The sequence below is a fragment of the Callospermophilus lateralis genome, chromosome 4 (assembly GCF_048772815.1).
Source record: "Callospermophilus lateralis isolate mCalLat2 chromosome 4, mCalLat2.hap1, whole genome shotgun sequence".
Classification (NCBI taxonomy): Eukaryota; Metazoa; Chordata; class Mammalia; order Rodentia; family Sciuridae; genus Callospermophilus; species Callospermophilus lateralis.
The window spans coordinates 31,073,386-31,145,474 of record NC_135308.1 but is presented as its reverse complement, the minus strand read 5'-3'; positions in this window follow the sequence as shown (position 1 = coordinate 31,145,474).

Here is a 72,089-nt window from a genome sequence, read left to right as displayed (position 1 = left end):
AGTAAATAGCTGAACAACATATATACCTGGGATAAATCATTTTTTTCAATGTTTTTCTCTCCGGGCCACTCTGCTTTTTTTCCCTTTTGTATCATTTTATTTTATTTCAAACTGTTCATTCTTTGATATATGTTTCAACTGAGAATTGCAATATATATTGTTTGATAAATTAGATACTATGTCCTTATGAAAGATAAAAAGTCTTCTATCAAACACAAATATTATAGCAACCTGTACCCAGGAGGGAAATGGGATAGACAGTCCACTTAATTTCCTTTATAGCTGAAGAAAAAAATACATGAGATCAAGAAATCAAATTCTTGTTTTTTTTTTTTGTTTTTTTTTTTTTTTTTTATTGGCTGGGACAAAGCCTAGAAGAAATTCTCTGAATTTATTCAGTCCCTGCTACCCTTAATACAGTCCAGACAATTCCCACCAGAGAAATTGTTATAATGACAATACAAAGAATTAATGGCAAATGGAAATTAACCTCCTTTCAAAAAACTGACAACTGTCTTTCAGATCTTTTATTCCATTTATGAAGATATAAAACACTTATTTATATGTGCTGTTTTGTTGTTCTTGTTGTTTGTTTTCCTTTGGGTACTAGAGATTGAACCCAGGGGCACTTTACACTGAGCTATGTACTCAGTCCTTTTTATTTTTATTTTATTTATTTAATTTTGAGACAATGTCTCACTAAGTTACTAAGGGGGCCTTGATAAGTAGATGAGGCAGGACTTGAATCTTCCAAATTGCTGTGGTAACAGGCTGTGCCACCATACCTGACTAGATCTGTTCTCTTAACTAGTAAACTCAGAATACATTTTTTAGGTTCTATATCATAGGCACAAAATTTCTATACACATAATGTACTTATCTTTATACATCAATAATGGATCACATTTGATTATGGAACAATTACAAAGTACTTTAAGGAAAAATATAGTATATATCTGCATCATATATGACATAGATGTTTTACTTCAGATATATATTCACATTTTAGGAGATATTTACAAATATAATTAATTTGAGTTTGTATACAAATAGAATTGAGAGTTTTCCATTGTGCATGTGTGTGTGTGTGCAAATTGTATCACCTGTGCTGCCTTCAGTGGTATATAAAAATCTGCTCCATTTTCTTTGCAGTCCTAAATCAAATGCCACCTTTCCCAGTTATCCTTTGTGAGACACCTTCTTCCCTTCTGTCTTTGTAGTTCCTTTGTTACTTACTGTTTTGTAGCCTTCCTATCAGAGGTGATTGTTGCTCTGACAAGGTTTTAATTTTTTGATGAAGTTCTTTGTCCTTGCTACAAAATATTGTTGTGTTATCTACAAAATGTTTCAATTTATTGAATTGTTGGAATATAACACAGCCTTTTTGTTCACGTTTTTTTTTTTTTTTTTTTCCTTCTCCTTCATGAAGTTTTCCTTCTTTGGAAATGAAACTTTAGAATACAGCACCTTGAGGAAACTTTCAAACCATGTTTGAGTAAGCCTGAAAATGACACTAGTTCTTTAGTTGTGGTAATTTAACCTTTTAATTGTTGTAGTTTGACCTTTTAATTTCAAACATACCCTGAATGCCATGTCATTGTGTGTATTTCTTAATTAGGATGTTGTGTCACAGGGTCTCAGTACACACATTAAAATAAAGAGATTGAATACTATTGTTGGTGTGGAGGTGCATCCTATGGATCCAGCATCAAAGAGGAAAAAATCTGCTGCTGCCACACCTTCTGTGATTTGGTTGGCAGTCTACCAGATGTCCAGTGGTTCAGGGTTTGCCTTAGCTATACAGAGCAAGCTTGAGTAAAAGCACCCCTTCTGGGGTAATCCACATCCAATGATTGATCACAAAAGAGGCATTTTGACCCAGTGGGAGTCATTTGTGGTCATATAAGCTCTCCATAGAATTGGCCAAGGCTGTGCTGTTGAGAAGATATATATTTTGATGTTTTCTCTGCCCAGTCCATCTATAGGTGTTGATTCTTAATCAGTATTCTGCTTCTATATTACACTATCTACCTAAGCTTTTGCTATTGATGGACCCAAAGTGCAACAACATTGATAAAAGAGTTTAGAGTCCCTATCTCAATTTTGTTATCTTTTCTACTAATATCCTTGATAGTGTTCTTTTACCTACAGTAAAAAATGTGGCTCAGGATTATGTATTACATTTATTTATCACTTATTTCTAGTCTCTTATAACCTGAACAAATCTCTGACTTTTACTTTCATGGCCTTTGCATGTTTAAAAAATAGAAGCTAGTTATCTTACAGGATATTCCCCAGTTTAGATTTGTTTGATATTTCATGATGATTAGACTCAGGTAATAAAACAACAGGCAGTTGGAAGTCTAATGAATATACATTGTGAAAAACCCAAGCCTACAATTGGTTTCTGCCTGGCTCCAATTAAAAGAGCAATGTGTACATATACAGGAGTTTGAGGAAAACTTATCTTGGTTTTTGGTCCTTAAGCTACAGGAACATTAGAGATCTTCATTCTCAGAGTTTATAAAAAGTCATTGCCTTTTATGAATCTGAATTTTCCATTTTAGGGGATGGGTTTTGGTTCAATGTCTCTATTACAAAACATAAATATGGCCCTGCTTTCAGATAATAATTGTAGTTCTCCTTAGACACCCTTTCTCTTGTCCTTCTCCTAGAACTAACTGAACTGAAAGATGACCTCATCTTCTTGATGGAAGGTAATACTACAGGATGTCATAAGAAGAGAAAGGTATTTCATTCCAGTCATTCTATGTTTACTTGCATGCTATTCATTATTTAAAACAAAAACTGCATAAACTACTATGCATTTGTAAAATATCAAAAACCCTTGTAGTGTTATTGTTTATGAATAATTTGAAGAACAAAATGCTCAAGGATGCCATTATTAATTTGTTAGCTACATAAGCTATAACTTCAAGTTGACGAACAATTTTTAATTTAAAATTATGAAATACAAATGGATTAAAGTAAACATCATAGGAAAATGATGCAAAGCAAAAAATTAAATTAAAAGAATCAGTATGAGTAAAATACTTGTAATTTATTTTATGTCTAAATATCCATGCTTGAGAAGAAGATTACCATCAAACAGGGACAAGAGGTCAGGGGGAATGGGAGAGAGAGGGGGAATTGCACGGAAGAGGGAAGGAGACCCGCATTGTTAAACAAAAATACATATAAGAGGATGTGAGGTGAAGGGGAGAAAAAAAAATAAGAGAGAGAGAGAGAGAAATGAGTTATGGTAGATGGGGTAGAGGGAGGGGAGGGGAGGAAAGGGGAAAGGAGGGAGGATTGGAAGGGACAGGAAGGGCAGCAGAATACAACAGACACTAATATGGCAGGATGTATAAACGTGGCTGTATAATCAATGTGATCCTGCAATCTGTACACATGGGAATAATAAGAATTCATACCCTAGTTGAAACAAATATATGATATATGATATATCAAGATCAATGTAATGTTTTGAGCAACTAATAAATTTCTGATAAAAAACAAAATTATAAAATTAAAAAATGAAAATGTTAAAAATAAATAAATAAATATCCATGCTTATTTTAAAATAAAAACTATGTTTGATTCTTTTCATTTCAAGTATTTACTTCCTTAATTTTATTTATTTTAATTGAAATTTCATAGGTTATCATTTATCATTACTCATATTTCAATTCTTTTATATAGTTCTGTAACAAAAATAAATACAAAATAATCTCATCTCTAAACCTTGGTAAATGTTAAAAAATGATGATTACAGTGTAGACATGAAATGTTCAATTTAAAAATCATGAGAAATAAGTTGTTAGGTTCCTATTGTCTTAAGTCTTGTTTTTACCTTAACTAACTAAAAATCAGTATCTTGAGGTTAATAATTGTTTAAATTTTCCTACCAATAATTGAAGACAAAAATCCTGGTTATTTCTATAGACTTCCAGATGTCTCCTGCTCTGGCCTCTGCATATGCCATGTCCGCTGCCTGGTATCTTCTTGATGTTGTCACCATGGACACTCACTTTCTTTTTCTCCATTTCAGCCTACCTGTCGTATCCCAGGAAGCCTTCCCTTTATACTCAATATAAAAGTAAGACCCCTCCAAACTTCTCTGCATTATATTTGGAGGACTGCCCACAGAGGATGCCTCAGAATGGGTATTTAAAAAAAAAAGATAATTACCCAGGCATGGAGGTACACACCTGTAATCCCAGTAGCTGGGGAGGCTGGGGCAGGAGGATTGCAAGTTCAAAGCCAGCCTCAGCAGCAGTGAGGTGCTAAGCAATAGTAAGACCCTGTCTGTAACCAAAATACAACATAGGACTGAGGATGTGATTTCAGCATAGGAATACTGGGGTAACACAATTAAACCTATAACATTCCTGTCATGCTTTACATTTTTTTTTTTGTTAAGAATTAGTCTTAATTTTTTCCCCACAATTTATTCCTTTTTAAATACTTTTCTCCCTCCCTAGAATGGATGCTGTATGAAAGCAGGGGGTTTGTGGTTTTGCTTCCATTCTGGACATCACATATTTTGTCCAGATGGTGTATGCAGCATAAAGCAATCAGTAAGTGTTCTGAAGGAATAACTCATTGAGACAGCCAATACATTTATTGAGGGGTGATTTATATCATAAGGAAAATGACAATCAGTCCTGCTTTTTTTTTCCTAAGGTTATTTATCTCTTAACAGGAAGGAAAAGCAGAAATCCCCCTTCATAGAATTAGCTTGATAAGCACACACTTTATGGGGCCAATGGCTCACTCACTGTTCACACAAAATTTGTGCTTGTATTTATTTTCTTTACTTCCTCCTTCCTCCTTCTCTTTTCAATACTAGGGAGAGAACACAGGAGCACTTAACTACTGAGCCACATTCCCAATCCTTTATTTAGAGACAAAGTCTCACTAAGTTGCTGAGGGCTTTGCTAAATTGCTGACACTGACCTTGAACTTTCAATCTCCTCCCTCAGCCTCCCAAATTGCTGAGATTACAGACTTGTGCCACCTTGCCCAGCTATTGCTTCTATTTTTTAATGCAGAACCAAGAATTAAAATCACCATCCTTTGTGGGTATATGAGTAAATAACCATGTGATTCTAACCAATGGAATGTGAAAGGGAATGATTTTCTCCCCTTTAAAGCTTCATTCCCTAAACTATCAACTGAAGGTTGTTGAGAATTCATATGACTGATGCATAAAAGTTCCAGGATAGGTGGTATTTGAGTCCATGATGGAAATCCCTCTGTCAGAAACACTTGCATTGGATTATTACCGCACTGAGGAAAGAAAGCATCCTTTTTTAAGCTACTAAGATTGGTTCTTATTTGTTAGAGCAGCTAGCATTATGATAATTTGTTGGAAGCCATATGATTTGGTTTGTTTGAGCCAAGAAGAGGCAGGGAAGCTGCTTTATTTGTTTATTCTAAATTGTTATATGTGACAGCAGAATGCATTTCAATTCATAGTACACAAATAGAGCACAATTTTTCATGTCTCTGGTTGTACACAAAGTAGAGTCACACAATTTGTGTCTTCATACATGTACTTAGGGTAATGATGTCCATCTCTGGGAACTCCTGGGTGAAATTTCCCAGTTGGAGAAAGCCCAGATCACCTACTGGCGCCCTGTCAACTCACAAACCTTAGGATCAAACATTGCCTCCGAGAGATGCGCATCACCTGCCAAGGGTAACCAAACAAGACTCCTCCCACACTCAAACTTGTCTCTGCCTTTGATGTACTTCACCTTAATAAAGAATTGAGGTCTTTTTCAGTTGTTCAGTTTTAGTTCCTATCAGGACCTGAAGACCCATCAGGTGCCCTGCTTCCTAAATGTAACCTCTGGCTTTGTCTTTATTTTTTACTGATTAGCAAACTCACACCTCCTAGAAGGAAGTTGCTCTGCTGGGGTGCTGGATACCCCAATAATTCACTCATCAGTGTGCACATTTCAGCACATGATATGTATTTATGTAATCCAAATCTTTTCTAATTTTAAACTTTCACTTTTGATAATTGATCCTAAGGAACTTCTTCACACAAAAAAAGAAAAATAGAGCTACAGTCAATTATAAAAACACAGCTACAGTTAACTTCAGTTATTTTAATTTTAAACTTGATAATTTTCATATGTTAAAAGTGCTGTTCTTTATCTCAAAGTATGCAATTATAATGGTACTTACACAATATTTGGTAATTGCTACTGCTATGATTTGTATAAGTAGCCTTCAAAGGTCCAGGTTTTGAGGACTTGGTTACCTCCACTCTTGGAGGTTAGTGGTGCATATAAGTGGTGGACACTGGTGGAAGAAAGTTGGGTCACTGGGGTCACTGGGGTCACTGGGGTCATGCCTTAAAGAAGATATTAGGACCAAAGCCCCAAGATTCTTCCCTCTCCTTTCACATCTGGCCACCAGGAGATGAATGGGCTTCCTCTGTCATGTGTACTTTTCATGATGTGTATACTGTGCTGCTACAGGCACCCAGGCAACAGAGCTAAGCAACCAGGATTGAAACCTCTGAAAACATAAGCCAAAATAAACCTTTCCTCCTTTTAAGTTGATCATTTCAGGTATTTTGTCTCAGTGTTACCTGACTAATGCAAGTGATAACTCCTGATAGCTTAATGGGATAGGAGCCTTTTCAGTTTTACAGCTGTTTGCTCAGTGCCTAATTCACTGCTTACTAAATAGTGAGTAAACAAAATAATTTTACTTCAGTATATTTAAATTAAGTAAATTTAAGTATATTTAAATTTGGCAAAAGATATACATTTTGCCTTAAAATGACATAATATAATAATACAAGTGTATATTTAATAAATTCTCATTGATTTTTGTTTCCAGAAATTAAAATAATATCATTCTCACTTACAAAAAAGCATGAAATTCAATATCTGTATGATCTGACTAAATGAACACTATCACGAGAAAACTGGATAAACTTTGTAGGTTTTTCCACTTTAAAAAGATACTGATTATATCTCCTTAGCCTGGGAGGATACATAAGCAAATCTATACTTCCCAAAAGTTTCTTTGAAATTGTATTCTTACAATAATTACATTTGAGTCTCATTTAAATTTCTCTCCAACAAATCAGCTATACTAACAATTGCTCTTTAATAAAACTAAAATTCTCAGGCATAACATTTATTTAACGTTAAGGGAGTTGAAATCAGAAGTCCTCCAATTATAGTGCTCGGCATACTTCAATTTTCCCTGTCATTTAGTATTTTACTGGCAAACTGACCCCCAGCTTATTTCTCATCCTGCTTATCCTTTAGAACAATATTTCCTAATTTCTGTCTTGTGGTGGTCTTCACCAAAATCCTGCCACAGGAAAGTAAGTTTGGGAAACAATACCTAGCATAAGGGAAATTCTACAGTTAAGGCATGAGGTCATCCCTTCACTTTGCTTTTAGTAATGCCTATGAGCATCTCCAGGGACTAGTTTACATAGAATAGGACTTTAAAAAAGGGAAAAATGGTTCTATAATTATGCTTCCTATTTTTTTTTTCTATCTTTTAGAGCTCTTACATTTCATGTAAGCCTGTGCAATATGGTGATGTTTTTAAACTTTAATTAGAACAATAGTATTCTTTATTCACTGACATTGCAGGATCAAATTTTCATCTTTTTTTAATATTTATTTTTTAATTATCGGTGGACACGACATCTTTGTTTGTATGTGGATCGAACCCGGGCCGCGTGCATGCCAGGCGAGCGCGCTACAGCTTGAGCCACATCCCCAGTCCCAAATTTTCATCTTTCATTAAGCTTAATTATAACATTTTGATATAAAGATAGAAACTCCAGGGTAATTCCATGGACGTTACATTTGTGACTTAGCTTTTTCCCTTCATGACCTTCTGTTGTGATTAGAATTACAAGTTTTCCACTAAACCAAGAGTGTCTCCCTGATGATAAGTAACACAAATTCCACTTTTAGGCTTTGACTACCTGGCTTCTATAAAACACTGAGTATTCTTACAAGCTTACTTGCACTTTCTCTGCAGTACCTCCCTTCCTCCTCCTTCCTTTCTTCCTTATTGTTTTGTGGTGTATCCTCATTTTATATAGGTTTTGGCTCACAAGGATGTTAATGACAGAACCAAACAGTGTATTGCTAGATTGTACCAAAATGGAGTTCCTTTTTTTTTCTTTCTTTCTTTGTTTTTTAAAATCTTTTTTTCTAGATACACATGACAGTAGAGTGCATTTTGACATATTATAAATACATGGAGTATAACTTATTCTAATTAGGAGCCCATTCTTGTAGTTTTACATGATGTGGAGTTTCCCTGGTGGTGTATTTATATATAAGCATAGGGAAGCTATGTCCAATTCATTCCACTGTATTTTCTATCAAAACCGAGTTTTTCAGCATGGTGGAAAAACTTGAACTGTGAAGTCATCCAGGTCTGGGTTCACTTGGCTTCCTCCCACTTAGTTACATGGGAAACAACACTAGAGAGATTGGGTGATAACTACATGAGACAATGAATATGATTGGAAATTGTAGTAATAGTGAATAAGGATGACATCTAAAACAATGTAACCCAATCAGTGTTTATGGAGTTAATATTAACTCAATACTAAACTGCATGTATTCAACCAGTGGCAACTGTTCCCTGGTATATGTTTATAGATTCCTAGGAGATGAGCACTAACTGTGTAGATTAGGAGAACAATTATCCTCTCAATTCTCATCACTTTTTAAAAAATATAAACACCATAAAACATCTATTAAATGTACACATTTAAAATGATTCCATGAACTGATTTTCTTTGTTCTTCACATTTGGAGAATACTGGACTATATAAATTATCTACATAATGTGGATTAAAAAAATTACACGCGGCTAATGAAAATGATAAAAAATTTACTCTCTATTAAATCTTCCATTACTATAAATCAGTGTTTTATCTAATACCATTTAATCTCAGTCATTTGAATTTAGTTTTAATGTATTTTAATGCTTTATACATAGAATCCAAAATCTTTTCAATGAATGTATAATTTTATTTCTAAAATTTAACCCTGGCTGATATTTCAAAAATATTTATTTGTACTCATTTCTCAAAAATATATATAAAATGTCACTATGGCTATAATAAAAGGGAGTCCTTTATTTTTTGTTTCTATTGTTACTTCTTATTTGAGGAAGAAACTACAAACAACATAGAGAAAAGCTAGCACACACTGCTTCTTTGTAGATTTTTTTTCTAAATGTTATTTTTTATATATTCACTGAGAATATGAAAACAGCCATTGATTAAGCATCAATGTAAAATGTCCATTTGAATTGCCATAAAACTCTACTATTATATACAGTTAGGATCCAGATAAACTCAGGGCATATCCTCCACCCCCTGCCCCCAGTGGAGCATCACCTTAGAAGCTTTCACTAATCAGAAGACATCTGCTCTATAGCTACCCTGAAACATTCTCAGCTTTTCCACTTCTTACAGGTAAATGCTCTCACTGATTTTATGATGCAATCTATTTTAAAGTTGACTTGTTATAAAAGCAATCAAGTAAAACTGCAAGTTTAGATTTTTAAAAACTGCTTTCTAAAAAATACTCTTTTAAACAGGTTATAAGACACAAAGAACATAACTTTCAATACAATGTGATGAAATAGAACTTAAATTGAGATGTAAAGTAATTTGTCTACTCATTCACTGCTCAGTATTTTTGAAGTACCTCCCATTTGCAGGCAGTATGTCATGGTCTAAGAATATAAAGATAAATGGAAGATTTTTCCTTTTTTAGAGGACTGTAATATAGTAGGCAGATTGTGCAAGCAAGAGAGTGAAAGACTGCCAAACAAACCATCAGAACAGAATCATGCACATGTCTCCAAAATTAGTAAATTTTATGGAGGAAGACAAAAGAGAAATTCTTAAACACACACACACACACATTGAAAAAAAAAAAAAACAGACAGGAGAGTTCTACGGGTGAATTACCTTCATCTTGATATCTAAAGAGAAGTTGGGAATTCACAGATCACTCTGAAGGGGTCAGAATATTTAAGCCAAAGGGAATAGCAGGTACAATGACAAGGACTTTCAAAAGGCCATAGGAAAGTCAGGAAAAAGGAATATAAATAACTTTTATAACTGAAGTGAAACAAATACGGAAGGTAGAATGTTGCCCAGAATTTTAAGTCATCCACTCTTCCTTGGAAGGTATCAGGAAAGACAGATTTATTACCCCCAAAATGACTGTCCTATTCAGTCCCTGACAAAGAAGAAGGAATTCTACTTTATTCCCTTGCAAAAGATATTTCAAGATATTTCAAGGACAGAAACTATTGAACTATTGGACTATTAAGAAAAATAAAGAATTTGAATGAATTTTCTGAGTCTATGGGAAGAAACTTACCATAATGTCTAAAATGAAAAAAAGCTCAGAAGGGATTTTGTTTTCTTTTTATTAAGTATGAGATCACTTGAATCAGACAGTTTCAGTGAAAATAAAATTGGTTATGTTGCATTGAAGCTACTTTAATCTAGGTGATTATCTTTGTAGAGTTGTATCAATAACAGAACCAAATATTTAATGGCATGTTATAGTTAAGTAATATCAAAATAAAAGTAAAATCTCACATAGGTTTTACAAAATTCCTAGTGCTCTGCCCTTCCTTTCCATTCTTCTAGCCCTAGATACCATTCCAAAAGTAAGCCACTTAACAAGAATATCTACCATGTTATTTTCTTTCTAGATTCAGGCCTTTTATGTAGAAGACCAGATATTTGTTAAATGGAACTTAATGTATTGCAGGAAATAGTTATATTTCAGAGGCACAAAAAATCATGTTGAAGATGAAATTTTAAATAGGCATTACCTACTGAGAATACTCAGTCTCCTTTATATATCTCATCTAAAGCACGGTGGAAGAACTGAGAGAAAGCAAAGGGGTAATAACCGGGTAAAGAGGAAGATTTAAGTACAGAGTGAGTTGAAGCCAGGTACTCTATACTTCTCTCTCCTTCTTTCTCTCACTTTTAATGGAGAAAACAATATTATTTCAAAGTCATCAGGAAAATAACACAATGGGTGGACATATGATCATATGATGGAAGAAAAGTAAGCAAATGAAGCAAATGATAAAATCGAATGGATAGTCAATGCTCCTCTCTTTAGAGTAAAAATGCTAAACTCACTAGATTTCCAGGAATAAGATATAGGAAACCCAATTTTAATTTTGAGAGACATGTGTACTAAATAAATTAAAATATAAAAAGAATGAAAATGAAATGAGTATGTGTTCCTGTAATCATAGAAGGTAAACTACTACTTCCTTAGGCTCCATTTTTTTAAAAAAAAATTGCTTTATATGCACCAATACCACCCCCAGCTTTGAATGAGTTATGAGAGTAATCAGGACATTAAACCTTGCCTATGTATTATCACATTTCAAAAGTAGGCATTTAATATAGACAAATTTAAGAAAATTCATGCTAGCTATTTATTTCCAAAGAACAAAAAAAGTAACTGAACTAAGCATCAGATACTTTAAAAAATGTTTCTCCAAAGTCATAGAAGAAAAAACGAAATAGGATTAGAAACTGAGAATTATACTTTAAGAACTATCAGGAATGTTAATTATTTATATAATATTAAAAACTCATAAATTTAGAAAGTTCATTTTCAATACATTCAGATTATTCTATTACTTTAAAACACTATATAAACATTCAAATTCAATTGTTTTATTTGTAAAATTTCCATAGGACATTTCATATATACACTACTAAATACATTCACATTAGTGATGTGCTCAGAATTATTCTATTCTTACAACTACGTGTATGATAATTTGCATTGCTATGAAGTGTGCCATTAGAACTCAAGAGCTTTAATGATTTGATTTAATAAAGAGAGGTATAGATTCCATTGTGCAATTATATGAAACTAAAAGAAAATCTGTTAAAAAAATCTTTCTTACTTCAAAATAATTTAATTTAACAAAATATTAATGAGAAAATTTAGGTCTTAATTGTGTTTATGTGAATATCCCAATTTATAGTCATTAGCTAATATAACTGTTATGTACTTGTTGACTCTTATATTGATACTTAATTGTTTTCCACCTACATGATGACATTAAAAGTTCCCTAATAAACTAAGTAAAAAATATCCACCAGTTAGAGATCATGTGATAACTTTTAAATATACAAACATGGGAAAGTTTTGTCTTTACTTTCAAAAAGACAAAGTCAAAATTCATTTGGGAGTTGAATTTTTTTTTTAATCTTTTAAGTTTGTCTATCTTTAGTTTTCAATATCAAGGATCCCTTATAGTTTTTAAAGACTGAGATATGCTTTTGGAAGATGGTTCAGTCTTCAAATTGGATATAGGTTTTGTTTAAAAATAAGAATATAACTTAATGTCTCACATTCTCAATCTTATATGTCATGTTCTTTTATGCTCTGGCAATTGAAAATTTTTAATTAATCTTTCTCTGTTATTTGGAAAATTATTTTTATTTTGTAAGCTGGGTTTAACATTTGAACATTTTGCATTAAAATATTATTACCAAAGAAAAATGTCAATGTCATCTCTAAGCTACATCCAGATTTCTAACCATAGAGGCTATTGGTCAGTTGGTTATTCTCTCCTGGGCACTGCCCATTGAACCTGAAATTCTCATCCTCCTACAACAATCAGACAGTGGACCATATTTGTCACTTTCATGGCATTTGTCTGCTATGATGCCACCACATTCAAATACTCTCATTATAAGATCCCCAGCCTCCATAATCAGCACCTGTGGGTATCAGAGAGGAACAAGAAGCAGTGAGTAAAGATTGCTTCTTAGATGTGGAATTCCTTGTCAAGAGAACCCAGACATGTTCTTTTGTCTTAGGATTTTTCTTTTTACCTTGATGTAATTGTCATTTATTATTATTACTATGCTAAGCAAATGGAAGGCAATTATAAATATATTATCCATTTATTTCTTCTTTTAATTACTTTAAATAATAATAGAATAAAGGTTTTTATATTGACTCATTTCTCTCAGTAGAGATAATTGCACAGTAGAATTTAGGAACTATAATAAGCTCTCCTGAGCTATTAGTCAACTCCAAAACAGTAATTTTTACAAAAATTTGGAGCAGATTATATACTGGGAAAAATATCTAAGAAACATATGTAGACATTTTTTTCCTATTTAAATTTAATTAAATTTAAGCTTTCTTATCTAATATTATATATAGATTCTTTAATTTCTAATTTAACCATAATTTATTAGATATAAATATTAGATTATTATAATTTATATTATTTATATTTTCAATACTTGGCATGTGTTTCCTATTTAAACTTGCAAAAGTGGCAGTAAGTGTAAATTCTAAATAAATGACAGTTCCCAATGTTGCATTCATTAATCAGTGATAATTTACACTAATATAAGTTCATTGATCTTACTCTTCAGACTCTCCCTTGTGAGTAATTTCATCCTTTAGAAGACATTATTAGATACATTAAGCTGTGGCATTCCATTCCAACAAATGAGGCTGGCTTGAATGCTGGAGAAACACCCAATTAATAATGAAATATAAAGTGACTTGCATAATTTTTCATATTGTAACATCTAATTCATGGCAATCTAAGGGAAAAAACCATGTGTAAGTCATTCAGTGATGAATTATCAGAAAATGTACATCACTAGAATACTTGAATATTGATTAAGTCAATTGAGCTCCAAATGTATTTCTTATGTGATCCTCTTTATACTTGACATGGAAGTTCTTGGTTTTCTATGTATATCATTTAACACATTTAAAAAATGTGTTAATTTGAATCTTTAGTTTATTAACAAAATTTGGAAACTTTACTTCAGAAAAATTCATTGAATTCATTAGTATTAAAGGTAGAGAGTCTTTTAAAAATTACTACATGCTATTAAACCATGAGAATGGCTCCTTTTTGTTTTCATAAGTTTGTTTTCAAGTTAACATGTATCACAACTATAGAGAAAGAAAAAGTTATTAAAGTCTAATTTTTTAAGCTGGTATTATATTTTAAAGAGGAAATCTAATACTGCTATTACTATTGCTATACTAATATCACTAGTCCTAGCAAACCACCACCTTAATGTTTTATATTATTTGAATCTAAAAGTAACTCTATAGGTTATATGGGAGATAATACTGATAATGTTTTAAGTGTGATGTTTCCTCTCCGGAAACTTTTCGCATCGAATTTTGTCCTGTCACCTTCTACCCATTTACTCAATAGCATTAATTTCCTCAACTAAGGAGAAGTTTAAAAACAAAGAAAAAAACAAAACTTCAAATCCAGAAGTTTTAGGCTTTCATGTCACTGATTTCTTGACACGACACTGGATAAAGATTGAACCCCAGACTTGACAAAGGACCCATAAATAGAAGCAGAGGAAGAGGTAAAGAGAGGTTCTAGAGGAAGAGATGAGAAGGCAAATCCCATCTATGTGGAAGGTACAAATCTGTCAGACTCCCATATATCCCCGCATTTGGCACCAGGCACAGAACACAACCCAGATTCACCAGGAACACAGTTAGGAGCTGTTTCCAAAACCCTCATTCAGGTCAAGTGCTTCAGGACAAGCAGGATGATTCTAGAACAGCCTAGAGATCAGAGCATCCTGCTATTAGGAGAAAGAGGCTGGTACAGTGACCTTCATGAATCAATCATGTAAGAAGCAATGGAAACAAGAAGAGTTCAAACTCTTCTTGGAAACTTCTTTGATTTGAATAAGACCTGCCACAGTGCTGAGAGACTTCTCCCAGGTGGAACAAATTACTCCAAGATTCTGATGGATCCAAGCAAATCAAGGAGTGTATTATTGTACTCACTGAGGAGTTCTGCCTAAATCCCTTCCTCTCAGACAGTGCTCCTATCCTCTTGGCTACAATGCATCAGCCTTTGATGCTTCACTGGGCATGGCACCCAGGGGCAGAGATCTGCCTTTCCAGGGTTATGAGGGTAGCCCCTGGCTAATGACTCGCCAAAGCAGGAAGACAATCAGTCTCACAATCTTGGTTTGGGCCAACAATAAATTCCAGCACACCTCCAGAATTCCATGGAGAATAAATTGCAATCACATGGGGGAGTTGCTCCTCTCTGCTCACCCGCCTTTTTCACTTCCTAATATGTGTATCTCCTGAAATCACTTCTTAAGGACAATTCCCTGTGAGGTACTCAACTCACCATCTCAGAGTTTATTTTCAGGGAACCAAACACAAGGATAAAGGATTATAATACATTTAGTTTTTATATCCCCATGATAGATGGAAGTGGTAGGGCTACAAATATTAAAATCGAAGAAAATTAATTTTTCTAATAAAAAATATTTGGGTACTTCTACTTAACTTTTCTGCTGGAAGTGTACTGTCTTTCAGAAATTACATTTTACTCTGTCTCCTGGGAATTTTCTCTACCAATCTATATGTCCCACAAAGTGGACACACCAAGGTATACAGGTTACATAAAATATCATTCATTTACAAATGGAAAACTGACTTTTTGATCTCTATGTGGTTGCACAAATTCATCTCTAGCAAGTGCCAGAAAAAGCTTTGAGTCCCAATCTAACTCAAAGTTCTCATTCTTATCACATCTTTATGTAGAATCAAACAGCCTAAATATTGTTTTATTATTTTAAAAAATTTTATTATTATTTTTAGTTTTCTATTTAAGAATTTTCAGAGATTCAAAAAATATGATCAAAGACTTTCACATCACACATATAAAATTATCTTTAATGATAGTTTTATGTACTATGGTTAGAAGAATGGATGAGGTTAAAATTTCAAAGACCTTTTTAAATTTTTTTTGTATATTTTAAAATATTTAAGTTCTCAGACAAATATTATTTACCTTAATTTTTTTCTTTGTCTCTCCATAAAGAGTATATTCACACCTAATTTCTTTTTTATCGTTGTTTTCATGTGAATACTTTATTAATTAGCACTCAAAATAATTGAACCATAAATGAAACTATAAAAGTGTATAACAAACAAATTCTGAAAATAGATTCTATATATTATAGCAATGCAAATTTCCTTAGAGTTTTAGAGAACAACCACCACCAAGAAAATAAATTTCCTTATAAACTATTGACAAATATGGCAATGTTTCCAAAAGCAAAATAATATTTTTTGCATACATTAAAACATATATGTATAAATTTGTATGTAATAATTTCTTATTTATATCTTCAGTTAACCCCTCAAATTTACAAAGAATGCCTGAATATAAACTCTTCTAACATAAACTCTTCTAAAATAAACAAATACTAAAGAGTGATTTTAGAATATTTTTAGTAATTAAAAGAGTAAGAGACAAGGAAAGTAAAAGTATAAACAAAACAAAACTTTAAGACTAAAATCCTATAGAGTTTTGGATTATGGAGTCTTCCAACAGGTAAAGCAATATCAAAAGGATATAGGTCTGAGTGATGCTTAATTTCTTCAATAATTTCACCTGTACAGAGGACTCTTTAAAAAAGGGTATATGAAGCTATCATCCTATTAATATTTCTTATTCAAATAAAAAGTTTAATGAAAAGAAAAAAAAGATAATGAATTCCCATAATTATCTTTGAGCTTAAAAGTTATTTCAGGATTTCTCAGAGAAAGCTGAGAAAATATTAGCATATCTAATCAAAGGAAAGAATACTTGAAACCCTATGACCATTGCTAACTGCAAGAATTGTGGAATCTTCTTTGAAGAAAAACAAACAAACTTTGGCAATGACTATTGCATAGATAAAATTTGTGCTTTCTTATTAACTATATTGTGTGACTGACATTTGTTTCTCTTTTATCAGTATCTGATATGAATCTTTAATTCTTTAATACATTCTTTCATAAAAGTATTTATCGCAAAATGTTCATGAATTTAGCAGTATCGGATTTTCTAAGGTTTATTAAGATAACCCTCTGAATGACAGTCTTTTATTTTTTTTTAAGCACAAAGGAAGAAAAGTAGATATGTAATAATGCTTTGGAATTGAAACCCACAGTCACACTGCACTAATATCTTATTAATTGTAGAGGGTTAAATCTGTATAAAATGTTGAGCAACTTATAGCATATTCACCATAATCAGCCAGTAAATATAAATTATTATAATTTTTGTAATTATTGCAATTATTGTATCTGTGATTTGAAGAATAATTGCAACAATTAAAAAATAATTGCAAATAAATGCAATTATTGCAGATTAACAACATTTAAAAGACTTAAACTCATGATACTTTTTATATATTTATATATTTTATATATTTATATTTTTGTTAAACATGGTGCAGCAGAGTATATGTGTGATTAGTTTGATTTATATACTGGATTAAAAATATATGTCTTTGCCTACTAGTGTGTTGCATAATGATAGATTAAGGTTTATTTTTAATTGCTACAATTTATAAATTACTTAAAATGCTTAAGGAAAATATTAGTTTATATTAAAAGTTAAAATTATACTAAAATCATCATAATATTTAAAAATTAATAAAAAGTAGAAATAACATAAGATAGTCTTTTGAATACCATAAAATAATAGCATAACCACTCCTAATAATAATGTGAGTCAACTTTAAACCATATAGAAGGTAGAGTTTTATTGAGAATTTTTCCAAGCTTACATTGACTATGGTAAAGATGGATTTCTATTGTTTTTTCCTTCCTTTATTTCTTTTCATTTTATTTGGAAAGAAATGAAGATAAAGGAAAAGTGAACATGGATGAAAACAAGGTTAAAACTTGCTGAGAAGACCCCATAATTATTACTCTCTGGGCTCTCAGGACGAACAGAAATATGGTCATGATGATGATATAACTTCCTAATCAGAGACAGGAGACACTTTGTACAAGGGGCACAGGAGCACTTACAATGGTAGAACGGCATGTACGCAAATATTTGGAATTGAATCCTGAAGACCAGAACAGATTTAAACCATTCATTACCTCAACTACTAGAGTCTGCAAGGGGCACGTGAGCCATAAATTTCTCTAATACTTGAAGGCCCTAAATTTATGAAAATGAAAGAAAGATTCAGAATTATTAAAAGACAGAGTAAGTAACAGTCTAGTGAGAGCAAGACAATCTTAGGAGCCTCAAGGAAATTTAAGTATAAGATCTACTTTAGTATGGTAGCACTTCCATGATCTTCCTATGACATATAGATATATGTCACACACATCACATAGGTAGGTAGGTGAATAGATAGTGTTTCTTTATGAAAATTAAAGAAACATGAAATGGTTACCTTCACCATTAGTTTTTCGGTCCATCAGTAATGAAAATTTGGAGAGATGATATTTATTTGAATAATTTTCAATTTTTAAGGATAAAAAATGAAGAAATATGTTGAATAGCTATATCCAATTAACTTCTTCAACACAAGAAAACACCTACACATCCAAAGAGATATATTCATCTCTCCATTCAATTTCCCATTCTCCAATGGCCTAGAAAATTTTGAATTCTGATTCTTTTCATTGCATATCTTTTATTAGGTAATCAACTCCATGATTCTATGGTTTTCCTTAAGTTCTCATCTTTACACTGTTTCCATTGCTAAAAGTATTTTGACTTTTTCTCATTTGCTTACATTGGATCATTACTAGAACTAACATTTTAGACTTTATTTATTTATTATTATTCCTGCATACTGTTATGAAATAATATTTTTAAAACACTGAAGAAACTGATTTAATATATATTAATATTTTCTTCTTGGATTATTATGTGCAATATATATTATATTGTGGGCTTAAAGATAAAATTAAAAGAAATATATAGACACATGGTAGAGGTATGCATGCACTTGTGTATGTGCATCTCTGTGTGTGAGAAGGGAAATCAACTCAAGAGAATTTAATAATCATGTAATTTGATCAGAAACGCTTTGCCTATTAGCCATATCTTAAAGTAGGCGAATTCTAGCAGTTCATTGAGAACTTGAACTTCTATTACATTATACATCTTAGCATGACCTTATTCAGACTGGAGAAAGAACTGAAACATTTGATGAAAAATACAAATAGATAACAGATAGTCAGGGAATATTATAAGGTGAAATTAAGAAAACTTTTATAGTTGCTTATTGCTATAAAGTAGCCTTTCTTTCATTACATCCAAGAAAATGAAGAAGAGACAAGATATTTTGGTAAGAAGTATGAGTTGACTTAGAAATATAGGACCTAGAAGGTAATAGAATTTTGGCCTCAACCACAGATCTTTTTCAGCCTGTGGAATAACCTACCTATTGAAATAAGAATTCCCATTTCATGGATCATTAATTTTTTTTCAAGTGATTAAGGATATATTATAGAAGAAAGCCCTACTCAGACCAGGAAATAGGACATTACAAAGTGCTTTTCTATCTGTTAGATCCCCAAAGGTTTTATCTTGTCTGTTTTTGATCTTCTCGACTGTTCATGTCTACAGGGAAGAATATTCTAATTGTTCTCAATGACAGAAACATTTTTCATTATACCAAAATTTTTATCTTTTTAAAACCTCAGATCATTATTCCTTGTTAAGAGACCTTAGCCAGCTAAAATAAATCTTCCCTCTCTTAAAACTTACCATCACAAGCATTTATATATAGTTATCATATTCCCACATTTGTCACCATCTCTCTTAGCCATACAAATGAAGTGTCCTTAATTTTCCTTATTAGATCATAGGGCTCCTTCCTTTTATCATTTTCACCATCTTTAAGCTGACTCTAATTTTTCACTGTGTCTTTAATGTCAAAGAAGAGATAGGAGAAAACAGATAAAAGTAGGAGGAATAATAATTATTTTGTTATAAAAGACATAGCTGTTCTACTGTTGCTTTGTAACTACCTAGTTTTAAGTGAGAACATGAAAAAATTTTATATTAAGGTGACTATTCATATGTAATTCTAAAAACCAATTAGTCAAAAACCCCAAATATTTTATAACCACACTCTATGTAATACTCCAGTGAAACCTGAAAATTATCAATAAATACAATTCTAACAGTAAGTTTAAAAAATGTAAAAGAATCAGGAGACTGAGGCAGGAGGATGGTGTAACGCAAGCTTCTGCAAAAGCTAAGCACTAAGCAACTCAGAGAGACCCTGTATTTAAATTAAATATAAAATAGGGCTGGGGATGTGGTTCAGTGGTCAAGTGCCCCTGAGTTCAATCCCTGGTAACTGCCCCACTCCCCCCCCCAAAAAATGTAAAAGGAAGATGTGGATGAGCCTTGATTAACAAATATGAATTCCACTCTTTTTGGTGCCTAAGTGTGTGTATGTGTGGGGGGTAAAACTGTAGAACAATTTTATAATATGTAGTCTACTGAGTTTACAAGATTTTTTATAGAGAAAATGAACTAATAGATTAGACATCTTTGAAGGTGTACAAAATCTGTAATAATATAGACACACTACTATAGTCAAGCAAATAATAGCCAGAACTAAATATTTGCTCAAAATGCTATCTGGTGTCAAACTTCATTTCCTTTAAATAAACAAAACTTAAAAATAAATAGCAAGGAGACTTCTTTTGAACTATCACTGAAGAAAACTGTATTGTGTGTTTCCATGTGCTTTCATGTTATCCACACCTTTGATCATAATGCTCTCTCAACCTGGAAAGCTCTTTTCTCCATTTCTGCTTCTTGAGACCTTCCCAGTCTGGTTCAACTGCCTCCTCCTTTATGAAGGCTTTTTTTCCTCCCCAATTAATGAATTTCTATTGTATTCTGAACGCAAAAATACAGTGTTCATTCAACATATTATTTCTGTATAGCATTCCTACAAAGAATAAAGTATTTTGCAACTTGAAGGAGATGCAGTGATGAGAAAATATATTTATCCATTTTTTGGTGCATATGTTCTAGCAGTAAAGATTATGATTAACCAAACGATCACAAAATTATGTATGTAAGAATTTTTAGTGACAGATATTAAGGATTAAAAAAGATCATTTTGCTATTTGCCCTTCTCAAGGTTCTTCTCCTCTTAGAGCACTGAGAAGTAGGTTCTGCACTACATCCCTGGAAGTTCCTTACAAAGAGGGATCAGGTCTTATGGTATTTTGTATTTTTCATGATACCCAGCACACATTCTATAGCAGGTACTCAATAATTGAGTTAAATTGAGAGCAGGTGTGCTTCCTGGGGACTTTTTAAACAACATAAGTTTACAGACCACCTGCATTAGAAATACCTGGGGTGCTTATTAAAATGCAGACTTCTTTGAGAACTTTAGTATCGGAATCTTTGTTAGAGACTTGGAATTTCAAATTTCAATTAAATTCCCAATTGATTTTCATGCGCATCCTTATTTTTGGAGTCACTGAAGCAGAAGATATGGAGCACGTGTTTAGATAATAATTTGCTACTTGCAAAAAAACTTTGATTTAATGGAGATGGTGTACCAAATACAAAAATAACAGACTTTTTCAGTATTTCTTTGTATACATTTTGAACCTATTTAATGAGCATATTATAATATAGATACTATGTTTCCCCAAAGTCTCCAATGAGATTTCCAATTGTGTGTATAAATTAATAAGGGTGTATTACATTTTGCATACCCAACACCTTCTCTGCTTCATTTCAAGAATACTGACTTTTTCTCTGGTCCACAAGCTGCCTACACAGAAATACTAATCTCTTCTGACTTTTTTGCCGCTACATATATCCTCAAGTTGTGACCAATACAGTGTAAGCAGAAGTCACTAAGTAGGGTTGCTAGGAAAAAAAAATTAAATAGCATGACTGTTATTTCACCTTGCCTTTTCTTCCTGCTAAGGACATAAGCATGTTGGATAGAGGTGAATCTGGCATACTTCCCAAGGTGTGATAGAGAGACAAAGAGACAAATCTAGAAAGATTGATAAGGATATAGAATACATGTCAGATTGCCCATCTCCAGACTTACTGTGATGAGGGAAACATACAACATTATTATATCACCCACAGCAACAGAGTTTATGCCCATGGATTCTAAATAATTATCCTTAGGAAGATGTATGGCAGGTAAAATAAGGATGATGTATGTTCATACCCTAATCCCTGCAATTTGCAAATATGTCACATTACACGGAACAGAAGAATTGTTTGCATATGGAATTAAGGTTGCTAATCAATTCGTAGGAGATTATCTTGGATTTTCTTTTTATAGCCAACCTAATCTGGAGAGACCTTAACTTTGGAAAAGGAGGTAAAACAGTCAGTGTCAGACAGAAGCAGCCTGAGAGAGACTTGACTACTATTGTTAGCTGTGAAGGTAAAAGGAGATCACATGCCAAGAAAATGAAGCTCCACTAGAAGACGGAAATGGCAATGAAATAGGTTTTACCTACAACCTGCAGAAGGAATGAGGACAAATCGATTTCAGCCTAGTGAGGCTTCTTTTGGACTTCTGACCTCCAAACCTGTAACATGATAAATTTGTGTTGCTTTAAAACACTAAATTGGTAGAAAATGTTTCATCAGCCATTTGTAAATTTATCTAATATTTTTTTCAAAAGATAACCTGATGACTATTGAAAATTTAAGAAATATTAAAAGAATAGTCTACTGTACAATAATTCATTGCTAAAAAAACGCAGTCGTTGTACATGTGAGCATATATGAACATATAGGCAGTGTAACTGAAATGTTCTATATCAGATCCATTAGTCATTACTGAATATCTCTCATTTGCAAACTAGGTGGTAATGGAGCTGAGTAGTATAGTCCTCCGTGGCCTCAAGTGATCCGAGCCCAATTATTGCTTTGTTAATACATTGTAGAGTTTACTAGGTTTTTTTTTTCCTCAGTTTTTTTAAGTACTATGCTATGAGTTACAAAGTTACTATACGGTTTATGTTTATAATTTTAAGCCTGACATAATTTATTAATATTGAGTATCCTAAATAAATAATTTTGGCAAATCTCTTTCTCTCCTTGATATTTTCTATTTAGAGTTGGAAGGAACCTTTGAGACCAAGTAGATAGATACTCCCATGGTAATTTTGAGAAAGTTGAATCTGGAAAATTAAATATGGTTCGGGGCACTAACTAGCCAGCATCATAGTCTTGTCTAGATTCACTACAGAACCTACAGATTATCATTGTTTCTCAAAGGCAGCTTGGTTTTCTGCTGTTACTGTCACAGATATATATATATTTTAAGAAAAAGAAAATGAAAATTATTTAAGTACTTTAGTGAAGGAACTACATTAGGTACACTCACTGTACTTGACTTTACTAAAAGGAAGATTCTTATGTGTCACATAGAAATATTTTTCTTACAATAATTGATTATAATAAATAACAAGTAGATTAAGTTTGGGATTCTCAGTGTAAACATTACCACAGTTCTTTGTGATCTAGAAAAGGTAAACCAATGGAACTCATCCCTCAAACTACTTTTATTTCTATTTCAGTAACCTAGGAATTCACTAATAATTTATGTCATGTTTCTAAATTTAACATCATTTGCAGAACCAGAACCAACAATAAGAAAAAAATAGCAGAACTTCTATTTTCAAATATTTTAACCTTCCTAACTGTCATGAAAAACATTACCACTAATGATATTGGATCAAATACTAAATTATTTTTAGTTTAATGAGCAAACAAATTCATTGTGCTCACTACTATCTCTCTTCCAGATAGAGGGATTATAACCTCTTTGTCAAATAAGTGTCAATTTCAAATATTGCCATTCTATCTCACATGATCCATGTTCCTCACCAGTATGCTGTGCGCTAGCTTTGATGTGTCTGTAGTGCTTACAGATTAGAATTCATTAGAAGGAAAGTCCTAAGGTAGAACTGGAAAATGCTTACATAAATTTGATATGCATGGTGGTATTTAATGTGTATTAATCAACAGATACACTTTACTTTTTATATGACAATAAAATTAACATTTGGTTATACACAAAACCACACTGCAGAATATTTTAAATATGAGATACTTTGTAAACAATGTATTTTACCAAATAAGTACTCTAATATTTCTGTGAAATATGGTCATAAAAAGGAGTAACATGACAAGAATCAGAATAGAACCCCAAATATTTTGACTGGCTACAGAGATGGATACAGTTACAGAGGTAGTAGTGATTTTTTTGGATTCCTTGGATTAAAAAAATTATTTGTGTAAGACCAGAAGAAAGTCGTAACAAGGATACACAGAGAGTGTGTCCTAAAAATTCAGTTAGGAGCTTAGTTTTGAATGAAATCATGAGGAAAAACATGTTATTGTCACAGTAAGCTATAGTGACAGAAAAGTCTAGAATCATACAGGAAACTCCCCCCTCCTGTTTCCTGAGCAAGGCCTTTGGATTTGCTGTTTTCTTTTTCTCAAATATTCTTTCTCAAATACTGCTTATTTATAACTCATTTATGTCTGCACCTAAATATTATGCTGTTACAGAGTTCTTTCTTTACCACCATGGTAAAAGTAGAAGTCCCTTCTCATCCCATATTTCCTATTTGATTTTCAATTCACAGCACTATATTACTTTTTTGTTTATTCCTACCTCACTGAGATCAATGGACTTGTTTAGTTTAGTATCTGGAAGAGTGACTCTGACTCACAGCTGGTACAGAATAAAGCTATTAACTGAGTAGTAAGGCCAAAAGAGCATGAATATGCCATGTTTGGCAGTCTACCACATTGCACTCCTGAGTCAACACATGATAGGCTGAAAGATAAAGATTAAAAATTATATTTAAAAAAGTTGTTACACTATTTTTTTTTCTCTATGAAATTAAAGCAAAATTAAAATGGAAAATGGCCTGGAAACAAAAGAGCCATTGCCTGTGAGGAATATTTAGCCTGTGGAAAATTGAGAATACACACCACTCTAAATAAATCCCAGGTTAATATGAGATCTTGATTATGATGTGAATTCCTAGAGGATTATTTGGAGATATAACACTTTAGATTCCACTGCAGGGAGGGCCGAGCAGAGAAAGAAATCAATTTAACATGAGCTTGAAAATCAAAATGTCAAAACAAATAAATTTCTAATGTTAAGAAATACATTCCTCCTATAACACCACCCCCAAAATCAAGAATTGGGAGCTGAAATAATTCAAGGTTATTTTAAAAAAAAGTTGTATTGTTTTAAAAGGGAGTTTCAAGAGTAAGATAAAACACAAAGAAATGAATAACATCTGTGAAAGAGAACAATGAATTCTGAAACAAAAACAAGAAGAAATGAAACAAGATGTGAACTATAATATGAAAAAAAATGAGAAGGAACTAGTCAGAAAACCTAGAGGGAAAAAAAATATAGGTCAAGGCAAGGGATCACTGAGCTGAGACTAAGAGATGAGATACTGGACTTAGGGTATATTTTGAGAAAATTATTTTCACTAAGACGTGGTAAGAATGCATAGTGTGTATTTTGAAAACAGAAGAAAGCCAGAGTAAGATTAGAACAGTTTAGTAGGAGATGTGAGAGGATCCAAAAATATGGTAACTTTTGTTTAGCCATCAAGATAATCTGAGAGGAGTTCCAGAAGGTAATAGAAGGAAAGTGGAGAAGCAAAGATCAAAAAGAAATTTTTGTTCATTGAAAACAAAAACGATCCCTCAAATGAGAAAGTTACTGTTTGTACAGAGAGGATAAATAAAAAAAATCAACATGTATAACTAATATCATAGTAAAACAAGATGCTGAAAAACTCTTATAAATAAAAGAGAGAAAATATAAACAGTATAAATGATAATAAAAATAATTATCCCCACTTCAGATTATACTATTAGTAAAAATATGGCTTAGAACCTGTTGGGGACAAAGAGCAATTATAAATTGATAAAAGAAATATTAAAATACTGAAGGGAAATAATTTAAACTTCAATTCCAAATCTGGCTAAACCATTATTCCAAAGCTATGCCAGTATGTTTATTTCTCAGAAACAGACTATGAGAATTTAATACACATAGACAACCTCTGAAAAATCAACACCAATGTACTTAAAAAAGAAATGAGGGGATGTAAAAGAAAAGATAGCACTCAAATTTATTGAATGTAGATATTAGGTAGTTCAACTAAATTTTGACTAAAATAAAGTGTTTTTTTGCCATTTATAAAAAAATTGGAAAAAATATTAAAAATAACAAAATTTAGGAAGATGGTTGTTTAGCAGAGAGAACTTACTAATGTTGTAGGTGGATTCCAGAAAATGTTAAGAGATATTGAACAACTTTGTATTTTTAGAAGAGAAATATAGCTGCTACTATGCATTCGTTTTAGATGTGGAAGGTTAAGTGAAAACAACTACAAATCTGCAAAATGGAGTAGACCAAGATAAAGAAAAGGAAAAATATCAGCAACAGTCCAACAATTTCTACTCAAGATGAAAGTGCAAATAAAACTTCTGCAATTAAATCCACAGTAGCATAATAGAGACTGGCATGAAATTCACTTGTCTTGAATCCTGGCATTCCAATACTTTATGAGCTTGGGCAATTTATATGAACTCCCCAATCCTGGTGCCTTTGTTTTTTGGAATTACAGTAATATTGCAAATATTAAATAAGATAATGTTCATTAGGGCTGGGGTATGGTTCAGGGGTGGAGCGCTTGCTTAGCATGTGTGAGGCACTGGGTTTGATCCTCAGCACCACATAAAAAATAAATAAATAAAGTAAAGGTATTGTGTCCATCTACAACTAATTATACATATATTTTTAAATATACATATATATTTTCAAAAATATAATGTACATTAAAACAAATCTGTAAGCTTATGCACTCATTAAGCCTTTCATTCTATGATATTGATATACACGAAAAGAAAAAAATAGAAATAAATAAATACCTTTTACAAAGAATGTATTCATAATAATTAATATATTTTAAAAGGTAGAAAAAAGCTAAATAAAGGAATTCATATAGATATAGATATCTATCTGTATATATATATAATATAACCTATATCTGCCTGACTCAACTGTGTAGCCTTGAGAGAAGCAATGGGAAGCCATTATTATTCACAATGGGCGAGCATTACGAAAGTTGTGCCTTTGACAGGATACACTTGGGTTAATTTGTAGGTAAAATATAATGAATCTTTGACATATGTCTATATTTTAAATTATTTTGGAATTATAAAGTTTAAAAAATTTTTAGATCAATATATAAAGTCATTGTTTTAGAAAATTCTAATGATTAAAATTCTGAAAATTAAAATGTGTTTTCCCAAGCAAACTAGTCAAATTAATATTGTCTTCAAATTTAAAAGGAAAATAACAGAATAAGATATTATAAACATTAAGTACATATGTCTGGTATGGATACAATAGCACAGACATGTTTTTCTTTATTCCTTGATGATAAGTGCAACTATAAATCCTGGAAAATAGGCCATAGGAAAATAAGTGAGAACTCTCGAACGTAGTAAGAAGGAGCTAAACTGGTTTGGGAATCCCAGGACTGGAGGAAAAACACAGGCTGGGTATTTTATATCCTCATACCAAATAAAAGATGACTCAGACCCAAATCTTGCAACAAAGGGCATCCCAGGAATGCTCATTATTCTCCTGGATGGAATAGGAGTCCTTCTGACAAAACCAGGGCAGACAGAAACAGCTGATATGGGAGATCAGTGAGGAGATTTGCTGACACTAAATGGTCATAAAAAGCAACATTCTTTTCCTGTTATGCATGATTTTCCACTTAATGTCAACAGATCCTGAGGTGGGGCAAAATGCCTCCTGTGAGGTGGAGGACCAGCAAGACAGATCCAGTTACAATAATTATGCTGTCCCAGGAGACCTCTCTGATTTTGTGGGCCCAAGTCTCACCTTCCTGGCCTGTTCACTGTGGAGCAGAGGGAAGTGATGACGTTGGGGAGGGGCACCAACAAAGGAATCCCTCCAAAAGTGCCCAACTCAAGAAGTACTGTAAATTTCAATGACCAGGTAGGCTCACGCCCCTAAAGGGCTTAGCTAGGAAGTTTTTTCATCCCTTCACCTGACACTCCTTTTTTCCCAACAGGAAACTCAAGGTTCTGTACATGTCAAAAGGATAATAAGGGAACTACACACTTAAAACAACACAGAGTATTAAATCTCAATTGTCCTATAACCACTAACACTATTGACATTGTAAAAAAAAAAAAAAAAAAAAAAAAAAAAAATCTCAAAACAGCCATAGACTCAGATGGTTTTATTGGAGAATTCTACATACAGTTAAAGAAAAAAAATACTATTAATTTTAGAATCTATTTATAAACAAGATAAAGGGGAAAAAATCACGATCATAGAATTTTGACAGAAAAGGAATTTAATAAAATTCAACATTCATCAAGGATGAAAAACTTTCATCAAAAATAGAGAAGAATCAATGGTGAAAAACCAATTTGTTTCTGAATATTGTCTGAATATTTTTCACTAGGGTAAAATAAAGTTTTAATTTTATCTAAGAATTCTATTCTTCTTACTCAGAAAATTTTGTCCTATGCCAGATGGCACTATTATTTAAAACAAATAATTCATAATACTGAGTATTCTAGCTAGTGTAATGAAGAAAAAAATATGAATTGGAAAGAAAGAAAGAAATCATCTTTTACTTTCAGTGACAAAATTATTGATATTGAATCTATAAAAATCTACAAAACAATTTATGTAAAATAAGTGAGTTAGAACTAAGTAAATTTAAGAATCATAAAATATGAGATCAAAAGACCAAAAGCAATCATATTTTTACATACTAAACATGACTACTCATAATATCAATTATAATCATCATTAGAAAATTTTAAAAACTTCAATATACATATTTACAACATCCATATGCTAAAAATTACAAAACACTTATGAAAGAAATTTTAAATAGACCTAAATAACAGTGAGACTTACTGAATTTTCAGGATTGGAAAATTCAACATAGTAGTCAATTCTCCTCAAGTGCATATACAATTTTAGTACAATTTCTGTCAAAATCTCAGCATTGAGTTTGTAGACAATCACAAACTGTTTCTAAAATTTATATGGAAAAGTACCAGTCCTAAAATAATTGTAATCTTGAACTCTAACAATCATTCCAAAATCGATGAAGTGGGAGGTGATATTCTAAATGGTATTAAGACTTATTCCACAATAAGATAGTGTAGGTGGTGGAGAAAAAAACATATAACCAATGAAACACAACAGAAGACTCAAAAATTGATCAACAGAAATATGCTTAGCTGATTTTGACAATGTAAAAAAGTATAAAACAAAGAGATAATCTTTTCAACAAATAGGGCTGAGCACTGGAACATCCTTAGACCAAAGAAACCAAAATCCAAAACAGAGCCCCAAATAATGATCTTCAACCTAATGATCATGGATTTAGTTGTGAAACATAAAACTATTGTTAGTCTGTTAATATAACTATAGGCTAATTTAAAAATTAAGTTTTTGAAAATATAAACCCCATTCTCCTCAGACATCTCACTTTGCCTCCCCCACCCGCTTCTTGCAGGAGCCCACTCTCATGGAGGCTGACACCCCCACCCACCTGCACCCTGATCACAATGCTCACAGACATTAACCTACTTTCTGAGTATGTACAGGGCCTGCCAGTTCCAAGAACTGGTGGCAATGTGCTTGCTCCTCCTGCCCCCCCTCTGCTTTGTGGTTCTTGGTTCTTCACCTGCAACCCGTCCCACAATGCAAAACCTAGATCCTATATATAGAAGTTTGTCTCAGAGGAAATCTGCTGCTGTTCTCTCTGTGCAGAAGCAGCCTGCTGGACTCCGAACAATAGACTTGCTTCTGCTTGGATTTGGTGTGTTCCAGTGGTCAGTCCTGCACCAGTTTCCTTTTAATTATGAAATTTCTAGACAAAAAAATCTTTGAGATTCTAAGGCTAGACAAAGAGTTCTTAGATTTGACACCCAAAGCATGATATGCAAAAGGAAAAATAAGTAAATTAGACTTCCTCAAATTTCAAAAAAATTTTCTGGGAAACACCCCATGAAAAGAATAGAAATATAAACCATGGGCTAGACTCAAAGAAAATGTTTGCTAACCAAAAACCTGGCCAAAAAAAAGAAAAAAAAGTATTTAAAATACACAAAGAGCTCTCAAACACAACAGTAAAAAGTATTACAAAATCCAATCAGATGTGACAGATTAAAAACCAGGTGAGGTTGATTGAAAATGTGGACACATTGTTTAAGGGGTCAGGAGTTTTATTTGGAGATGATGGAAATGTCTTGTGCCACACTTACTTGGTTATTGCACAACATCGCATATGTGCTAAGTGCTACTGAACTGTTGACTTTAAAATGATTATTTTTAAGGAATTGAGATGAACTCTTGAATTTAAAAAGTTACTTTTAGTGGTAGGGGTGTAGTTACTGAACACCTGTTTCCAGGATGAGGCCCAGGATTTAATCCCCAGAAAATGCAAAAAAAAAAATGAATAAATGAATAAAAAAAGGTTACTTTTATGTCATGTGAATTTCACCACAAGATTATTCAAACTATTTTTAAAAGAAAAAGAAGAGTTATTTCACTGAAGAGAAAATATACAAATGAAAAAATAAAAACGAATACAGGTATTCAATATTGTTAACTATCAGGTAAATAAAAATCAAAACCACAGTGAGTTATCATTATATGTCTATCAGAATAGCTATATTAAGAAAAATGTATGAGCAAAGTCATCTAATGTTGTCAAGGCTATAGAAAAAGGAACTCATACATTGTTGGTGGGTAATAATAAAATGTATAGCCACTCTGGCAAATAGGTTGGCAGCTTATAAGAAAACTAATCACGTAACTATGACATGACCCATAAATTGTGCTCTTGGACATTTATATTAGAAATTTGAAATGTTATTTTCACTTTAAAACTTTCTCAATAATGTTTATAGAATCATTATTGTAATAATAAAAAACTGGAAACATCCAGGATGTCCTTAGATAGAAAAATAGTTCAACAAATTATGGTACCTTCTTACTATGAGATATTACTCAGCAATGAAGGAACAAACTACTGATACAACAGCTCAAATGAATCTCCAGGGTATTATTCTGAGTTAGAAAAAGCCAATCCCCAAAGTTTTCTTAGTATGTTATTCCATTATATAACATTTTTGAAATGACAGATTCTAGAAATAGAGAAAAACATGAGCATTTTCTAGGTTTGTGGGTGGTGGGGGTTTGGAGGATACGCATGAAGGAACTGGATGTGGATGTAAAAAAAAAAAGTACCAAGGGGGATCTCTGAGGAGATGGAAATGCAATCATGAGCAGCGTAAGGACTTTTCAGCCAATGAAGATATACAGTTGTGGTCCCTTAAAATTAAAGGAACTAAAACAGGAATGAACAGCTGAAGAAGAAACAAGAGAAAAGAAACTTACAGAAAAAGAAAAAGAACTCCTAAGAAAATTTAGTGAAGGGATTTGCAAAAGCTTTTGCTGAAGTCAATGAGCCCTGAAAGAAAGTTTGAAAACAGACCCAACCCGGGAAAGTTTTCATAGTGAAGGATATTCATGGTGTATTATCTGATGGCAAGCAAATCTATTATAAAAAATAAACAAATCAAGCAAACATATTTTTGAAAGAGGTGTACCATCTCAAGAGGAGCCTCAGGCAGATCCCTCAGGAGGTATCCAGAAGGCACTGTTCCATAGGAGGTAACAGCTTCACATCCTTCAGGCCCTGAAGACCTTCTGGGAGGACAAGGTGTGAAGGTAGAAGACAGTGATATTGATTCTGACCTGGTGTAGACCTAGGCTGGTGTCCGTGTTTGTGTCTTATATTTCAACAAAAATGTTTTAAAAGAAAAAAAAAAAGACATACAATAATTATATAAAGAAATAAAATACTTTTGTATAACTATACATTTATATTTTAAGCTATGCTATGAAAGAGCCAAAAAGTTAAAAAATTATACATTAAAATAGTTGCCATAAGCAAGGATAATTTATTATTGAAGAAAGAAAAAACACATTATTTATAAGGTTAGCATAGCCTAAGTGTAAAACGTTAATAAATTCAACAGTAGAATAAAAATGTCTAGACCTTCACATGCACTCACTACTCACCCACTGACTCAGAGCAAATTCTACTATTGCAATCTCCATGGCCCTATACAGATGCACAATTTAAAAAAATCTTTTGTATCATATTTTGCTATACCTTTGCTGTTTAGAAATTAGGAACACAAATATTTACCACAATGTCACAGTTTCCTACAGCATTCAGTAGAATAATGTGCTGTACATGTTGTTAACCCAGGAATAAGAGGTCATGACCTAAAATGTAGGTGTATATTAAGCTATACCATCTAGGTTTGTGTAGTTACAGTCCATGATGCCCCTGCCAAGATAAAGTCATTCTTTAAGTCATTGATGAGCAACACAAAACTATGTTCAGTATCTTGACTCCAATAGCAAATAACTACGTGACCCTACACATGAGATAAAACTTCACAGTGGTACACACACATGCTCAAACATACCTGCAAGATAATATGGGACACTGGGTAAATCTAAATAAGATTGCTGAATAGTATCAATGTCAGCATCATGATGGTGATATAAGTTTTTAAAATATTAATATTTAGTAAAACTGAATATAGAATATAGGAGATCTTTCTGTATTACATCTTAAGACTGCATACAATTTATTATCTTCAGAAATACTATGCAAAATCTCAGTATACTAGAATTTCTTAGAGATAATTCTGTAAAATACACTTGTAATATTTTCTATATATATAAGTTAATGATGCTGCTAAGATTTTCCCAGTATTGAAAATATGTATTTTAGAATCTTGTGTAAATAATGACCAAATTCTCTCTCTCCTCCACTGTGATAGATCCCCATGATCAACAAAGTTGAGCTCAGAACACTTTTGTGTTAAAAAAACTTTTGTGTTTCAAATTAAAAGTTTGTAATGGGTTAAAGTTTTCTAATATTCCTTGATAGCTTTTTTGTAATTATTCTTTTTATTTTGTATAGTTTTAAATTATTATACATATGTATATATGCATATACATATACATATGACATAGATATGTTTTTCTCTGAACACTTATTTAAAACTTATTATTTCAATGGAAAATACATGAGCAATTTAATTTTCAGACTATGCGCCTTATAAAGTTATGTATCATATAAAAATGAATTTTACCAAATCAGATTATTTTAAAATAGTATCTAAATTTGTCAACTTAATAATCACTTTATTAAATACTAGTCTTGATGTACCTCTTCATTTTTTTTTTGTAAAAGAGAAATCAGTATTTATAAGCTATAATTTTATTTTTTATGACATCTGCTATAAGAAATTGCTTACTTAAATAACAGAGAATACAAGTTAGATATGTCAGGCTGAGAGAGAGTTCTAACAGCCAGTTCTGTTTTGGAGTATATATTCACGGAGATTTCATTATTTTCCCATGATGAGTTGGATTTCAATTATTTATTCTGGGATGCATACTCACCACAGAAGATATTTGAAATATAATCATCAAGAAATATATTATTAATGAATTGTTCTTTTGTTCAACATCCATACAATCAGACAGTAATAAAATATTTTCATGATAGTTGAGTCAGTTATGTATCACAAGTATTCTGTATTATCCATATCCATAAGTGTTATTTTTATTCTCTTTGTATATTTAGGTATAGATGTAGAAACTATTCTTGGTGCATGAAGATTGATGTTGAACTTAGATACACAGAAAAAAAAGATAAGATTTAAACTTAATTGTTAATAACAACAAACCTAATACAAAAGGACCTTTTAGTTCTGACATATTTTAATCATATGCATTCAAAAGTCGGGTATCAGAAAAAGAACAGGTAAGCCAGGAGTCTGGGCCTTAGGTTTCTGAGTCTGGCTGGGCCATAGGGTTCCAGGTCTGGGATTGCCACTGGACTGGTATGCTATGTTGAGTTTTGCTTCAAACTTCTTTATGAAGGGCTAAATTTCTGATCTTTAAAGTGCCTTCCAAGCTGGGAATGCTGGTGCATGTCTGTAATCCCAGCAATTCAGGAGGCTGAGGCAGGAGCATTATAAGTCTAAGACCAACCTCAGCAACTTAGTAAGGCTCTAAGCACCTTGGTGAGACCCTGTCTCAAAATAAAAAATATGAAGGTCTGGGAATGTGGTTCAATGGTTAAGCATTCCTGAGTTCAATCCCTAGTATAAATAAAACTGCCTTCCAGTTCTGAGTCCCTAAATGAACGATCATGATGATGTATCTGTGGGTGATTTCACTTAAGAAAAAGAAAAAGAAAATTTAACAATAGCTTTTAAAAGTATAATTGTCCCTAATAGTATAAAAACTGACATCAAGTAACTATACTTTAAAAATATACTTGAAAAAACTGGGAAGTTCAAGTTAATTTTCTTCTTATAATCTGATGTATTTTAAAACTATGAATACTCCATTTTTTCCTATTTAACAAGAAAAGTCAACTTCATTCAAGTAATATTTAATTGGAACAACAGAGTTAATTGATTGCCTCTTCAGATGCAATAGCAAAAAAAAGTTGCAAACAGAGTAGCTACAGATATAAACATATGTAAATATAATTAGCAACGAATGTAAAAGTAAGATTGTACAGAGGCAATTAGATAGGGATAATCAGGTGTTGACTAGAATGTTAGAATATTATGATGTTACAACTATCTACCATAAATGTACTTTGAAAAAAATAATCTATTGCCAAATTCATCCTTTAAATTATCACCCTAAAATTATTACAAGGAATTCTGAAAAGTATTTAGATAGACAGAGCTGCCTGGTGTATTGGGAAAATTCCAAAATGGGCATGTTGTTTATCTATTTTTTACTTCACAAAGCAGTGGTTACACTAAAGGAGTTTTTAATCAAAATTCTGTAGCTGTTGCTGATTTTTCGTAGCTGCCAATTGTTATGGTCATAAATTTTTAGGCATAGGGAATTTGGGACCTTGTTGCATATTATAAACTGTCACTTAGCAGACTTGACAGATTACACCAAACTATGATTTTACCTGATAATAAGGCAAAAGAAATCTTTACTTATTTCAATGAAACTAAATCATGTTACATAAATCATTCTATCTACACAAGCTGGTAGATTTCATATAAAATTCCATTAGTATTTCTAAGTGACCAGGCCAAATTAAGAAAATATGTAAACAGGGGTGTCACACTCAGAAAATACTACCATCAGGGAAACTACAAACCCAGGGCTAACTGGAGGACACCCTTAGTTTGCTTAGTCTCTATTGTGTGACACTTGATTTCATGCATTATCACCAATCTACAAAACAGTTAAAGTGAAGGGCCAAACCATTTATTATGTCAATGGGAGGGTTACAATTCAAACCACATATTTGCATCAAAACCTTTGTCCTTCTTCTATGAAAAACAAAACTACCTATTTCAGAAACAAACAAACAAAAACAAAATTATTTATTGATTAGTTTTATCCTATTTTGTTCCCATAAAAATCAATAATTGTTGCATGTCAAGCCCCTTCTTTCCTTTTTTGATCACCTTCTCCCTCTGTCCACATCACTAAGCCATCCATCTGTACGGAATAATTCCAGCAAGAGTGCTCTGATGCATCCAGTCTCAATACAGGTTGCTGAGCATGTCCTCAGTATCCTTACCAGAAAACTTCTCAAGGAAAATTGTCTGGGTTTTAATCTGCTCTCCACCACAAACACAGACCAATTCATTCTTCAGCACATACTGACATATCTTTTTCTTTCTCATCTGCATCACAATAGTCAGTGATACTCGGGGCTTTATCTTGTCAATTCAACATTCATTCAATTTCTCAACACATTTGACTACCTCCTCTTGCCAGAAAAAAAAATAGATTGGTTTATGAGAGACTTGTGCTTTCTAAAAATCTTCTGTTTTCACTTGTCTAATTTATGTTCCTTCATCACACTAGGACTTTGCTGCCTTTGAGATTTTCATATTTTTCATTCTTTGTCCAACTCAGCTGTTGGTTTTGCTTATTCTCTTTTTTATTCCCTACTCCATTGAACCTCTGTTTGAGAGTCTTAGAGTTTAGTCTGTTCTCCTATCTGTTACATTTTATGCATTTAAATGCTACTTGGTGATGCATACCACTCTCAGAGTCCTAGAACAAAATATCTGCATGCTTACTTGACTTCTGCAATTAAATATCTAGCATTCCTTTCAAAGGTAACCTGCTGAAATGTAGCTCCTGGTTTCCACCTTATTTTCACATTTGACCTCAGGTTTCTGTATTGAGGTAAATGATAGAACCATCCATAGCTTTGATTCTTTCATGTAGCCATCACTTAAATCTTACCCTTTACCCAGGTCTAGTTGTTCTACATAAACATAAAAGGTCTTAAGCATGTATGGATCTCTTCATTCCCCCTGCCCGTTTTTAGATCCAGAACCACTGTTGTTTTCTTCTTGCTCTTCCTCACTCACCCTTCACAGGACTCATACAGTGCTATTATTAAAATGTGACTCCAACAACTGTACCCAGCTCCTCCTTCAAATCCTTCACTTATATCTCATTGCATGTACAATAAATTCCAAAATTTTTTATTAGGGTATGTAATAACCATGAAAAATGTGGCTTTTCCCTGTCCTTCCAAAGTCACTTACTCTGGCTTTCATTGCACTAAGCCATCATCTGCAGAAGTTCTCTTTCTATTCTTCTATCACACTCTTGATTTTCTGCCTTTGAGGTGTTGAAGGTTTTTAAACTTTGAACTGTATCTTTCCAAGTCTATTCTTTCACTGAAACTACCCATTCATAAACTAAAACCAAATATTGCCTATTTAAATCTCCTAAGGTTTCTGAGTTAAAACAATCATGTGAAATGATGAAAAAGATAAACTATACACTAGCATATAGTCCTTAGGAGTATCACTTATATTCTAAATGCATAGAAAAAAAGGAAAGCCTGTATAAATTTGCCTTTGCTAGTTTCCTCTAATCTGAACATTTTATTATACCATGTATGAACAACTGTTAAAAGCATAATGACTCTAATTAATGATTTTTATGAATAAATGTCAACTGAAATCTTCACAAAGAAAAATTACTGTAAATATTTATTTTGATCATCTATTTCTCTTAGAAAATGTAGGATATGTGCAAAAGATAAAAAATATAACCTCTATGCCCAAAGTGAATATTTCTGATAAACACACTCATTCTGTAGATAGAAATGAATATTCATTGAGATTTTGTGAAAAGAATCTGGCATTTTATCTTAAATTTTTCAATCAGTGAAGCCAATTCAAAGATTTTATCATAACCCACATATGTATTTTATATAGTTGGTGTTCTCAAATGAATGGGACTGCTCCATAATTCAGTGTGGTCACTTAAAATAGTATTTTTGGTTTTATTTTGAAAAGTTTCAAGTTAAGAGTATGTTTTGATATTTTTGTGGTGTATTTCAGGACTTGTTTAAACTATACATACACATATATTAGAGTCCAGGGCTCAACTGGGCAAGAGAGCCGGGAATGCCTTTTATTATATTTGTGGAGCTTTGCAAGGTTAGGGAATGCTCTACTAAGATAAACTTCTGGAGGATGCTTCATAAGAACCTGGGTTAGGAAAGAGGCTTGTGGTACAGAAGTAAATGAAAAGAAGATTGCAAAATGGAATTTTTCCACATTGTATCATTAATGAAGTTAAAACTTTGACATTATGCCCCTTAGCCCTGGAGTTATATCCCACACATCCTTTCTTTTTCATCTTTGAAAACACCATTCCTTTTTCTAGAACTCCCCTTCCTCAGAGCAGGGGTCACATTGATCTTACTCATTATTGTCTTCCTACAACCATGTGTATGACTCATGAAATGCTTGGTGAATGGCTAAATAAAATCTAAATTACCTCTATACTACAAATATTAGAAACTTTGTTTCTGCCTTTTGGCTACTTTGTAGAATAAATTTATTTAAGTTACCTATTGTACTCTATGCAGTTAATTTAATTTTAGGTATTAAATTTCAAATATATATGCCTAACTATGATAATATGTTATCATAACTATATCAATTACATATGAGCTATAATTGGTTATATTTTACAAATAGGAAATTCTTATACTGAAAGAATCTATCATGATTCAGAAATTAAAGTAATAATAATCCATAAACATTTGTGATGGAGTGAATCCAACTACATTCCACAAATACAGAAACAAAAATAATGTAACTCTGGAAAAACTTATGTTAAGGCAAATCGCATACAGTTAAAAAATAAAACAAAAAAAACCAAACATCTAATCAGAGAGAGAGGGCGGCAGGGTAGGGATTATATGAGTGTGTTTTTCTCCTTCTAACTGTATGCTGGTGTTCCTAGAGAATTCTATGAATCTCCCACCATCCACATAGTAAACATATAATATATTTTGGGCTAATATTGACTCTGAAACACCAGTTTGAATTCATGGTAGAACTGAAACCAAAATCACACATATTAAAAAAAAATCCTAATAAACAATTCCAAATAAGGGATTGAATAAAATAGATGAATCCATCTAACCATGACCTATTTTAGCACACCCATCTGTATATCAAACATTTGCCTGTATGATTTTCATGCTGCAGACATTTTCAAATCTTTGACCCTTGAGATTTCTGTACTGCTTAGCATGCAGCTAAATTGCATTCAAACAACATTTGCATATGTAGTATGATTTGGTAGAATAAACCCCAAGATGCTGCTCTCAAAAGAACAAGCTTTATGTTTACTTTGTGAATTTACTGACTTCATGCACTTTAAATAAGAAAAATGTGAAAAACTCTCTTTTGGGGTTTTATAAGAATAGTTTTCTATTCACATAGCTGCTAATGTGTAAATACAAATCTTTTTTTTCCCCTTCTTTTCTTTCTAGTCTGTATGCAAGTTATATACAGGTACTGAAAGATAAAGCAACAATAAGCAACCCTGTGGACTTAGCAGGTTTCAGAAGAAACTCCACTTTCTGCCATTTTTTCAGGTCAGAAAGATGAAGCACAAGTGATTTGACCTGACAATGAATTAGGTTTTTATAATCAAACTGTGATCTTTCAGTGTAATCTTCAAAGTAAAGTAAGTGTGTATTACTATGAATACAATAAGTAACATTCCTGGCTCATTAAGAAACTAGATTTCACTTAGAGAGGAAACACATCCTATCCATGTAGTGTGAATTTAGTAGAATAATTTAAATTGGAAAAGTAGGAAGATACGTCTAAGAATTCTGAGGCTAGAGACATTATGTGAGATTTGGTGGTAGGGAAAGTTTTCTTAATAGAATGTAACCTGGTACTAAAATATGGGAAGCATTATATAAAAGAGAGAAGGGAAAAACAAGGTGCAAACTTAAGATGTAGAAGACCTTGGGAACAGGCATTTTAAATTTTCAAATGCAAGTGAGATTTTGAGGAAAGAGAAGGAAAATTTGGCTGAAGCAGTAATTTCATGTCCAATAGTAATGGTTATTTCACTTTTGTTGTAATAACAACCAATTTCTCTATAAAAATTATGCAGATTAATGACAGGAGCTGAGGTCATAGAGGTAGAAGATAAAGGCAGAGTCTTCAGTGTTATCAAACAAATCATCTCCCTCTCCATCTATGTAGGAGCATTGCAGTTACGGATGACATGTAAGCTGGGTCCTACCTGGTCAGAGTCCTCATCTTGCAGAACAGAGAGAGAAATGGCCTTAACGACACTCAGAGATGAATAGCCCAGAAAGTAAACTTTGTTATTATCCAATTATTTCAAATGATTTGGAAAACACATTAAGCAAAACTTGTTTTGGCTAGAAATGTGAGACTTTCTATCTATCCTGTGTCTTTTCATTTTCCAAAATCTTCACCAGCCAGCTTTAAAAGCTATAGAAAGACCCCATTTTATTGGCTATATAAACCAACATTTTATCATGCCTTAGCTAAGTAATGATCACCCATTTTAATTTTTAAAACCCTATGTGTTGATGTGTAGATGTAAATTGTGGGATAAAGGATGGCAAAAGTTTTGACAAGTTTATATTCATTTCATTTCATTTCATAATATAAACACTTGTGATCAATTCTGATCACTTTGGCTAAAGGAAATAGATGTAACTCCAAAACAATAATCAGGTAATCTGATCTATTTCTTGATGGCCACATAATATGGTGGCTATAAGTTTAAGAGCTTGAAATTCAAAATCCAGGATTAGAGGGATCAGGTTCATCAAAGAGGTTGATCTCTATTTACTTAGACAATTCTTTAAAGTTAGACTTTTCTAACAATACTAACTATACTAGTTAATACTATCCATGTGCTTACCATATGCCAAAAAATATCCCAAGTAACTCTATTAATTATTTTATTAATTAAATCCATTAACTATTTTAATTCTTGAGGACTATCCATCCTTCTAATTAGAACAGGGAGATTAAACAGCTTTGCAAAGGTCCCCAATTCATTATATATAGAATCATTTTTTAAACTCAGTAAAATGAGGATTCAAAGTCAGTACTTTCAACTAAGACAACAGGATCTTGATACAGATTGCAATAATCCTTCAGTCATGATAGACGTATAATTGTGTAATCATATGTAATTTTATGTAAATCATATGCAATTTTATTGTTATTCATAAATTAGATTATTGCACTTTTATCTAGGGATGAGTGGGATGACAGAAGTAGAGAAATGGGTGAAAGGGAAAATATAATCTCTTTAAAGAAGGTTTAAAAACCTAATGTGCATACACTTTTAATTTAATACAGAAAATTATTTGATATGTCCATTACTTTTGATTAAACAATTCCCCAACAATTATTACAAGAGTCTTCTCATAAATATAGCACTATCTGTTTTCATCCCTTCCTTCTCTTTGACTTAGTGGTGGAGGAGAGGATGCTAGGGCCTCTTAAGTCTCCACTGAAAACTTTTGGAGGAATTTAGGAAAAATAGTTCCACTTTTGATGCTAACTTGCAATGGAATTTGGAGAAGACATTTTGTCTTCTAACATCCTGTACTATTTTACAGGATGTAAAACTGTTCTATATGATTCCGACTCTTTCCAGTGCAAAACTATTGCTTAGGATATATTTAAGATTTTTCAATGGCTTTTCAAAGCAACAAAGACTATAATCCTTGATATGACTTTAAAGCACTGTACCATCCTGTAGGCCATTCCCAGTGTATGTTCTGCTTTTTTGGTTACACATCCCTTCTTTCATTTCTGCAATATTTCCAGATCCTCCTAATCGGAAAGGCCTGCACCTGTTGCACTGTCTGAAGAGTTCTCCTTACCTCCCTTCCCACTTTTGCTCAGATCATTCCTGTGTATCTATCAGTACTCAGTTCAAAATTCTGAAGCAAGCCTTTTTCTGACTCCCTGTTACATTCTCTTCTTTGTATTGCTCTTTTATAAAATGTTCAGCAATCATACTCACTTAATTTGCAATTAGATATTTAACATCTGTGTCTTCAAACAGAATACAATGGATTTCTTCATTTCTGTATCTTCAGTCTTCAGTAATTGTTTTAGTTTTTTTTTTTTGTTTGTTTTTTTGTTTTCACGGCTATGACCTAAAGACCGAATAAGACAAATTTTAAAAGAGGAGAAATTTATTTGGGCTCATAGTTTCAGAGATTTCAGTCCATAGGCATCAGACTTCATTCCTCTGGGCTCCAGGTGAAGTTGAATATCAGGGCAGAAGAGTGTGGTATAGGGAAGCAGCTCAAGACATCACCCCAAGAAGCACAGAGAGAGAAGAGCTCCACTCAACATAGAGAAAATACACACCCCAAAGGCATTCCCTCAGGGACCCATCCTACACTTACCACTCAATTAATCTGTATAGGGGATTAATTAGGCTGAGGATATTATAATCCTATCATTTCATCTCTAAACCTTCTTGCATTGCCTCACACATGAGCTTTGAAGGTATACCTACTATCCAAACTGTAACATTGCTGTTGCTCATGGAAGAAACTTAACAATATTTGTCACATAATTGAATAAATGGACAAACTGGAACTAGTGAAGAAATAAAAATTTACTCTGCTTTCCTAATAGGGCACCAATTGTTTAAAAAGCAATATTTTTTCCATCTAATATAAAATGGAAGTAGTCATCCATCGGGGTGTTGATAATCCTATCTATCTCATTCCAAAGGAACAATTTTATCAGAAATATTAAATATCTCCCTTAACTCTCAAAAACATCTCAACCCTCCTAGGCCTTGTCGCAGTGAAAAAGAATTGTAAGCTCATAAGTATTTTTCTTTTCAAAAACAAGTGAATGTTGAGAGATTTACAAAATTTACCTACTCTCAAATTTTTGATTGTAAAAGTTACGTTGAAAATAACAAACACAACTAGCTCCCAAATTAAGTGTTTGCCTATTACAAAAGAAAAAGTTAAAGAGGTAGGATTGGAACTGTATATAAGTTAATGTCAGAGCAAAAACAAGATTTTTTATCAGCCATGTAGTGGAGAGCTGAGTGCCATATGTTTCACCCTCTTACATGACAGAACTAGTAGCACTTGCCTAATTTGCACTTATATATAAAAAGCCACAGGACTCATTTTCATCTTGATGTCTATGTTTGCAGTTTGCCAATGTGTAAATTAAGAAATTTTAGTGCATGGAGCTTCTTCCTCCTCAGAACCACATACATTTCTTTTCTTCTCTATTACCAGCTGAATGTGCATAATGTCAGATTTCATTTCACAGAAATTCAGCATCACATCTATATGGGAGAGTTTTACATGAGGAACCAGGATTTGGACACCTGAGCAATGTTGGTACTGCTCACAGGGAGCCAGGGCCACCTTCCACACCAGCCCACAGGTGGGCTGTTCCACAGTTGTGACCCTCCCTGCTTCCCATCAGATCTGGGTGTTTCCTAAAAACTATCAAGGATAAAAGCACCTCTATAAAACCTATTGGGTAAATTGGCTCTTTTGTTCTCAGACTCTTTCCTTCTTGCTTTTTGATACACCTTGTGTATATCCTTGTGTTGTAGCCTTGTGATTGTGAGACCAAATGAGCTCTCTTTATTATAAAAGTAAGCCTAACATAATTTAGTTCTTTCCTTCCTTCTTGTTCTCTTCTTTTGTGTTAAGGTTTTGGAATGTCTGCATGATTACCTATTGGATAACACTAAGCCAGGTGTGTTCCAGGATCTGTTCTCATCAATAAGACAAGGGTGCTAATCAGGAATGTTCAAAATATGAGGCAGAAACAGCAAGCAAAGCCAAAGCCCATATTCAATGTGAACACACAGACCCTGTCCAGGCTGCTGGTGTCCAGGCTGCTGGTGTCCAGGGGCAAAGCAGTCCAGATACCCAAGGGTGTATTATCAATGTTTCATCACAATTTCTGTTATTTCAAGGGGGAGCAGGGAATACCACTTGGAGAGCTTTCTCCTTTTGTAACTGAGTAGCCAGTCCATGCCACAGGTTCCAAACACAGATCTGTCAGTAGTTTTGATATCAAATCTGTATGCTGTCTGTATTAAGATAGACGTGCCCCAGTGCTCTCTAGATCGAGCCCTTGCTTGAGAGAATACATATCACTGAGATAGAACATTTCCTAGTCAACAAAGAAAACATACTACATTAGACCACAGATTAATGGTTTTATGATAATGGCATGTTGGATTCAGCTTTATTTTTAATGGTTTGTATTATTCCCACTATACAAATTGTCTCAAGGGTGCTTGAAAATTGTTCTAGATGTAAGTAAGAATGAGTATTTGTTTGAAAACCTATAAACCATAATTTCAAATAATTTATGTATTTCATTAGAGCAGTGGGAGTAATAAAGAGCTCATAAATACCTACTATGTGTTATAAAAAATGTTTTTTAAAAGTGTAATTCACAGGAATATTGAATTATCATTATTTCCTTTTTTTGAAAAATAGTACTTCACTGGAAATTATATTACATTTTTATTTTTACATCATGATTATTATTTTTTTATTTTTCAAAAGTCATTATGCCTGACTTCAACCAAGTATTGGGCAAAACAATATGTGAATGTTATTTTCACTGAGATTTTAATGGCTCCTAATCTTCTGCAAAATGGAGATATTAGATTTTGTTCACTGGTCTTTTCTTTCAAAACCTTTTTAAAAATATTAATCTTATATCCTCACATATAAATGTGTCATTTGTTTAATAGCTATTTATAATTTTTGAAAGAATAAAGCTACTTTACAAATATTAAAACACAAAATAGTATGTTGGAAACTTTAACTGGGATTTAAAACAGTGATGATTCATTAACCCTTTATTTTCCAAAGAAAAATCTTCATGTGCTTTTTCCTCCGGCTCATCATAAAATGAAGCTTGCTTAGAGATTGTCCGTAGCTCAACTAGTCAAACTCTTCATGCCTGAATTTAAGAAAGGATTCAAAAAGAGATCACTGGCCAAACAGACTAAGCTTAGTGAGGATTTTTAAATATTATTTCAGTTTGACTGATCTTTGTAACAAAGGCTCAAATACCCACTTCTTTAGGAGGACCACAAAAATTAAACCAACAGATTAAATTAAAAAAAAAGAAAAGAAACAATGAGTTTTATTTTCTACAGGCTGCGTTTTTCAGTTAACACTTTTATTGTTGACACAAATCTCTTTATTATTTATAGTAATATTTGCTTTGGTAGTAACATAAAATCCTGATTATTACAAGTGATAACTGTAAATATAATAGTAACTGAGAAGCGGGCTGAAATATAAAAATCTACTTATTGAAATTAGTCTTGACATGTGGATGTGGATGTGTGTGTGCACATTTGTGAGCCCACATACATTTCCAGAAAGAAGGGAGTACTTATCCATGAAATATTAGAAACAAGATTTCAGGGACAAATGGGAAAAAATGATATGGAAGAAGATAATTTTTATGAGCCAAGTTTTAAGTAACTATAAAAATGATAAAAATATTAGCATGTTTCATAAAGAATATTATTTTAAACTGAAGACTTGCCTCTATTTACAGAGTTTGTGTTAGTTATATATTAATGACCTATCAAAATAGCTTATTATCTCAAGTGAGCAAGTATTAAATATATATATGCTCTAGAGATGACTTTTCTTGGGATATTTTTAAATATTGTATTGCTTAGGGCTGTGATGTGGCGCAGTGGTAGAGTGCTTGCTTAGCATGGAGCAAGGCCTTGGGTCTAATCACCAGCACTGCAATAAATAAATAAGTAGATAGTAAATAAAGTGTGCAGTTTCAATGATCAATGATCAGCATTATAAAACAAGAATGTCAGAATATGCTACAGAAAGTTCTAAGAATCTTTCCATATTTTGGTTGGAGACATTCAGGAATCTGTGTGTGTGTGTGTGTGTGTGTGTGTGTGTGTGTCCTAAATACCACTCATACGAAAAATCAGAGAAAAAGAAAATCAATATTCAAAATGGAAAGTTTTTCAAATTTCTACAGTATATCCTTACATTTTTGTTTTTATAATACTGGCCATTGATCATTAAAGCTGCATAAATTTCTTTATTTCTTTTTCTTTTTTATTTTTTTAATACTGTTCTGGGAATTGAACACAGAGCTTTGGTCACTCTCAACAAGTGCTCTCCTGCTGAGATGCATCCCAGCCCTAAGCAATACAATATTTAGTAATACCCCTAGAAAAGGCATTTCTAGAACACATATATATTTGCTACTTGCTTACCTGAAATAATTAATGATGATGTTTAATATCTATATGTCAATTTATCTTGTGAGAGTCTAAAAATGGGATATAAAACCCACAACAGTGTTCTATAACTACCTCTCTTGGAATTGTCCTGGATCTTACATTATAGATTCAAGTATTAATTAATTTGAATAAATTAATAGGTGGCAGAAGCAAGGAAGCAAGAGTAGATCTTTCATGTAGAATAAGTGATGAAGTTTAATGGCGTCCAGATCACCAATAACCTTATCATAGGAAGAGGTAGACAAAGCAAGGAAGGAAAAGCACCTTAAACAAATCTGAACAAGTTTAGAATTTATTTTATTTTGTTTTCTCATCAGTTGAATCTGTTTTAATATTTCTAAGATAAAGAATAAAGAACTAAGTAAATTTCATAGACTATAAAATTTGTTATTGGTTTGAAAACAATTTAAATGGAAAATACAATACTTCAGTGATTGTATGCAAGAGGAAAACTTGGATATAAGAGCACAATATGAACTAACTGGATATACAGTAAATATCTAGCCAATTAATTTTAAAAAATGAGACAAAACCAAGGGAAAAAGTACACACACAGCAATAAACCTTTATTTTTTTGCATATTCATGTAGAGTTTCTTAAATTCTATTCTCCTCTTTTTGGCTTCATTTCTTCAGTAATGTGTACAATACAGTGATGCATGTCATTTCTGAGAACTTGCAAGACCTATTCTTTAATCTCCAGATCATAGTCAAACTCACACTTTGAAAATTTCGGTGATAATGGAAGCCGACAGCACAGTACCAATGAATCTGTTGAATGAATAATGAGGGGAAGGAGAACACCACAAGGTTCTACAATTCCAGGGTGCACAGCAAAAGGACTAATGCAATCTAGTTATTTTGTGCCTCATTTAAATACAAGAGTCTGTTTCTATCTTTAATCTTCTAATTTCAGGAAATTAGATGTAAAACTCTCCTCATTCATTATAGGTACAGAATGATCAAAAGAATAGAAATTTTCATCACAAAGCTAATTGCATTGTGAAATGACCTCATACATAATGAATCATTAAAAATGATCTATTCTATAATAATTGTATGCTGCTAAAGGTTAAAATAGCTTTAACATGTGGGAAAAGAATTGTAATTGAAATAAATTCCAGCTTTATATTGCATTTGCCAACTCTGAAATTACTGGATGATATTTGAGTTTTATAAACTTTATCTAATGAGAGTACTGATATTTTATGTGCTGAGAAAGAAAATCTCCCATGTCATAAACAATCTGAGACTGATATGAAACAAACTTTTAGAATACCATCAGCATTGATCTTGCATAATTAGCTCTTCAGATCACTGATCTCTAATTACAGCTGTTCAACAAAAGTTATTTCACTCCTAGAGAATCAAATATCAAGCAGTGTAAATCATGTTGTTTTTCTCATGCAATAAGGAATCCCCCATCATTTTATTTTTGCAAATTCAAAAAATCATTTGACCTATGCATATATAAACTAATATTAAAAATAAATTTTCAGGTCTCACAACTGTATAGTTGGAATACAGCCATTGTTCCAAACAGAGCATAGATAGGAACAGGTTCTGGAATACAGCTACCATATATAGGAATAAGACTGGACAGAACAAAAGCAAGTTCATATTCACCCAGGAGATTTTGCTGACCTCTCTATGGAAGTAAAGTTAAAGTATGATAAAACTACAAAAAAACACAACACAATAGACATAATGTGATATACAAGATCATGAGGCTACAAAGTACAGGTAAATCATCAATTCTCCAGAGCACAAGGCAGGTGAGTAAGGGATTGCTGAACAGAAATTGCCTAACAATCACATTTTATCCAGTCAAAATGATATTCTGTAATCATGAAGAGATTGCAATTGTAAGAATTTATTTTTCAGTTGAAGTGATTCCAGATAATCATGAAGTATGATTGCTGTTACTGTTTTGCATTGGATCAGAAAATACATAGTGATTATGCAAATAAAATGATTTTGAGGCTTGGGAGTCCAGTAGTTCATGTATTCCTCAAAGCCTATTCCCAAATGTCAAAGTCATTCCATTAAGGGTGATCTTTGAGTGATGAAGCAACAGAGGAAAACTTGGTTTGTGGGGTTGAGCTATGTAAGCCTTTGGCCCTATAAGGGAAGACTTATTCAGGCAGCAATAGTCTTCAATATGAGCAATATCTCAAAGAGTCATGTGCAAGAAAGCTACCATTGTTTAAAGATCAGAATATGGCATTTAACTTTAAATATTTTTAGAGGTAGACAAAAATAAATTTTACTAATAATTAGAGAAAATGTCCATATTAATAATGGACAGGTTTTTACAAGGTGGTTAATAAGTTATTCCAATTTGCAAAACAGTTATACCATGAAAACAATATTTATAATATATTCCAAGAATATCCCACAAAATCTTGTTTGAACTAGGATGTAGAAATTAATATATCATCTTTATATCAGAGAAGGCATTCGGCATTTGTTTGAGATAGGGAGGAAGAGCATGAGAAGAAGATTACCACTAAATAGGGAAGAGAGGTGGGAGGGAAAAGGAGGGAGAAGGGGAATTGCACGGAAGATGGAAGGAGACCCTCATCGTTATACAGAATACATGTATGATGTTATGAGGAGAAAAAAAAAGTGTGTCACACTAGATTAGGTAGAGAGATGTGATGGGAGGGGAGGGGAAGAGGGGATAGGAAGAGCAGCAGAATAAAATAGACATTATTATTGCTGTATGTATATAGGTGACTGTATGACCAATGTGATTCTGCAACCTATACACTCAGAAAAATGAGAAATTAAACCCCATTTGATTCAAATGTATGAATTGTCAAGATCATTGTACTGTCATGTGTAGCTAATAAAAGAGAAAAAAATATTGTCTTTTATATTTTTTAGAAAAAGTCATATTTAAAAAAAATTTATAAACGCACCAGACACAAGCGTACATGCGTACATACACACACACCCTTAAAAACAAATCTGAATATGACATGATAGCATGTATAAAAGGGGAAAAGGCCTATACAAGCTGGTCCTTTTCTCAACTTCTTCTACCTTAATGGCTTGCTGTGTCACCATTCCCTTTTGCCTCTTGCCCTTTCCTGCCTCCATTATATTTGCATGCCATATTTTCTGTTTGTTTAACTATTCCCTATTTTTCCCTGGCAAATGCTTTACCCATCTTCCAAAGATACATCCTCCAAGCAAAGTGAATTGCAACACTTCCTCTGGCAATGACAATCATGCTTTGTGGTTTATCATTTTATACATTTCTTTCTCTCGTTCCTTTATGAGATCTTTTAGGTAAGACAGAGACCATATTCTTAACATTTGTCTTAAGTCTGCTTTTCAATGTGTAATGAAATTTCTGAAGCTAGGTTCTTTTATGGAAAAAAGACATTAACTTAGCTCATTGTTGTAGGGTCTGAAAGTCCAGGATCATATGACCTCATTGTTTCTGTCTCTACTGAGGGCCTTCTGCTGTGTCACAACATGGCAGACCACAGAAGGCATCATTGGTAAGAGCATATGCAAGAGCAATAGCAGCACATGTGGGAGAGATGTCATACCATGGGAAAGCAAGATATCAGAAAGGGCAAGTATTTTTCTTTGGAACACATATTTTCTTAAAGAAACAACTGTGTCCTATGAAAACTACATTAATACTTTCTGGGAGTGGTGCCCTCACCATCTAATTACTTCACATTCTGCCCCACCTCTTAAAAGACTTCATCACCTCTCAACCTTGGCACATAAATTCCCAACAAATGATTCTCTGGAGGATGAATCATATCCAAACCACAACACCATTCCTGGTATTCAGAACACTGCAGTGAGCATGCCTTCCTCTTAATTTTGGTCCTGGTAGGAAGAACAAATATATAATTGTGTATTCCACATTGTAATCAGGAAGAAACATCTTTACATAGATTTTTAAATGGATTAAAAACAATAGAGGATAAAGAAAATAAAGATAAAACAATATAATGTGTTTTAGTGTTAAAAAAAGTAGAAACTTAGCAAAACATAAAGTGACCTGCTACCCTCTGAAGATTAAGAATTTTCCAAGATTAAGAATAAGTGAAAATCTGGGTAGTTATTTTATGATCCCAAGAAAATCTTGGATCTCTTACAGGTAAGATGTATATTACTGACTATGTCAATGAATCCTTCTAGGATTAAATCAGTTAGGGTAAGGATCTATGTATAAGATGCTTCTAGACTAAAGTTATCATAATAGAAAAGAAATGGAGAAAAAGAAATGGATCAGAGCTATTAGATTGGGAGATAGTATATTCTTTACCTGAAAAGGCAAATTAATAAGTATTTATGTTGGATTGAGAAAAAACAAACAAAACGCCTTTCATTTCAACATTACCAAAGTTTGCATGGCAATCAGTAGAGGAATGCAATAATTGTCTGAAAAAGTCCTAATATTAGGAATTTTTATTGAGGAAACACATGCAAACCTTTTAGTTCTTCATAATTCACACCTGAAGTATGAAAAATGTTTGTTTAGGCTTTTATTTATTGCATATAGTAGGATGTGAGAGTATTATCTTCAAAGTGTCAGGAAGAAATGTATAATACTTTGAAAATGTGTAAATGACAGATGATTGGATAGACTTTAAAGATAATACATCATTTATCGATACAGTGGCAAGATAAAATTAATAGAAAAGTGAATCTAAAAAGTTCTATGTAGTTCATCTTTTCATGTTTTTAAAAATTCTATAGTTTTTCACATTTGAAATTAATCCTACAAAATATTTATTGGGTGTTTAATAAGTGCCACAAGCTATGCTAGCTGCCAAGGATGGAGAACTAATAAAGGGGGAAAAAAGGAGAAAAAAAAATCTCTGCTCCTACAAAGTTAAATAAAAAAAAATGCTTTTAATAGGATATTAGGAATGGAAATTAAGAGCCAGGAGAGCATAGTACTATCACCATCAAAGCTCTGGCTGCAGAACCAGACAATTTGGTTTAAATTACTAGTTGAATTACTAACTGTGTGACATGGGGCAATATGATTCACACTCTTGGTCTGTTTTCCAGTCTATAAAATGGAGACAATAAAAAAAAAATTGACCTCATCATGTTTTTATGAGTATTAAATAAATACATATGTGTGTGCAAACATATTAAAAAGGACCTTGCACATTGGAATTTTTATATTAATATTGACACAAATATATCCTAAAATTATTGCAAAGGCATTAACTATTAAAAATTATTCTATGGCATCTATCTATTTCCATTCATAATTCCAATAGATATTTTCTACAAAATTTTCACATCTGATGATGAAATTTCTTTGGCTGAATAAACATCCAATATTAAAATCAAATTGGAAAGGGAACAAGATGTAAGTAATCACTATGAGAGATAAGAGATTTTGTTAATGAAACTAAGTTACAGTATTTAAAACACTAGCTATAACTCTGAAATTAATTAAAAACAAACTGAGAGAACTCAGAAAGATCCATGATACATGATAGATAGGTCATCATATGTCAATAGGAAAGAAAAAGCTATTCTGTAAACGAAAATTAAATAGAACTGATTGATGTCTTATATTACAAATAGAGTTTGTTTCCCTCTAGATATAGACATAAATGCAAGCAAACAATAAGAATAAAACATATAAAATTATAAAAAAATTTAGAAGTAAAAAATAATATATTCTACAATATCAAAGCAGTGTCAACTCCAAAGTAAAAAACTGCTAAGTATGCTATTAATAAATCACTTAATTTTAATTTCTGTCACTCAATATTTTCTTCAGTAGAATGTGTGTATACAAATATTGCAGGAATACCTATAAGGGGTAGAAAATGAAAGACAGAAATAGTGTTTAAAAAATTAAATGGCTGAGGAGAGTAAAAAAATATACTTCACATAATCAAAACAATATAATAATTGGTATATTTAACAAATGTTCTCTGAGGTCAGAGGCAAAAGGAAAAAAAATGAAAATATTGAGAAATACTGACTACATATGACAATGGATAGACAATTCCTGTAACTCCAGACTCATAGTTATAGGTGTTACAAAAAAAATGGAAGATAAGCAATAATATAGACTATTTAATGTAAGAAAAATTTAGTGGACTGAAAAAGAGGAGACTATGTTTGAAAAATTATAAAAACTCATTATGTGAAAGCAAAGTAAATATAAAGACAGCCAAAGCTGGGCATATTTGGAGGAAATCTGAATCAGAATATAAAATAGCTCTACTATCATTTAAGGAAATAAATTGCAAAGAGTGTCAGAAAGAAAAAAAAAAGTATCACCAATTGTTACTATACACTATATCACAACTGAATTTTTAAATTGTTTAATAGGAAAATGGTGTTTAATAATTTCATAGCTACATGAGGAATTAAAGTATCAAAACAATGTGAAGATATTTTCAAACATGTGAGACTTGAAAATGAGATATTAACCAAAGCATAAGACTTAGAAAATTTCTAAGAATATAATGACCTGGGAAAAAGATAAAAATTAAAACGAGAAATGTGACAAAGAAAGAACAATCAGATTTGCTCCAGAATTATAAGAATTTTCCTCAGCAACAAGGATACCACAGGTAATGCCAAACTTTCTTCAAATCTGAGAAAAAATAATTGGTTTCAACATAGCATCCTATTCTCTGTCATACTAGCATTTTAAAAGGATGTGAACACAAATGATTTTGTATGGAAGAAACAGAAAAATTCATCACTCAAAAGGAGATTAAGATGCAAGAAACATTGATGAGTCCATGAAAAACTGGGGTGCAGGACTGGAAAACAGTAGAGAAGTGAGGCTGGATTCCTCCTGGGTGAACCCAGTGTACAAATCTGTGCAATGAGAGTGAGCAGGAAAAGTACACTTTGATTGTGACTATGAAAAATGGAGAGTCCAATTAATTTTAGAAATTAACAGGAAAGTTTATGAATATTAAATAATGATACCATTTAGAGAATAAAAAACAAGATTCTTAGAGAATGAAAAATGGTACACAATTTCAAAATATGAGACAAAATGAAACAAAGATAATTAGTTGAAGACAAATAATATTATCAACAAGAAAGCATGGTCTATAGGAAGAACAGCAGAAAAGGCATATATTGAAATTTAAAAAATAATAATAAAAATGAGGAAATACTAAAATGAATGGTAAGTTTTCATGAACAGACTTGAGGCATTCATCAAGGTGTATTTATAAGGAAACTGTAATGGAGAACAATATATTTTTGAATAGAACAAAATATAATGATATATTGAAGTGTATAGAAAAAAGAACAGAATAAAATCCATCCCCTTTAGGGTGGGAACTGAGGAAGTGGGAGGGGTAGAAAGAGAGAGAGAGAGGGAAACTGTAGCAGTACACAAGATAAATTAATGTATGTAGGCAGGGATGTGCTTTTATGCTTTACTCCATATACTTCATATGTATGTTGTATTAACCATTTTCATAAGTATGTGAACACAATGATTTTGTATGGGAGAAACAGAAAAATTCATCACTCAAAGGGAGATTAAAATGCAAGAAACATTGATGAGTATCATCACATGTGCACTGTTTGAGTGGAGCAAAGTTATCAAAGTTAAGTGAGAAATTTACTAGAGATAAACCACATCCAAAAGCTGTATCCCAGTTATTAGTTGATCCCTTGCAGGTTTATTTTCCATGCTAAAAAAATTGCTCCATTGTTTAGCATAGATAAAAATTGAAATACATTCTAAAAACATGGGATCACTTTCTGGTACTTCTGGCATCAGAAGTGCCAAAGAATGTACTTGAAATGAAAGATATTGTCCCTTTTAACTTTCAAGTATCCCTATTGAAATTGCATATAAACTATGATAAAACATACAGTTAGATATTACAATAGTAAGCTAAGAAATATGAAAAAAGGTGCTGGTGGTTGAAAGGGTTATGACCTATTAACAAGTAAAATAAAGGTCCAGGGATATGACTCACTGTAAATGCTTGCCTACCATGCACAAAACACGGGTTCAAGTCCCCAAAGTAATAAATGAATAAATAAATAATAAGTAAAATAAAGTGGTCATTGAAGAAGTCATTTGTCTCATTAAGTTAACCCTACTATACTTGTTAAACCACAGGAGTTTCTGTACGAAACCAGTTAGGTATATTGAACTTATCACTCCTCATTAATAAAGAAAGAGCATTTGGGATGGTGGTGGTGAGTACACTTTGGCATACTGGTATTTTGTTACATTGTGGAACAATTGTTACATGGGTACATTTTAACAAATTCATTGCACTATGTAATTTTTAAAACACAATTGTTATATTCAAGTACAATTGCTTATAAATGCAAGTCTTTGATTTTTGTGAAAGATGTCCTAAAAATATCTTTTAAAAATATTGCTATTGTTTACATTCTTCAAGACACATATATGAATAGGTCAGCTTTTTTTAAAAAAAAAAACATTTTAAATTTGTTTTAATTAGTTATACATGACAGTAGAATGCATTTATGCCCTTTGATATATCATACATAGATGGAATATAATTTCTCATTTTTCTGAGTGTACATGTTGCAGAATCATACAGGTCGTGTTGTCACATATATACACCCAGTAATAATGTTTGTTTCATTCTATTATCTTTCCTAATACCTAAGGAGTCTGACCGTGTTATGTATGCAATTTTAATTCTAGACTTCATGTAATATAAACAAGTGTTTGAATTTATAAGATTTAATTGAAAATATCCATATCATTCATATATATTTCTAGATGAAACACATTTATCTTTAAGTCTTCATTTGCAAAGTTTAAATGAGTATAAGGTATACATAGTTAATATTCTTTAAAGAAATTCAATTTTGTTCAACATTTAAAAAACTTTTTTTCACCCATCCATTCATCCAAATATCCACTCATTAATTTGTTTATTAAATAACTATTTTACCAGAACTTTATATCATCCCTTGTATTATAAGATTGAAAAGTTTTGGTCTCTGATTTCATAGAGCCAATTCAGTCAAAGAGAGAATCACCCAAACAGAATAACTATACATTGTCTTAAGGACATCACTACAGGAGAAGAGAAATTGATGCAGCTAATCTACAATAAGAAGACGAAATCTGGCTTTGTGAGATTGATTATGAACTGAGTTTTAAATTTGAATGTGAATTATTCAATAGGAGAAAGACTAGTGGGTTGCCAACATCTGGTCCTTGAGAGAGTCCATATGTTACACAAGAGACTAAAAATTATACCCTAGAGAACAGCTTGGTGACTTATTTTATACATATATGTGTGTATTTGTGTTATATATATATATATATATATATATATATATATATATATATATATATAACAATATATATCCATTTATTGTCATGAGCTCTAATAATATTTCAGATAAGATTATCAAAATGATCTAGAAATACTTTATGAAGAAACTAGTTTAGAAATTATGTGATAACCAAAATTGACATTGAAAGGAATACTGTTAGTCAATAACACCACATTTTATACAGAAACTAAGACTTCTGCAAATCAGTTAGCATTTGTTATGTACAAGTCGTACTAAAGTAAATATTTTTATGAAAGACAAATAAAGCTATGTTAGAAAGACTGGATAGTATATAAATAGACTGATTTGAAATATTCTAATAAGCCAAACACAAACACAGTTTTAATTGATAGTAATTACATGGTGTTCAGTTTCTGAGAAGGGAATTAATACTCGATTTGTGAGGAATATTAGATTTATCAGTTTCAACAAATAAAAAATTCAGATAAATGTAAACTTTAAAATAAATGATAATCAAAATGGTCACAAGTATCCCTAGGCTACAGAAAATGGTACAGGTTAATGACTAAAGTATCTGAAAATGTTTCATTTAGAAATATGTTTATGGGAGGTATGAATGGTCTCCATTAAATCTTACAAATTTAAGCACTGAAAGAAACTCATTTTAAGGGTTATTGTTTAAAAAGTGTGGATTTATTTTTCAATGTCCACAGAGAATAAAGTATGTAAATAAGATCAAATGAGCTTTAGGAATTATTAAGTAATTGTTATTTGTCACAATATTAATTATTAAATGGTTCTAAAAAATGGTGTATCTGATAGTTAAACCAAAAGGAAACACTCTATTTACTTATTATTTGGAAATCCACATACATGCAATGATGAATAAAATAATTTCATCTTGCAGTAATATTGGGTCAGCTAACTTAAAATTTCTTTAAATTCTATGATTCTATATATTTTACAATTCTAGGGATAAGTGTTAAAAATGACCTATGAAGAAAATACTAGATTTCTACAATGTGAGGATTAGCATTTGCTCTTAAACTTTTGCCATAATGGTAGCATAAATACTAAAATTTCTAATTTTATTCAGATTATTAAGTATATGGACATATAACCACTTAATTATCATTCGTGCTTGAAATTTGAGAGGAATATTTTAAAATTCTTAGATCCATATTTTTTTCTTGCATGGTCCTTTGTTTGAGTTGAGACATAAAATTAATAATATTTTTACATAGGACAAAAAAGTCCAGGACTTAAATTTTGAAACATTGATTTGTTCCCACTTTTGCCAAACCGTATTAGTGTTATCTAGTTTGATTTCTAGGTCTGCTTATTTCCTTTTTTTTTTAAAGTCACACAAATGAATTAATTAAATATCTCATGCTTCTTTTATTATAAAATTTCATTACAGAAAATATGTCACTTTTCAAAGAGAAAAGAATGTTTATATTCTAAAACTCTTGCTAGTCAGGGATATTTTAATCATCAAGTTCACATATAACTAAAATAGCTTTCTACCAGACGTTTCAAAAGGCAGTACTTTTATGAGTTCAAAATAAACTTTAGAAAAGTTCTATTTGTCTATTAAAGTAGATTTGTGATTTATAAGAACAATATTATAGTTTGCTTCAAAATTTCCTCAGTAGATTCATTCAAAAATAGATAATACAATACATAGAGAGAAAAAGAGAAAAACTTTCAAGAACCTCTTCATGACACTTCTCTGAAACTTAAAAGAGCTTGCTGTGGTAGCAAAGGAATTACATTAAATATACTTAGCATCTGAAATACTGAACTTAATGTCACACTATTTATTATTTATCACCTCTTGAAGTTTATTCTGAGTTCTTGCTTCATACAAGGATTTCTACCACTGGCACTTCAAGAATCTGGAGCAAAACCCATGACATTCAGGCATTCAAAAAGTAAATGATAAGTCTAATTTAGCTAGAAGAAAGCAAAAGATTGCTATGAAGCATCCTAGTGTATCTGATTACAGGGTTCAAGTTTAAAAGATAAAGGAATCCTTAACTTCTTTTTTTTAATTAGTTCTTTTTAGATATACATGACAGTAGAGTGTATTTTGATATAGTATACATACATGGAGTATAACTTATTCTGATTAAGATCCCATTTCTTGTGGTTGTACATGAAGTGGAGTTTCACTGGTGGTGCATTCATACATGAGCATAGGAAAGTTATGTTTGATTCATTCTACTATCTTTCTTATTCCCATTCCCCTCCCTTCCCTTCATTCCCCTGTGTCTAGGATGTAATACTTCTAGTACCTGCTTTCAACATGGGCTGACTCTTTCACACCATTTTTCTAAATAATATGCTTAAACTACTATTTCTTGATTTTGCAGTTTGAAATACTATGAAGTACCTTTTCCCTTACTCTTAAAAAGGAGAACTGACTCCCTTATGTCTTTTGTTCATCTGGAAACATACGAGATTTTCTCTATTGTTGAGTTTGAAATTTGACAATAATGTACCATAGTAAGTCTAATTTTCCAATCATGATACTAGGCGCTTGGTGATCATCATCAATATGACTGTCATCTTTCAGCTCTAAAAAAATTATTTCCTATAAAATTTGTTAGTCATTACCACTGAGTTCCACATGACAATACACACACACAGAGACACAAATACACATACATACACACTAGTGCACACACATAGACATACCTATTTCTCTCTTTTTGTAGTGATAGTGGCATAATAATGAATATCTTCAACTGATAATCTAATTTTCTTATCTTTCTCTCACTTTTTCCCTATATAGTTTTTTTTCAGTTTTTTGAAAATTTTAATGCTTTCCATGTAAGATATTCTTTTTAAATTTTTCACTATTCTATTTTAAATTCTCAATAGTTCTTTGTTGTTAGACATTTTATATCTTCCTGTTTTCTTTATCTAATTTAGTAACTACTGCTCTAACTTTGAAAATAAACTTTAACAACTTTATTAAAAAATGTTCATTCTATTTCCAAATTTTTATCTGCTTCCTCTAAATCCATTTTTCTACCTATTTGGGTTTTTTTTTTATCTGTTTTTAACATTGCAGCTTTCTTCATATATGTGATGATGATTAGGTTTTTAGTTGTAATAAAAATTGAGGCACTGTTATGGTTTGGATGTAAGTTGCCCCCAAAACTCATGTGTGAAACAATGAAGGATGGTTTAGAGGAGAAATTATTAAGTTATGATAGTTTTAACCCACTCAGTGAATTAATCCCCTGATGAGATCAACTGAGTGAAAACAGAGAATGAGAACGAGGGTTGGGGGGAGAAAGAGAGAGAAACAGAGAGAGAAAGAGATTGATTGTGAGTAGTTGGACAATCCAAGTTGAATTTGGCACAAATTTTGCTAAGGATGTCAGAAATTGATTTAGATGAAAATGAAGCAATTCAAGCAGCTGCAAATAAAAACCTGATGTAATTTATATAAAGGTGAGACTTAAAGTTAGGTAACAGATCTTAAATGGCATAAAGGCAAGTACATAAGAAAAAAAGTCACTTTAGTCACTGAGCATAACCCAAAAGAAAATTCAAATTACTATTTGAAAATTATTCTTTAGTTTTTAGTGCTATCATTCATAAAAGAAAAAGAAGATCAATCACCAAAGAAGAAAGTATTTGTGAGCAAAAATTCCCACTGTCATTATTCAAAAGTGTCCATACTTAAGATAAAAACAATTGAACTGTTTGGGCATGGTGGCACACTCCTGTAATCCCAGCGATTTGGAAGGCTGAGACAAGAGGATCTTGAGTTCAGACTCAGCCTGAGCAATTTAGCAAGGCTCTGAACAACTTAGTGAGACCCTGTCTCTAATAAAATATTAAAAAGAGCTGGGGATGTGGCTTGGTGGTTAAGCACCCCTGGTTTTATCCCTGGTGCTCCCCCGACCAAAAAAAAATAAGCTAAGCTAATTAGATTGAAAATAAATATATACCTGCAGATTTCTAAACCCTTATATAAATAATAACTTGCTAGTGCTAAAGTACTCAAAAATCTCTTCATGTCACAGATATCTATTATTAAATTAAAAATGTAAAAAGAAAGAAAGCCCTCCTTAAAATCATTGTCAATTTTAGAATATTCATGAAATCATTAAACTTTGATCAATGCATTCATTATTCATCTAGTTTCATATGTGTATGCATATGTGTGTATGTTCATATGCACATATGTATTTAAATATGTGTACACTCAAACTTACCTTTGAACACATATTTGAATTTGAGGAGATGAGGGAGAAAATTTAACAAGGGATATGGCATGCTAATTTGTTTGCCATTTAAAATTCTCATCCAGAAAATTTTAGAAGTTGATTCTTAGTAGGATTCTCATGGGTGTTCACAATTAACAGTTTATTTGGGTTAAAGACACTTATAATAATTATTTATTAAATTATTTTTTAAATTCTTTTGATATGATAATGTACTTGTTCTCATTCCTCCCTCCAGGGCCATATAACTTTAAATCACAAAGAATACCAGAGTTATTCTTTCAGGTTACTTACTATAAAATTACATGGTCATGCAATTGAAAAGTAATAGAATGAAAATTATGATTTTTCAATTATACTATCTTTATTATTGAAAATAATGGGGAAAGTATGGCATGTTGCCTTGAGAAAGGAGCAGGTTTCAGAATAGCCAGGTTCGAAACCAGTTTTACTGTTCCTAAACTAGATGAACTTGCTTCCTCTGCAAAAGAAATGCAAGTGAAATTATCAACTGGCTTCATAAGGTTATAATGAAGGAAAGTACTAAGCCCTTAATACAATGCTTGGCACATAATAAGCTTCCAATAAATGTCAGCTGCAATAATAACAATAATCACAGTTGATATTCAGGGATTTACACTGATCCAGGCACTACTATTGCAAGTACTGTGTTTTATCTCCAATTTGTACATTGTCTGCAAAGAACAACTTGATGATTTCCATTAATCACTGGCTACGCAAGTGGTTTTACCTCAAAGTCTTTTACCTCATAAGTCTTCTTATGAGGTAAAACCTCAAAAGTTTTGAGTTAAAAGATAAGTGTTCTATCTCTATTTTCTTTCTTGTTCTTGCATCATAAATACTGCTGATTAGAAACATCAGAATTAGGGGAAGATGAATTCTCATGTATGATCAAGAGGCAACAACTCCTTACATTCCCATAGCCATTTAAGATACTTGGAAGAAGGAACAAAACCAGAAGAAGGAAATGTAGGATAATAAACCTGACCTATAGTCTAATAAAACACAGGTATTTTTTAAAAAATTAAAACTAGACAATGGAGATAAAACTCTTTTTGGGTTGAAATTTTATCTTAATTTTATGCAAAGAAAGAAAATATTTTTCCTTTTATCTGAAGCCTGGTATTTGAAAAGTGAAGGATTAACAGTTTCAAAAGATATAATTAATTGAAGAAGACGCAAAGTAACATGCAAAAACAGCTACAATTTTAATTCTATAGATATAAGCCCAGTCTAGAATCAGTCTGGAAATTTTAAGTATGGTGGTTCCTTCAGCTGGATGGTTGACTCCTTAGTTTATCCATTAGATTTCCATTATTTTGAGACTGTATTCATTCTCACCCATTATAAGAATTAAAATAGTTGCCCAAGATATACTAAGTCAGAACTTAGTATATGTAATTTTAGTATATGTAATTTTTTTCATGACAAAAAAATTCTGAAATTCAAAGAAAGCAACAAAATATTTTTCTGAGCAATATTCCTCTAATTAATGAGTCACCCACCCTGAAAAATTAAAATGTATAATTTAAATTTACATCATTTAAAATATTAAAAACATTCAAGGGACAATCAAATTCCAGGTTACAGAAATTTCCTGTGTAGTTCTATGTTAGCTGTTCATTATTGTAACTAAATAAGTGCAAGGTGAACCCGGAAAGGAGAGGAATTGACTGGAAGTTCACATGGAATGTATGTAACAACACACAGAGAAAAATATAAGGAGAAAAAAAGTTTTGAGTTAAAAGATAATGATATGACCTGAATATATAACATAGAAATAGTAGACATTCCAGAAAGAGGGAAAAAGACCAATGGAGGAGATGCATTAATTAAACAAAGGATAGAAAAAGATTTCCTGAAATGAAGAAATATTTGAATCTGCAAGTTGAAGGAGCTAATTACAGTTTAGACGAGATAAATAGGAAAACTTGAATATAGTAGATGAAAGTTACTGAATTATAAAAGTAGAGAGAAAAGTTGATAGAAACATTCAAGAAGAGACAAGTTGGTCACAAAACAAAACAGCAAAAATTAGATTTAGGTTATACTTTGTTACTCACAGGTATGCACGTTGATATGTGTTCTAAGAATATATAGTCTAAGTAATAAATAAAAAAGTGAAATGGTAGTGTGTATTGTAAAGGAAACTCTAATATTGGTACATAGCATGATATACTACCACATCCAAGAAAATATGGGTGTTGGGTAAATTCAATGTGGTAGCAAGATAAAAATAATCCCACTGTTGCATTTGTAGAGAGATGGGAAATAGTGATGGGCAAGACACAACTAACATAATTTTCTGGTCTCTTCTGGCTGAAGATGTGGAATAGGGAGGAGATAGAGCAGGAGGGGTATAAGGATTTGAGAAACACTGCATATTTCTGGGGTAATATTCTCTTGCTTTCAAAAAAAAAAAAAAAAGAACAATAGAAAATCCAGTAAGAGGGAAAAATAAAACTGCATAAACCAGTCATTAGAAAAACGAACAAACAAAGATGTGATTTTTTTCCTGTTAATATCTTGCCCTGTCTTATTAGATTAAAATACAAAAACACTTATCTGTGTGTTTTTAAAAAAATTGATAAAACAAACTTGAAAACATATAAATGCAAACAAAAAGAAAACGGGAGTTACAATGTTATTTTCAATAGAAACTTAATATGAGTGATTTACCTTTAAAAATAATGGATTTAGGGGTTGGGTTTGTAGCTCAGAGCATTTGCCTAGCCATGTGAGGTACTGGGTTCACTCCTCAGCACCATATAAAAATAAATAAGTAAAGGTTAAAAAATAATATATTGCATTTACCAAATAGCCTGCCACTTTTATGCCTGAATATGACCTAAATAAAATATACTAGGGAAAAACTCATTGGTAATTGAAAAGATCTAATATACTTAAAGTATAAAAAATAAGGTAAAATAAATAGATAATTTGACTTAATCTCTACATAGAAAACATGTGCATGCATGGCCATGTGGACATCTGTGTGTCTTTTGCCTTTATGGGATGTTTTTACAAACTCATCATAGGGTTGGCTACAGAGAAAAATTTAAAAACTTTTTAAAAGATAGGGTTCACACAAAACAACATTTTTACTTGGAAATTTAACAGCAACAAGATTAAATTGCCCTTGGAGCAAAAGGAAATCACCAGCAGGAAAGTAATGAATAGGCTGACACTCTCCACCACCCTCCCCCCTAGGAACTCTGAGACTCAGTGAAAGCTGTACTGAGAGTAATACTGATGGTCTGAAATGTTTTCACTATTAAATAAGAAAGATGGCAAAATAGAACTTAGCACAAATAGAAGCAATTAGAGAGAGAACTACAGATTAACAAAATAAACACGATGGAAGAATTAGTAAGGTGAAACTTAAAATTAATGGAATAGAAATAAGACAACAGGAGAAAGGATGCAAGAGACCTAAGATTGGGTTTGTAAGATTAAGGACTTTGCAAGCCCGATTAATTGAAACAAAAGGAGGGGAACTAAACAGATTTATTTTGAATAAGAACAGAGAAATAAGTACAAAGACAAGGCAGAAGTAAGAGAAAAATACTGTACTCATTAATGGCAACAGACCTAAAATCTTACAGAAAATGGATGGTTTCTGATTCAGTTTCTGATATTAATCCAAAAAAGAATTAGACTACTTGAGTAGCTTTGATACTAGAGTGGAGACTGGGAAAGAGATTAAATATGTACTACTGAAAAAGTCATTAAGACCAGATGGGTTCACAGATGAGACTGATACAACCCTTAAAGGAGCTATAATCTCCATTTTATTTACAATGCATCAGATCCTGTGAAAAGATAGAAAGCAGTCCAATTCATTGTATGACCTCTCCGAATTTTTTTTTAAATGTAAATGTTGAGACCCTTATCACTATTAACACAACAAATATAATTTTGAGTTACAATGTGAATATGTAAAATACAGAAAAATGGATAGAAATAAAAAAAATGATTACCAAATGGGCTTAATTTTGAAAATAAATTCACTATATTAGATGAATATAATGTACTTCCCCTTAGAATCAGAACATGTGTTTTTGTTCTTGTAGTTATTTAAATTTTGTAAAAAGGAGGGTGGGTACAATATCTACCCATGGTGGTAGAGGAGGAATTTAAATATAGAATAGGGAGAGAAGGTATGAGGGGGAGCCAACAAAATAAGCCCATAATCTTCACTAAAAATAAAATCAAAATAGCATGTACTAGATGACCATATTGCTTACATAAAATTATTTGGAAATAGAAAATAATTGAAAGAAAAAAATAACTTTACTACTGCTTAAAATAAATACAAATAAAGAGGTATTAACATGAAGTTGGTTCCACAATAAAAAAAAAAAAGTAATAAAAAAAGGCAAGGGATTCAGTTGTTACTGAGTCTGTAATTCCACTTTCATAAATATGTTCTGACATTTCACATGCTGGAGCAATTCCACTCAAATAGAGTGTCCCCATTAGAGAATTACAAACACACAAAAGTAGAAATAATTTGTATCAATTGCTGACAATTTTTTCCTCAAGCCTCTGGAGACAAATAATACAAATAATCTAATTGCAAACATTAAATATCATTATTTATAAATAAAGGAAATTAAGAGCTGGTACTTCAGCATTTTTAATTAATTATCTAATTTTCAGAGTGATCTTTCATTGTTCAAATCTTATGCCACTTCTTTTCTGATTAACATCACTTATCTAAAAATTTATTCATTAGGTTTTATTGTTAAACCATTCTACAAATTCTCTCCAAAAAGTTAACTAGAAATTTTACAATAATATCATGAGAATATTCAATTGGCTTTCTTGTTCCAAAATTGGGAAGTACATTTTTTATACTTATGAATATATAACAATGTAATTATGTACTGTGTAATTATAGCAATATGGAATTGACAGCACATTGTTACCTAATCTAAACATATTAATAAAAAATAAAATTTAGCTGGTTTTGATAAATTATTAATCATTTTGAGATACCCATTCAAAGAGAAGTTAAAAGAAGAATATTTGTGATTTTTAAATATATTTTCCCTGTACATAAACATGAGCAATAAAAACATTTGGTAAGTTTGTTTTCATTCCAAGAATATTAATCATTTGCACTTATACTAATATAGGTGACTCTTCCAAGGTGTGCTTCAGATGTTTTATAAATTAATGAACACTTTTCCACTTCCTGGATTAAACACACATGTAACACACATGTCCACTATACCACAGTTTATGTATGTTCCAATTCTCAATATTTATTCTCACATCAACACAGATGCATCATATTCACATTTTTTTGTGTGTAGTAGATACACAGCATTGAATTATGGAAGAGAGCTTATGTGTTTTCCAGAAACAAGGAGCTATGTTTTTATTTTAAGGAAAAAATGAAAGTTTGTTCCAGTGGCTATGTATTTGATGATAGCAAGTTTGACTAAGTCCTTTGGATTTCAGGTCTCGTAGGTGAATGTATCAGGCATCCTGCCAGGCCCAACATTTTGTCAGATAAATGCTTCTTTTTACTGAACCCTGGACAGCAGAGGTCTTCAGAGCAAATCCAGTTATGCCAATTTTATTTCTTAATGTTTCACTCTAAGAATTATCTTTTGCCAATAAGCCTCAGATTAAATTTCTTTTTCTGTCCAAGTGTAAAGGAAAGGAAATTTATGGCTCATCAGTATTTTGGAGATTTTTTCTCTTCCCACTCTTGCTGGACTCAGTTTCAAGGTGTGGTGACAGGTATAACCCATTAAAAAGGGGTATAGTCACCTTGATATGGGTTCCTTAGCAGCAAAGCAAACATTCTGGAAGATTAGTCTTTCTCTGGGACAAAACCTTATGTATTTCAGAATAAATACATTTTCAAAAATACAGAGAAGTCAATCAACAGCTAAAATGGACTTTAAAAAAAAGAAAAAAAAAAAAAACTCAGCAAAATCAAAATGAAAACCTGATTGAAAAATTCACAAAAAAGCTAAAGAGTCACCACAACAATATATATATACACATACATACATATGGAAAAGATGCTCTACATCTACATGTCATTAGGAAAATGCAAATTAAAACAACAACAAGATACTACAACTAACTATTAGCCTGGCAGAAATCCACACTAAAGACAACACCAAATGCTGTTGAGGAAGTGGGACCACTGAACTCTCATTCCAGTTGGGAATGAAAAATGCGACTGTCATTTTGGAATACAGGTTAGCAGTTTCTTACAAAACTACACATACCCCTGCCACACAATCCAGCATCACATTCCTTGGTGTTTCCCCAAATGAGTTGGAAACTTATATCTACACAAAAACTTGAGCTTGTATATTCATAGCAGCTTTTATTCATTGTTACACAAACCTGGAAGCAAGCAAAACGACCTTCAATAGGTGAATAGGTAAATAGACGATGATACCTCCAGACAATGAAATACTATTCAGCACTAAAGGAAATGAATTGTCAAACCATGAAGAAATAAGGAGGAATTTTAGATACAAATTACTAGGGGGAAAAAAAAGCCATTCTGAAAAGGCAAAATACTGTGTGAGTCCAGGTATATTGGACATTCTGGGAAAAGTACAACTGTGGAAAGAGTAAGAAAGATCAGTGACTTCCGGAAAAATGGGAGGGAGGGATTGAAAGGTAAAGCAATTTTTGTAATAAGCTTATTCTGGATGATACTCATATGGTGGAGATAAGCCGTCTTAAGTTTGTTAGAACCCACAGAATATACAACACTAATCTTCACACATCTTCACACTGATTGTGGAATTTGGGTGAAAACAGCCTTCTCGGGTAAAATAAACACACCACTGTCTAGAAGGATGTGAAAACTGGGGAGATGGAGGCTTCTAAATTTTTCTATGACCAGAAAAGTACTTAAAAAAAAAGTCTATTATGTGGCTCTGAAACCTGTACAATGAGAAAAATGAGAAATTATAGCCCATTTGATTCAAATGTATGAATTGTCAAGATCATTGTAGTGTCATGTGTAACTGAAAAAAAAAAAGTCTATTAACAAATAATAGAAAGCTGGGGATATAGCTCAGGGGTAGAGCATTTATCTAGCTAGCATTCATGAAGCCATGGGTTCAATCCTTGACATTATAGTAAGCCAAACCAAACCAAACAAACAAAAACACTTGAAAAAACCTTTCAACTGATTTTTTTCAAAATATACATTTCAAAATATGATAATTCACAAAATAATCAGGACTACTGTGATTTGGGCACATAGTTGCAGATATCAAGTGTTATGTCATGAAAAGAATAATCAGCTAATTTGAATCACCTGGAAACACTGATAATTTTTCTGAGACCCAAAAAGTATAATTTAATATATCACATTTTAATAAAAAGAGTACTTTAAAATTAGAGTTATTCTAATAAATGTGTCTGTCAATACTTTCAAATACATGTTTTCTACCATTTTCTCCACCCCTTTTTCCTCAGACCACTTATTAGTTCTCCACAATAACTTACCACACTTTTGATTCAGATCAGCACTTTCCTGGAATTTTATTGGTAGATAACAAAAAAACCTATTCAATTCTAATATATACTGGAGAATACAAATATTTCAATCTCTTTCATATTAGTGTTCATGCTCATTAATTATGAGTTTAATTGACATTATAGCTATGATTTCTTTATAGTTCATCATTTATTTTTATCTAACTCCCAGACTCTCTGCATTGAGCAGGTACTTAAGTATTTTAAATAACAACTGACAGCTGCATCTTCAGGAACCATTATGTAATTCATAGTTTCTCTTTTTTGTATTCAGAATACAGTGGCTCAAAATGTGCTCCATATGATTGTGGACTCCTTTATGGCCTTGACCAATCACCTGGGCTGTGTGAATGAAAACCATAAAACTCCTATGTCTGAATAGAGCATCTGTCTACTACTTAAAAGTGTGCAGAGAACATTCTTTGCAATGCCCAAAGGCTATTTCTTGACATCTGGCAGTGATCTCTCTATCCATGTTTGGAGGCCAGAAGGTGACAGATGAGAGAATGTTTGACAACAGTACACTACCACCACTTCAAATCTAAGTGCATGATGATGAGGACATCAAGAACATCATAGAAATATAATAAACCTTCGCACCAAACACATTTCACAATGGTGTTTGAAACATGACAATTCTTAAAACTGCTTTGAAGAAAATAATTGTTTTTGAAATAGTAAGAAACATGAAAGTCTATTTAGTATATACTAAAAGATCTTATACATATAATCTAACTGGGTTTTTCTCATTTTATCTATAATATAAACAATGCACAATAAACATTGTTTAGAAATTCTAACATACTTTTAGTGCACTCCACTAATTCAGAACTTCTCATAGATACCTGAGTTTCTCTGTGGTTTATTAAAAAGTCGATACTATTGTGTTTTAATCACAGGTTCTTGTTCTTGTATATAAATAAGATTGCATTGCATATACTTAAATGTTTCAATCTTACCTTGAACCACTGCATTTCCCCCTATGCACAGAATAATTACTGCATTTTTTATCCAAGGAAATGGAATGTTTCTGTTGCTCAAACATCATTTCCAGTAAGAAATATGTTAATGTCAGAAAATATTTTAAGGGACAATTAACATAAAACCCATTAGCTCTAACCCACTATCTCCCAAAGAGAAACTAATATGTGCTGTAAACAGTGTGCAAAAATGAATGTATGGCTTTGTTGAGTCAGTGATTTCCATGTGCTGGGTTGACTTCTGGCTCCAACTCTTAACTCCACTCAGTCTCTGTCAGTGACCCTTGGCCATCTCCGACTACTCAAGCTGCAAACAGACTGAAACCAATTTGTTTTCCTTATGTTTTTAAAGCCACTAGCCTGGTATGCTAATTAGAAATAAATCGCTTGACCCATAAAAGAAACGGCAGGAAACCTGAAATGAAGGCATTATCCAACACTTCATGCTCCTTAGTGATGCCATTTTAAATATTTCAGACAGCCTATAAATAATTAAAACCTCACCACAGCAAATTATGTCCTATTATGCAAATAAATAGCCTCCTCCCTGGTTTCATTAAAGATTCTAAATGACAAGCTGAGCAGTTTAAACATAGCAAGGTATTGCAGTGAGGCGAGAAATCTTTCAATATATTTTTTTAATTGTTAGTGCCAAGTTTCATGTGGATTTTTACTCTAACACTTTAATTTGCATGAGCAAATAAACCTTTAATAAACCTTTTGTAAGTGGAGGAAATGCATCATTTAATTAAATTTGATTTGTTGTGAAACTATTGTGCCTCATGAATATTTAAGAACCACAAACTCTCCCTTTTACTGAAAAGAGTACAATATCAGGTAAAAGAGTGATTTTCAAGAAGTTATCTGACAGTATTGAGAAATTAAAATTAATTAAGAAATGCTTTAGATTAACTTTTCAACAAAATTGACAGACCTGTACACATATAATTATCAATACCATGCTTACACACATACTCTCTCCTATGAAGTTCTATGCATAATTTTTAAATCTATAATATAAAAAAATGGGTTTAATGTGTGAATCTTTCAAAATTCATTTGTCAAGAAGTCTATGTTCTATTTCTTGAAGGTGTTTGCTTCGTGCCAAGTTAAAAGAACCCCAAAGTTTATATAGAAGTGTATGATTAATGTAAAATACTGCATGGGGGAAAAATCTATCATTTCGTCTAAAAACGTGATATCAAAAAGCCACAGAATAGAGAAATAAGCTCCGAAGTACATAAATATCTTTGCTGATAAATGATTAAAACATCACATTCCTTTGAAGCCTAGTCTTACACTCTTGCTTCAATTAAAACATTATAAACATCAAAAGAAACTTTTCCATAATTATTTTACTGATAATTGATTGTGGAAGGAACATCCATCCCTCTGTAACCTGCCAACAGAGCACTTCTTATACTCATAGTAAATATGACTTTCTCTCACACTTAGAAGCTATTTTTTTTTCCTAAATACCCCCTACATAGTCTTTATTAACAATTAAAGAAGGCTATGTGGGCTAGAAGAATGTGTTGTATGTAGTATGAAATTATAAAATATAAGTGAAAAATAATCATATTTATCTTCCAAAATTATGAAAACAGTAATAAAGGTATTTATAATAATTAGCATGGATATGAATAATACCAATGATATCTCTCTATAGAATACTTGGTGACATTTTTTAATTATATAGGTTGAAAGACATCCAGATTTTTAGAAAAAAATGTGATATAATCATGATTTCTATCAATTCATTTAGGTTACTAGCATCAGTTTTACTCAATGTAATATAATGTTACTTTCTAAAGAAAAGAAATAGTACAATAATTATTTTACTGAACGTAACTCAAACTTTACCAATATCCTCAAACTATCAAAATAGATTGACCTTATTTTACTTTGTTTTTGTTTCTCTGCTCTCTTTCCATCAAATGAGTGAATAAACAAATCAATAAATGATTACCATACAAACAATTGAAATCAAAACAAAAACTCACCCTTCACTCTGTTCTTCCTACATTTTTTTCCCACTCCCCAGTAGAAAGTTCTATTCCCATACACACTTCTGAAAACAGGAATTTGCATGATTAATTTTCAGTTCCTAAATTTCTACTAACTACTCAATCTGCTTTAATCTAGTTTCCGCCATTAATGCTGCCCTGGACAACACTTTATCAAATCTACTATTTTCTGAGACCAATGCACACTGCTGTACTTCAACTCCTGTGGTTTTTGATATTAACCATTCACAGTCCTGAGGAACTGTCTTCTAATTTCTCTATAGGATTCCCCTCCAGATTTCTCTCCTATTTTCCTTTCTTTTTTTTTAAAGAATCATTTCCTTTTTCTTTTTTTTTATTTATATATGACAGCAGAATGTATTACAATTCTTATTACACATATAGAGCACAATTTTTCATGTCTCTGGTTGTATACAAAGTGTATTCACACCAATTTGTGCCTTCATACATGTACTTTGGATAATAATGGTCATCACATTCCACCATCATTAATTACCCCATGCCCTCTCCCTCCCCCCCCCCAACCCTCTACCCTATCTAGAGCTCATCTATTCCTCCCATGCTCCCTCACTTGATCCAACTATGGATCAGCCTCCTTATATCAAAGAAAACATATGGCATTTGGTTTTTGGGGATTGGCTAAGTCTCCTATTTTCTAACTGTTCTTTCTCAGTCACCTTCTTTCTAGGTCCAGATGTCCCTTTCCAGATTCTACTCAGTCCTCTCTCTAACTCTATCCCAGAGAAAGAGAACTTTTGCCCTTGTCCTTGGCTTTAACAATCACATGCATCTGTAAGTTCCACATTTATTTCTTAGTCAGCTATTCTGTGAAATCTAAATATCCAGTTGCCTGTCACAGAATTATATCTGTATGGTCCATAAATCTCTAAAAAGCCTTAACTTTTCCCACCCCAAATATCCAAAGCATGTATCTTCCTTTTAATGTCTCAACAATTATCTGTTAGACTAGATTTTTTTAATAAAGTGAAAGAATAAATGAATTAACAGAATGGATCCAGACTCTATGATCACCCATCCACTATAATGACACAGTTGGTTTCTCCATCACTGCCCCATATTTGCTGTTGCAGACAGTGAGTGCTTATATCAAAAATCTCTCCAAAGTATTTTTTCAGTCAGAATTTTCATTGTTTCCTTTTATGCCCAGGATAGCAGTTCACATTTCTTAGCAGGGCAAACAGGGTTGTCATAATTAGACGTCACTATTTCTGGTTGCAGTCTTCGTCTTTTGCCCACCCCACACCCCCATTTCCACTCTTGTCTCACTGAGTTACCAATTATCCTCTAATTTTTGCTCAGGCATGGCTTTCAACATGAAATGCTCCTTGAAATCCCAGGTACTGAATTAATCACTGCCTTCTCTGCAGGGCTTCTGTGCCTTCTCTTTAACCTCTGCTCACCAGCCCATCACACCTTACCATTTGTTTACAGGAATTTTCTTTCAGCTAAACAGAGGGTTTCCTATTTTCCTTTTTATCTTCAGCATTTAGCCTGGTGTCTACCATGTGTATCGCAAATTCATTATTAAATGATCTTAAATTAGAATGATCTGATTATCCACTGTTAGGGATTGAAAAGAAGCAGAACAATCAAATCCACAGAAGAACTGACAAGAAAAGAACATTGGCTTCGGAGAATGAGAAAAGAGTTCAAATCATGACTCTGTCCCTCTCTAGCCTTCAGCAAATCCTTTAATCTCAGTGAGGTATAGCTGACTTGCCTGTAAATTCAGAAAATCATATGTCCTTTATAAAAACATAGAAGTTAGAAATATAAAGTCTATAGCATGAAGCTTGACATAAAATAGTCACCAGAGAAACAATCAGTTTCTGTTACTACTATTTTAGATGTTTTATAATGATCATTTTCTAAATAATAATCTTTTCCTATTAGTTAAGTATGAAAAAAATGACAAAATATTATCTGATTTAGGAAAACATTATGTCAGTAAAGAATATTCTTGGAGAATTGCCTCATTAATCTGTAGAATATTTTAATATGTTTTCATGCTACAGTTTTGATCTGAGAAATGGCAAATGGTAAGAAATATGTGGTCACTGGAACACTGGTGAAGAAGCTAGGAAAACAAGGCTTTCAGGTAGAAAGATTAGGTGGTGGTGATCTTACTCAGAGATTGCCATAAAACCTTATACCAAAAAGATTGAAATGTTGTAAGGAAATATAAATATAAATAATCATTGATAGCAATAATGCTGAACTACTCTCAGTTAATACTATTCCTCATAAAATATTAATGTGTGTTCAAATATAAAGAATTCAAATTTGTTTTACTGAAAAATGCTAAT